This window comes from Channa argus, chromosome 9, assembly GCF_033026475.1.
Source record: "Channa argus isolate prfri chromosome 9, Channa argus male v1.0, whole genome shotgun sequence".
In the NCBI taxonomy this organism is placed as follows: domain Eukaryota; kingdom Metazoa; phylum Chordata; class Actinopteri; order Anabantiformes; family Channidae; genus Channa; species Channa argus.
This window is the reverse complement of record NC_090205.1, coordinates 14768311-14829258: the sequence shown is the minus strand read 5'-3', so window position 1 is coordinate 14829258 and position 60948 is coordinate 14768311. Positions and strand designations below refer to the sequence as shown.

The window sequence follows — 60948 nt, the reverse complement described above, 5'->3', positions numbered from 1 at the left end:
GTCCTGAATGAACCCTAAAGTGTGATTCCTGTAATTTCTCATTCCTTTCAGTTGTGTTTCCATGAAGAGCCTGACGGTTTGGCTCTAACGCCACCTGCTGGGAGTTCAAAGCTGGTGCTGGTGGTATAATCTGAGAAATGACCAGCTGTGTGCCATCATTTTATGTATAGTCTATTGGATTTTCTATTCACTTTGTCCTGATTTATCTTTGAGTTTGCATGATCTCCCTGTGCTTGTGTGGGTTTCCTCTGGGTACTCCAGCTCCTCCCACAGTCCAAAGACATGCACGGTTGTCTGTGTGTATATGTGCACCTGTGTTGGCCCTGACAAAGACTGGTGAACCTGTCCAGAGTTTACCCGGCCTCTTGCCCAATGACAGCTGGTTTAGGCTGCCGTTGGGCGGGAGGTGAAATACAATTAACTCACAATTACTACTTAAGTGCAATACTTAGTAAAAATATACTTTTTAGTGGCTTTCCCAAATAATTTAATCCGTGGAAACCATTTTTAGCAGTGGAAAATAACTTTTTTTTTTACCGCACTATAGTAAGTAGTTATTTTTTTATATTGTGGTAGTTTTACTTAAGTAAAATATGTCAATATTTATAATAATGTATTTATTACCAAGGAATTGTATTATGATTCAAGCTAAAAAAAAAACGTCTCTGGGCAAGACAGTGAACCCCCAGCACCCTATTCCCATCCCCAGCTGTGCAGAGCTGATCCCAAGCCCAGTGGAAATTGGGTAGGGTCGCCTCAGGAAGGGCCTCCGGTGTAAAAACTGTGCTAAATCAACATCTGGATGAAATGATCCACTGTGCCGACCCTGAACTCACACGATAAGCTGAAAGGACAAAAAAATAAATAATAATAAAAAAAGCCCTTTGTTAAGCTGGATGCATTGATAAGTTATCAGAAAGTCTGCCACCTCCAGATCTTCCACAAGGTGGCACAATACACCACAAGAAATTTGCTTCAGTTTTTTACTTATATCACAATCTGATCAACAGCTCAGTTTCTAGTATAGTACAGTCCTTTAATGAAAAATAATTTGTGAAACCCCCAATGAAAAATTATCCTAGTCTAAAAGCTGGGAAAGGTTTTTTAGAGGACAGGGATTTTCTACTCATCCTTACTTTGAAAAATGTGATAAAATATGATGTTGCAGCAATTTTTAACTATAGAACATTCACTTTCATCTGTGGTTTTTCATTTTATATACAGAGTATGTGGGACTCTGCCGTTTGTCTCAGAGAGACGATTAGAGAATAAATGGGAGCAAAACTTGATTTAAAGAGATATTAAAAGGTTTATTACAACAACGTATCATTTCAATTTTTATACAGAACTTTCACAAGTTACAAGTACACTTTCAACACAGTATCACACACCTTTTTTAGCTGTTAAGCCAAATGTAAAGAAATAACCAAAGCTTTCTTAAGATAGAGCCACAACTCAAGTTGAAACAACTCGTTTAATATTTATCTGACTGAGACCTTATTGAATAAACAGTTAAATTCTCGCAGAGAATTATTATCTCATGCAGATAACACATACTGAAAAATATAAAATAAAAAACATACCTTAAGAAAACAAAGTGTTAAATTCTTGTAAAACTACATAGTAGTAAGCCAGTACAGACTGAGAAAAAAAGGCAAATTGACTTCATGGTGTGTTTTTTTTCCCCTACGATTATTTCAATGATGAAATGCTCACAATTCTTACAAAGCAGTTGTGTTGTTGCTGTAACATACATGATTTAATTCCAGGTCACATCTGAATGCTTTAATTTTACATAACATAATTAAGTCAGGGAGAAGTCTATCCCAGTGCCTGAAAGGTTTTTTATGATCCGGTTTTAATTACTAACAGAGTTAATGTGATCAAAAGGGCTCAGCTACAGAATCAAGACTATCCTATAAAAACAAAATATGTAACACCTACAAAGATCACGTATAATGTATCATCAATGTTATTTACAATGTTTTCTAAAAACATCATCTAAAATTGCAATCATGAAAAGAGCATAATGTCCTTGAGTGCTCTGCATGAGACACTGAAGCAATAAACAATCACTTATAAAGTAAAGACAGTATATAAAGCAAGATATCTCCTTTACTGCGCAATTATGTTCATGAGACCCTTTAACAGCAATCAACTCAAGCTACTCTGCATTTAAAAGATATGGAAGTAATTTATACATTAATGGCACTGAATGAAGTCAACATCACCATGACTGAGTAATGGAAAAGGTACTGCGCCTCTACAATCACTGCTTCAGGAACAATCAGACTACAGATGGAATGTCAATGAACACACATTTAACCAGCTCACCCCTTTAAAGACTATTTTACAAGCAGAGATGAGCTCAAACATTCAAACTGACTGACTGAAGCTCATCTCACTTACAGAAAAGTTGTCAAATTTAAAATCCCATTCAGCCATTTACATTTGTGTAGTGTGACAGTATTAAAATGTAGTTCTAAAAAGCTGCCGGTACTTAACGTGTGGACTGTCAAACTCTGAAAAGGTAAACCCGTCATCTCTCAAAATGTGCAAAATGGAAAAAGCAAATGATAAAAAAGTGACTTCATGTAACTGTAATCATAAATATAGTGCTTATAAAAGTCATGACAACAAACAAGCAAACTAATTACAAAAGTGCCACAACACACTTTGGTAATGTCCCTAACAATCCACTGATCAACCGTTAAGGCTGACTGCTTTTAAATAAAAAAATATATAAGATTAATAAATAAGTCACACAAATACAAAAACATTTGAGAACCACTTGTTTTACGTCTTACACCTAAAGTGCCTGTTCTTTTGTCTTCATTACTTCCAAAGAAAACACTGCATTTTCAAAAGCATTGCCTATGGAGGACAAAATGGAGCAAACATAAAACATAATAAATAAAAACAGTACGGCCTAAACTAAAGCTGAGAGAGAATCCCTTTCCTCTGTTTGTGAGAGATCAAAGAGGCAACAGCGCTCCAGTGCTGACGCTCAGGCACAGTTCGGGACGATCAGCTCCCTGAAGGCTGAGACTTGGTGGCGCCCCTCCGAGGCTGGCTGTTCTCTGTGCTCTGGCTTGAGGTGGCGGTGGCGCTGGATGGGGTGGATACGGCCGGGGTCACAGAGGAAGAGCTGACCCCATTGGAGGTGCTGATGGAGCTGTGCTGGATGGCCTCGTTCTGTGGGCTGCTGGGGACGGACATCTCCTCGCAGCTGTCATCTTTGTCAGAGACTGTAAACACAGTAAACAATAGAATACTTATGGCTACTTTACATTGCTCTGTTCTGCAGCATTTACCTTGTATACTCCAGAAAGGGTTTTTCCCACATGGAGTAGGCCTAATTAGATGTAAAAGAGCTATTTGCATGTGGTGTATGCAAAGCATTTCATTAATCCCCATAATGCTACTTCTGTAGCCCTTCCTTTAATTAAAGCTGCGATGTCAATTTAAACCCACATCATAAGGGTACATTACATTCTGGGGCATGTGGCAGTGTTTCCCATCCCTAACTGCATTCTCATTTGTTTTTGTTACCTTGCCAACTACTGCAGCGACAGATGATTACAGCACCTGATTTAATGATGCTCGCACTGGAGAGTAGGGAAGACTTGGAGTCGAAATGCCACCAGCTGTTAGGCAGTTGCATTGAATTAATTGGATCCTGATGGAAAAAAAAAGACTCCACTCTCATGCTCTGTTTCATAAAGGAATAAGGAGCACAATGATAATTAATATTGCTAATGATATGAAGTCACTTCTTATGGCACTTTGCAATTAATGACTAGGTTTAGATTTGACAATGTAAAATACTGATTCCACAGAACATAAGAAGCAACTGAACAAATGCCTTAAGATTAGAGGTTTCATCTGCCTTCTTCACTGGACATTGACCGTGTGATTTAGTGCAAGTGAATGTCAAAGAGCTGTAAATCCCCTTGCTCTTCTCTGCAGAAGGTCAACCTTGGGATAAATCAGCTTGGAGATTTTGTTCCATATTCAAGTGAGCATTAGTACCCCTAACGACATTAAGGGGTGGGTAGCTGATGTAAAATAATACTAGGAATTTCTGGTTTCCTGGGCAGCCGGAGCCTCTTTCTGCTCTCTTGGTTTCTGAAGTGGGATTCTCTGTAAGCAGATGGACAGCTTAGCATGCCAACTGAAAGCATGTCCTGGCTTGTTTGTGGGGCAGTCTGGGTAATTTCATCCCACCTGTCATGACTAGGCCTGGGCAGGATGATGAAGGGTATAACCAGGTCTGGAGGGCACTGTAGCCTTATGGGATGTGTAACTCTGAGAAAACGAAGAGCTTGATGAGGCATTTACATGAGTGAGGGCCATGGATGAGTCTGAATTAATTAACGTGCTTTACTAATTGGCTAGATAGATTATTTCTGTGAGTTCCAATCAGGGTTACTTTAAGCACAGGAGGTATCCTACCACTGTGGTGCAAAGTGCGTAGCTCATTGTAGTGCAGCTCAATGTATTTGAAAATAATTTAATAAAATAGAAATGTAATTTAATTTAAAAAATAAATATATACGAAGAATATAAGCGCTAAATAAATAGAGTTTAATTTAAACATGTCAAACAAGTACATTCCAAAATAAAGACTTAACAGTGTTACAAATTCTGGATATTTCAGCTACTTAACTAACTCAAAGTAGTCGATATAACTTTTAATAATGTAGACAGCTGGAGGTAAATACTATTACCTAGGTAACTGGGAGACACTACTGGTCTAAATGGTTAAAACACCTAATATCTGTTAATATCTGAACACTGGCTGTGTTTGATGAGTTGTTGAAATATTGTAATAATAACCTCTTCTATAAAATCATCACTGTTAAATGAGTGCAAACACATCTGGAACATGATGGTTGGTGTTGATAAAGGTATGGTATATCTCATCTGATAGGCCTGTTGGGGGGGCAAAGACATTTGGGAATCACTGGATTATTTCTCTCTGACTTTTACTTTGACACTTTGACTCTAGTCTTGTCTAAAATCTGTCATCATGCACCAAACTGATGCACTGGGGTATTTGGATGGGGTTATATTCTTTTCCAAACTGGAAAAAAACAACAAAAAAACACAAATGTCATTCTTCACAAAGGTCTAGAAAAACAGGACAGACATCCCCGCAAACACATAAGAAAGATGACCCAATTCATCTGCGGATCCTGCTAAAAACAATCCAGACGATACCAAATGAGACCTGGCTCTGACAGAACACTCCAGCCTGGAAACCATCAGTCCCATAATGCACATTGTGTGTGTCAGTGGCATGGTTAGCAATAAGGGATGTATAATGAGCAGCCTAGCTTTGTGCACATCACACAATGACAATGCTCTACAGTCTTGTCAAGCTTGCTGCTTTAATGGACTCATTTCTGAGGCAATCATTGTCAATACAAGTCAGCTGAGGTGTTTGGAGTACAGTGGAGAAGTGGCTGAGAGCACACTTGTTCTCATTGTATACTGGCTCATCTGTGAACGAAAGTAAGTTATGACCAGAAAATCTATATGACAGAACCCCAGTTTCTGGAAACAAAGAAAAATAGGTGATAATTCAATATGAGACCAAATGATGAGAAAGTACAGTTCAGGCTGACAACAAGAAATTTAAATAAAGAGCCTACAAAGAACAAATTCTGTTTGTATATATAAATATTCATTAGAAGATAATCATATGTAACCTGAGGAAATAAATGTACACTTTATGTGGGAGTTACAAAAAGAGTGCTTTCTTATCAATTTCTTGGCAAACCAAACATTTTATTTTTTACCGCCCTTTCTGAACACATTTAACTTCATCTAACAAATGTTTATTTAGCTGTCAAATAGAGAGAAAACAATTGCTTGCTTGCAGACACCACCTGTGGCCCTCTGAAAGACTTCAACACTGCCACCACAGAGAATTTGTCTTGAACAATACTGCCCGCAAATATTCAAACTTTTGCTAAGTTTTTAAGAAAAAAAAACTCAAAAGGGGGTTTGCTATGCCAACTGATTTTTTTTGTTTGTTTGTTCATAAGTGAAACATGTCCATCTTGTGGTTAACTTGAGTTCATTGTAGAAGTGTTTCACCGGAATCCTCGGGCTCAGAATAATGGAGCATTACTCACTGTGATAGCCAGATTTCTTCTGCATGGCGGTTACAGGGCAATCTTTATGAGCCAGAAGAAGCTGCTTCAGCTGAGCCACTTCATTTCTCAGCAGGGTGACTTCATTCTTTGGCAGAGAGGAGACACACAACAGCACATTAATTAAATGGTCACTCTGGAGCAAACAGTGTGTCGGTAATAGCATGAAAACACACAGACGACACTGACATATAGTTCCAATGTGCCAGGCCAATTTGCCAAACTACAGGGTCAGATTTCAGCCACCTGTGTTAATTAAAATATAATCCTGAGTTTTTCGTCGTCCAATTGCAGGGTGTTAACCCTTTGTTAGTGCTGACCTTTGCTACAAAGGCTCATGTACACTAATACCACTACATTTGTTTCGTAAAGACAGTGCTCTCTAGTGGACAAACTATGTAACGATGACACTTTCCTTCAATATACATGCACACATACACTTGTCAGCCAAAATATTAACAACATATAGTGCCACCAGCTGTAATAGGCATTTCCCTTCTGTTATTGATTCTGTTCATTACAACATAATGAAAATAGAAAATGGCAAATCTGTTGACCTGACTAACTTATTGATCTAGTCTGAATCTAATATAAGCAGCTATAAGCAGCATTTAGACTAATGTCTGACTATAATGCCAAAGTAAGCAGGAAAATATAATAAATCTAAAAACCTGAATGTTATACATATGCTCAATACTGTATATACATATACACACACACACAAACTCACTGTCTTGTATTAAAGTCCACAGCTAAACTCAGATTTTCTCCCCCTAAAAAGAAACAAACACACTAAAACATGAGACTTTAATAAATTAATTTAGAATAAAGTATGATGTACTTCTTCATATTGGTTTTTCCAGCCCAATAATTATGGGCCTTCACTGGCTACTGACCAGCAGATTTGAAAGAGGTGAGCTGTATGGACTGTCAGAGCAACTTTGTAGATGCAGCTGTGATTTACACTGCTGTGTTGTTACAGCTCCCAGAGGAGCTGAGAATTTCTGCATGTCGTAAAAGAGAGCCACATTACGCTGAAGGTGACTTTAACTGGATTTAGAGTAGCCAGGTTCCTGCGAACACCCAATGGCAGATTTAAGCTCCTTCCCTTCTCCTTTAAAGGACTATGGGTAGCTTAATCTATTAGTCTAAAAGCAGCCAATTTATTTGATTCCATCTGTTTAGTCTTGCTGGTGTTGGCAGGGCTAAGCTATTGTAAGACAGATTTAAACACAGCTGGAAGGAGTCTATGTATCACATGTAGCCAACAGCACATTTGCTGCACTTTTGCGATGACAGCTGCCATTTACAGCCAATATAAACACAGGAGATCTTTTCTACTCTCCCTTCAATTCACTTCTGAGATGTATAAGAGACTTACAAAGTCAGCAATGTCAACATTCATTATAAAAATGCTGATTTGTTGGTTGGATGTGAAAAATAAAATGACATGTTAACAGTGATAATACAAGGTGTTTGGTTAGTTTACAAACACATTTACTCATAAAGGACCATGACTGCAATACTACCATTGATGCTGCAGCTACAGTAACATCAAACTGCATACCTGGGATTTTAATCTGGACTAAACTGGACGTTTGAGAGTTTGAGAGTTTCTAATTTTGTGAATTATTTAAAATTGAGCAAATGGGCCTTGGGTAATGCTGGGAGCCCTGTGAGCTGCCTGGCCTGACACCTCATTAAAAAGCCAGTTAAGGATGATGTTAAAATAATTGTGCATCATTAGAGGCAGTTTCACTGATCAGCTGGGCCATGTCAGCATGGGTATTTTTTTTTTTTTTTTTACAAAAACTGCACTGTTGATTAATGCCTTCATATTAAGTGCCCTTTTATTCTCTGCCACATGTTGTTCCCTTCTTTGTACTTAACAGGGACACCATTTCTGTTTATAACCCCAATTTATTTAAATACTTCATCTACCAGAATTTAAATAAATTCTCACCCAGTGCAACACTGACAAGTGGTGATAACTTAGCTTTGAACCAGATATTAACAGCATGAACCAGTTTCTTTTCCACTGCTTTCTATCCCCTCCTCCTCCTCACTCCACATCTTACTCTGCTTTCATACAAAAATAAGACAGTGCGCAAATAAACACCACATCTCATTTAATTGTCTGGAACACCGATGTGCTGCACCCCGACTCATACTTATCAACAGAGACAGCAGATACATGAACTGTTTCGAACTTGTCAGCATCAGATCCTAATTGCTTCCAGTGAAATGAAGGTTCAAAAAGACACCTTTCCCTAGGAGATTTTTGAGGCCATTCAGTAAACTGCTGAGACAGAAGCGAAGACACGCTTGTGTGCGGCTGACATCTGGAGGATACATCTTTATTGACAGCGACATATCGATGTAAAGGGCTCACACACTGCTGCTGTCACATGGCAGCTCTTCTTAATCGGCTTTAATGACTTCATCACCACAGAAGGGAAAAGTCTGTACACAAGCTTACGTCAACAGCACGCGATGATAAACAGACATAGGCATGCATACATACACAAAATGACATACTGTCAGTAGCAGTTGTTAAGTGCAGCAACTGACTGTAAGAGGTAAAGAGCACCTGGAGTTGTCCATTCATGGAGCTCAGGTCCTCGGCCTTCTTCTCCAGAGATTGGACCCACACTTTCCTCTTCTGCCTACATCGTGAAGCAGCAGCCCGGTTACGCTCCAGGAACTTTCGCCGCTTCTCATCAGGGTCTTCACTTGTGGTTCTGCGCCGCCGACCCCCTGTAGTAGGAGGGTTTTGAGTAGGGGGCACCGGGGAAGCCTGCACAACAATGAAAATAATACAAGAAAATAACTAAGAATTGCACACAATATGTATATTAGATGCCTTCATGTGATCAGTACCAGGTGGTTTGATGTGTACACACAGAACAATGTACAAAACACACAGACATAATGAGCTATTTTAGCTTTATGTTAATTCTTAGGAGCTAACTAGCACATTGATGTTCACATTAAGCACACCTGTCCAGTTTAATGCAATCCAATACAGCGGCTCTGCCACAAATTCTACTTTTACAAGGTTATAGATTCCCAGTTTTGAGGTTGAAACTGTCAGAAAGGTGAGAATTTTACAATGTGTTTATTATTGAGGTCAAAGTGGTTAGTGGAGTCATACTGGATCTAATGTTTTGGCCACCATATTTGAAATTGCGCCTGCAGCTCAGTTGGTAAGGCAGTCATCCACGGACCACAGGGCCAGTGGTTCGATCCCGGGTACATGCTATATGTCAAAGTGTCTCTGGGCAAGACAGTGAACCCCTAAAAATTGTGCCAAAAATATAAAATATCCATGAATACTTACAGGTGTCTCTGTGGTGGAGGTGGCGGGTTGTTGAAGGGGATGGGGAGAAGGATCCTCAGTTGTGGGCAGGTGAGGAGCCGGGGCGGGAGTCAGGACAGCAGCTGGGGCTGGAGATGGAGTCTGGGCAGGGGAGGCGGGAGCAGCAGTGTGGGTTACAGCATTGCTCTGGACTTCAACACCATCTCCATTGGTTACCTGAGGAAGCTGCTGGCTTAACGTGGCTTTCAGTTTCTGAGAAGACATTTGGGCAGAAGGAAAACAGCCATAAACCATTTACGCAAAGAGACAATTCCTCTAGAAGAAAAAAATGTTAAAAACCCAAGCGGGGCAGCCCATAAATAAATCCACAAGGTGAAATTAAAACACAGGTCTCCTCATCCCACCTCTGATTCATTCAACAGTCTGGGAACCCAAAGGAAAATGAAATGTACACTTGAGAATGTAAACGTGAGCCACTGCATTACAAAAAAGGGCAGAAATTGTAACTCAGTTTTGAAAAAAAAAAAATACTTGATGGCTGTATTTAAGGACGTGAAAAAAATGCAAATAATTTTAAACATTTGAAAACTCAGTAAATAACTACCAAAACATGATTAACAACACCAGACGTAGCTTTAGTATTTAGCAGTTAGTTAACAGACTGTAACATCTTGCTTCAATGAAACTACTCAGTTCAGACAGTCAACAGGGAACACTGTGTTTCTTTTTACAATTGCTTTGACATTACCCCAAAAATACGACTTCTAAATTGTATTATAAGATAAAAAATATTATATAAAATAAGACAAAACATTGCAACATAAAAGAAAGAGGAACTGTGCAGAGCAAGCATCTGACACACTCACATTTATTTTGCACATGTTTAGATTGTAATCTTACCTGGATGGCAAGGGTGAGGGACAAACACAGAATATAATATCAAAAAAATTGTTTTTTCAAATAAAAACTAGGGGTGCATGTCACACAATACATTCAAAGAAACAGTTTCTCTACAGACTGGTGTCTATAATTCACAGGCCAATTCCTGTAGCATCAAATACTGAGCAAACAAGGTGAAAGTGAATGAGCCTTTGAAGCAATAACAAAGTGAGAGGGAATACATTTACATGGGAAAACAGAGGACCACATTATTCTAACAACTACCTTTGCCAGACCAATCTATCTACCAAATTAGTTTATCGTGTAATACCCTTCCAGAAGCTCTTCTGGCAGAAACAAGATATTATTCTCTTGGAATGGGCCATAGAAAGCGGGAAAAGCCAGTCAGATTCATATTTCATCTCTGCCATGGAAACCTCATCAGTGTAATAACCCTCCATCTCATGGGTGTTATTCAACCATCTGCTACTATATTACTTATCTTTATTTTGCAACTAATTAACAGCATAATCCTCTAAATTCAGCAAGTTAATTATCATTATTGTGGTCTTTGCAGCATCATCAGTCCTTGTAAAGTGCCGTCTCTGCGCCCCCTGAGAGCCAGGTGGGGGCGGGGAGTGGGCAGGTTGAGCGGGGGTCTGTTTACTTGACGCAGGCTCATTAGGTGTTTGCTGATGAGCTAAGTGCGGTGGGAGGCACAGGGAGTCGGAGGGGGGGACGCAGGTCAGGCAGGATTCTGCTGAACAAAAGGTTCCATGCAGGGTGAGGCTGACTTAATGTGCCTCGCTGAGCCGTGCCACGATGCCCCCAGCTGGCTTTTGCTGGTAGCCCCCTCTGGTTGGCCCTGGTGATGGCGTGCTGAGCACAACGCTGTCTCTGCGCTTGTCATCTCCATACCCCATGATCCCCGACAACCTCCCCCTCACACTCCCTTCCTTTCTGATCCTCGCCAGTAAGGATCAATCCTTCCCTCCCAACACACACACACACACACCCCCACTGCAGTTTATCTGTTAATTTCCACAGGCGGAGCATGCTGTGAACGCTTACAGGTTCTGTGATCCATGCTTCATCACGTTGCCACTGATCTCTTTCACAACACTTCATATCGCTGCCCTTCAACTATCACTTTGTACACAGGAAGAGCTCTGAAATGTCTATTTCCCACAAATAGTAGGAATATTTCTGTTTTTTAGCAGCTACATAATTTTAAATTTTTGGGTTGGGTAACAAAAATCATCATTTCCAATATTGATTAATCTGCACTTATTTCCTCAATTAGCTGTTCTGTCATTTTTTTCCCAAAAAGGCAAGAAATGATGAGAAATTGGTTTTATGATTCACCACCTAAATCTAAAAATCTTTAGTTCACTAAAGAAAACAGCCATTCTTACAGACACTTTTTTGTCACTGTTTTTAAGACTATTGCCAAACGTTTTCTCTTTTTTGGCTATATACTGTTTTTGAAAAATGTTTTAAACCAATTTAGTCTGCATCCCTGCCTAAATTATACTATAGGAATGAAATTATTTTTAAGAAAATGTAAATTGATCCACAAACTGACAAATAGTTGCAGCTCTACAAGTCTGTAGAAAGTTAATAATTTAAAAATAATTTAAAAATTTAAAAATAATATATTATATCATATATCATCATATTAATGGGTATAGTAAATAAGAGTCTAGTAATACTGCACACCCAGAATTTCTATAGTGCCCTCATCAGGTCAAAGACTGTAAGGGCTTCTTTATAGTCAAGCTTTCTCATTACTCTGGGTGTTATCTCTCACAGATGGGAAATAAAATGAAAACAACATTTTATGTGAAAGAAGACATAATAAATACCAGCTTTGCTTCTGATTGGGCGGGCTGTGGCGAGGGAGGTCCTGGGATCCCGGGGACATTAGGCACTACGGTGACAGGTCTGACAAGCTGAAAGCAGAGACACAGATCAGCACAGACAAAATTAGTCTTCGACAGCAAAAAGGCAGGCGGCGCTCCCCACAACACTAACACGTATAGCCACGGCAGGCTCTCAGAGTTTCCTCATATCTCAGCCTCATTAGGCTGGATGGCCTGTTATTTTGTGGAGGCAGCGCCACATGGAGATGCAGTGTGCACACTAATGAACCTCTGCCTATCTGCGTGAGAGCATATGGACAGGGAAGCAGAAGAGAGGATGGAGAGACACGAGTTGGAAGGCCAGAGCCAGGCCTCCTCTCACAGCCTCTGACAATGAGACAGAGGGAGGTGGGGAAAGCTCAGGCGGGAGAGAAACAAGAGGGGGGGAGAAGATGATAGAGTAAAAGGAGGCCCACTGGTGGCGTATGTTCTCCATCTACTTTTGCCCTCCTTTTCTTGTCAAAGGCTTTCCAAATCCCTACAGACAGGGAAGATAGAGGTTTTTCCCTGCTGTGCTGCTATCAGGAGATAATCATCTGCTGCTCAGTGTTCCACACAGACAATCAGGACTACAGTGAACAACAAGACAAGCTTCCGCATGGGGAAAAAAGAACAACTAGACCTTCATTTACAACATATTTGCTATATGAGACACTGTCATGAGTTGCAGTTATAATTGCTTTGCAAAACATATTAGTAGTATAATCTATCGGCTCTGCCAGAAATCAAGACCATTGATTCTAATTGTACAAGGACAAATAGCGCTAAGGTTTCCTGGACTGTTGCCTGCTGTGCCTTAGCCAATTTTGCTGTCTTTGCCACAGTGACACACAGCTGTACTCTACAGTCCATTATTTCACTCAGCCTCTATAGCTTTCAATTGACTGCCAGATCTGAGGAGCCAAAGTTATATTGTATGTGTTATGAATGTATTGCTACAAAGTACGTTTCAGATAAACGTTAGGTGAAAAGTCTAATGACCATGTCCATATCCATGTCCATATGGTCTTACAATTAAAATGTGAGTAACAAAAAGTATGTTTTACTCACATGTAAATGATGCGCTTTATGCTAAATTCACAGCAACAAAAGGGCAACATTTTAGACGTAAAGCAAAGCATGTTATGTGACAGTCCACTGAGTTTGCTAGTCCACACACAATCTAAAATGATGTGATTGCTTTAGGTTCATTATTTTGTTCTTGTCCTTGGAAAACAGCAGCTGACAAACAATCTCACCTTAGTGTCTATTTAAGTTAGTTGTTCTAGAGTCCAGTGTATGACTAAAAGCTTGAGAAAGCGTCTAAATAGAGTGAGTAATAGGTGAGATAGTTTCCTCATCTACTGTTTTCAAAGGACAAGCTCATCTGTGATTAGACGCAGTCTTAAAAATTTAGAAATTTAAAAATAAAAATTCTTCAGTCAATTTTAAATTATAGTCAGCTTTAGAAACACAGTGAAACACAACACAAACCTACTATAACCAGCAGTACACTCACAGGGATTGTAGTTGGAATATGTACACTGGTGCTTGTAATAGAGGCAGGTATAGCCACTGGCATCGTCTGGCCGTTAGGCAGCTGTAAGAGCACAGGGAAGGTGCCGGTAACTGGGCTGAAGGAGGAGAGAAAAAAAATCCCAATGAGGAAAACAACAAACAATGTTGTGAGCAACACACAATACAGAATTTCTCACAAACTAAAGACAAAGGTGTCTACAAATATATATCAGGCAATAGTTGATGGGAATAAAATGTAACATAGACAGAAACCAACTCAAACAAGACTTCCATACAAATTTTGTGTAACACAGTCAAGCAGTGTTATAGACAGGTTTTCAAGCGACGTCATCAATGACCTGTGCACATATCTCGGGGGGAGAAAGTGGGCCAAAATGAATGGGAACTAATAAGGATAAAACTTGAGACATTTTTATGGGTAAAACAACAGCAATCACAATAGTTTTAAGCAGAAAACTGCCTGTTAACTTAGCTGTTAGATCAATTTAGCCTGAGCTATTGATTTACTGACACTGATGTTTACACTGACACTGCAGGAATAAACTCCTGTTCTAAGGACAATTTAGTCATATTGTTCCATTTGTAATTTTTCAAAGAAAGAAATTCATCTCATGTAGGGTTTCTTTTGTGATCCATGTCAGATTGATAATACTAATTAAGTGCCGAAAGTTTGTGGAGAGTGAATCTCCAAGAAAGGTCTATTAAGGGTGACATGTAGTTAAAAAATGTATATTATATAATGTGAATAGTAAAAAATGGCCTTTAAATATAATTTTTTACAGAGGTTAACCAGTCTTATATAAAAATAGTGAAAATGTCAATTTTTATATATATATATATATATATATATATATATATATATATATATATATATATATAGTGGAAACATGTTATCTTCTTGTTTTCTGCCCCCTAGATGTGCACACATCCTCAGTTGTTGGTAAACTGGAAACCTGTCTATCAAACGAACATGTCATCAACCTGTCTATCAAACAAACATCTGTCACATTTGACCCAATAAGTGACATCAGTTTTGCCCATATATGGCTGTCTTGTTCCTTAGGGATTTTACAACATCTGGGGCGTGCACCAAATCATCTGTCAAATTCTGAAAAGCTAAACCTATAGGCCCTCTCTTTCAAGTCACACTGAAACCATCCAAAAGCAAAATTAGGTCCATGTAATGTCAACATATCGCTTACCTATGCCAAATCTGTTGCACTCTATGGACTTTTTACCAAGGAACAATGAATGTTATAAATATAACGTGTAATTATTTGTACCTAGCTCCACTACACTTAGTTCCGTATTTATCAACCGCATCTCCCAGATGGTTTGATTTTTCATGAATGCTCAAGGAAAATGTAGCCTTTGAAAATAATTAAACTTTACAAAGGTATTAGGCTCTATAAAATGTACAACTTCAAAAACTGCTGTAAGCACACAGTGTGACAGGGATAATTATGTGAAACCCCATTAGGCTTTATTCATCATTTATTTCATTTGAAGCAGTATATTTATATTTGAGCAATACTGATGCCATTTTGAAGGACAAGTCTAAAAGCAAAACCAAAAATTCCTGCAGAGTGACAACAAATTAAAAACAAACACATGCCTCATGGAATACGAGCTCACCAAGACAAAACCGCACAAAAAGGTTTTGAAAAGGAAAAGGATGACTAATAAAACTACAGCTTTTACAAAATGGTCATTTAAAGTTACTTACACTATAGGCCTATTAGTGGATGGGACTTGGGTAATAACAGAGCTAGATGTTGGCGATGGAAGAGCTTGCTGAATTACAACATTAGCCTCTGAGGTTGCTAGAAGTACATTGGGAACTTGGAGGGATGCAGGATGGACTATAGTGGATGTTGGCAGTGAGGCAGGCTGCAAAGATAAGTCCTGCAAACATCACACAACACCTTAGCTGTGGAAGTGCTTAATAAACACCAAATCACTAAATGGATTACTATTATACTATATATCAGCAATTTTAACTTTCTCCTCAACATTAGGAAAATGTTGTCCTTATTTTTACTGAAAAGTATTGTTGTGTTGTACTGTTAGTATTCTATTTTTGTGTGTTTTCAGTGTACCACAAAAAGAAGAAGATACATATTTTACTTTAAAAATCAAGTCTTTATCAGATTAAAAGGATCAAAAAGTCAAACACTGGATCTGAAAATCCCAGGATAAATAACTGATCACAGAAATAGGGCAACATCCCTCATGACTACTTTAGAAAATCAAATAATAAATAAATAGGAAGTATATCTGAACCCTTTACCTTGTCATCATTGGTAGTAGATTCAGGGTGAGGCAGGGGGCTATCTCGATGTGCCTCCATAGCTGTGGGTTCCTCAATTTTGTTGCGTATGATAGGGGTCGCAAGAGGTGATAAATCCAATGGTAACTATAAAAGAAACAGAAGCAAGAAGAATAAGTCGGCAAAGGACAACATACAATACAAACAACAAGGAAATACAAACAGAGAACAAAGACAAGTATCATTATTAGCTAGAAAGTCTAACTGTACTGTAAGAACAACCTTTTTAATGTCATCTTCAGTTGCTTTTTTGAAATCATGGTCAAATGGACTAGCGAGTTCATTGAAGAGCCCGACCTCCTCGCAGTTCTTCAAAAAGCGGGTGGGTGTGGGGGTTTGGTCTGCAAAATTGAAGAACCTTTAGAACATTGGTGAGAAACAATGACATTGAATGTATCCACTTCAAAAGCACATACCAGCAATAATGACACTGTCATTCCTTGCTGGGCCAAACTTTAGAGTCATCTCATGTTTGTGTTTGTGGACAGCCAAGTGGTCTTCATTTGTAAATCTCTACGTAAGGTCAAAAAGAAAACAGACATGACAATGAGAAATGATACAAAAGCATATGGTTTATAAGAAATGTTTTTGGTTAAGCACTGAGTATAAAAATGAGTAATAAAATTTTAATTTAACAAACAGCACCATCTGTTTGCAAGATGCACAGTGTCACAAATGACTAGATTTAAATGTAAATGCTGACTTCGTTATAATCCTTACTATGGCTTTTTCCAAGATGGATGACCAACCAGAGACAGCAAGCAGCTAACCAGGGATGTTTTTTATACCTCTAAATATTCCTTAGTGATTTATTTACTGGCAAATATGATTGGTGATTTCCACTACTAGAATACATAATCAACAGGGTCAAGATTTATTATTATTATTAGTTTGAACATAAAACCTTTATTGTTTTACTTAATAATAGTTTGGTTACATCTTTGATTAGGTTACATTTTGTCATAAGAGAACAGACACATAACCCACCCAAACCAACAACACCAACGAAAAAAAAAAAATTTACTACAAATTGAAACACATATACATGGTGCAACTGACATAAACACAGAAAAAACACCATTCTGAGCTTATGCTGTGTATGTTCTGGTATGAATTGCTAATTCAACCATTCACCAATGAACACAACCTAACACACAGTAGAATTGTGTTATAAACCACACTGTACTGCAGTTGACTGCACTGAACAGCTAACTTTTGCTAAAAAAAAAAAATTTTTCAAATTACATTATTAGAAGGCAGGAATTTGTCTATATAAGGTACAGAGTAATTTGGGATGTCGGCACAAAGTGACATTTGTGATAATTGAGAAATTACTTACCTGTCCACAACCAGGAGCAGTGCATTGGAAAGGTTTATCATCACTCATATTAAGGAATTCTTGTTTTGTCACCCTGAAATAAAAATGGGGGGAAAAACACAGACTGGAAATAAATATCTGGGGTTTAAATAACCCTATGTTTTCCTTCAAGATGTAAAAGGAACGCTGTTGCTATAACTGGTTCAGATTTGTCAGCAATTGTAGTGATGATATCGGGTCGTGTGTGACTAAAGGTTCAGTAACTTGGCACTAGGTAAAAGAACTGAGAGCGCAGCTGGAAACTTGGACAAAGCATATCGATGAAGGGCGGCTGCTTTGGTTGTTTACACCTCAGTGTCACCATAAGAGACGCTAGATTCTCGGACTAACACTTATTTATTTTGGTCCAAATATGCGTCTTGGGAGGTCATCCTGGGCTAAGCTGTCCTCTGCTAACGCGTCCCCCTTTTCCCGTCATGTAAATACATCTATTCATTATGAAAAGGCGTCACACAAAACCTATAACGTTATTATAGAGGGACCGATCATCTGTTCCAGTAGCTTCCATGGAATAGCCCGATCACTGGCGTTAACATGCAAGCGTCGCCATTTTTGGACCCAAATATTACTGTAAACAGAGGACATGTCAACGTGTATTTGGAGGCCGTTTCGTTGCGTCGGAGCAAAGCTTCTGCACAGTAAGACAAATTCTATCTTTTACAACAACTCTGAACGTATTCGCCATCAGTTTCTGTGGTCACTTACCCCTCAGCCACAACCCTTGGTTTCCAAAATCCCACGTCTATCAAAGTATCGCGAGAACAGCTCGAGCTTTTCCGTAAACGTCACACAAATTTCTTGGGGCAGATTCATTTTTACTCAAATGTAAAAGAGCGTTTTGAAATAATAAATATTAATTAAAATTAAAAGTGCACGGTCCGTTTGTTTGCCTTTTGTATTCTAATTATAAAAGGTTTATTCGTACAAAAAACATGTACTTTAATGCTAAAAAACATTTGTATACTTTGAGAAATGTACTTTAAAGCTACATGTCTGAATATCCGTTGATATATTTCATCAAATAATTGCATTACAGTACAGGTGTCAACTTGAAGGTTGGCCTTCCCTGGTTGTTTATTGATGAATTACTCAAAAACAAGTTTTCACTAGGCTCCAATGTGGCATTTGGCTCTCAATGCCAATATTTAAGGTTGTACTTAATTTGAAGCTTTACATTAAATACTCTAATATACTTAGTGCGACTTTCCAACATCTACAAGGCACAACTCTGATATGACAGTATATTGTATATCTTCAGAGCATCTCTCTATTGGATAAGTTTGTGCAAGCAAATGTTGTGCATCATTGCTTAAACAATAAGCACTAACAATTAATCATTTGAGTTAATTGTTTTAGGGCTAAGATTAAACACACCATCTTAAAAAGTTCCGGTGTACACACTGTTACAAAGTGCAAATACAAATATCGTTTGACTCAATTAAATCTAGATTTATTCAACTTTGTTTCCAAAGCAAGTATTCACTTGCTTCCTAATTACAGTACTATTCAACTGCAGCTGAAGCAAGAATTCAGGTGATATTCTGAGTAAAGGCTATTTCATGGTTCAAACAGCTGCTTCACAAAGAGGACATTCATGAAAAATCACTGCTTTCTGTTGTGAAAACATGATACTGCAGACAAAAGTTGCTGCCATTCTTAAATAGTCAAATGCATGTATTTTAATCATGTAATTTCTTACATTTATACAATACATGTTTTGCTTATTTCGACAGTGTCTGAAATCTTGGAAAATGTACATTTGCATGACATCAACATGGAACAATTTTGGTAGCCACAATAAAATATGTAGTCACATCTGTATTGAAAGTGTTGTTTTGCAGAGTTTTTACATAGCAAACAGAATAAGGAAAGCAACCATCAAACAGAACAGTCCCATGGCTTCAGACAGGGCAAATCCCAGGATAGCATAGGAGAACAGCTGCTGCTTCAGAGATGGGTTCCTGCAAACAAAACCAAACAGTCAGAGTATGTATCAAAAAAACCAAACAAAAACAAAGGTAGCACCAAAAATTGAACACGTTAATGTGAGGAAATGTCACTATGTTGAGAACAAACCTAGCATAGCCGATGATGAGACTGCCAAAAACTGTTCCAATTCCAGCTCCAGATCCAGCTACTCCGACTGTGGCGGCTCCAGCACCAATAAACTTGGCAGCGGTGTCAATGTCCCTGCTGACAGCACTGGTCTGAAAGCTCCTCAATGTGACCTGGGTTATGGGGCTCTGTGGCATCACAGCAACACTGCTCTGAAGCAAGAGAAGAAACTGTAAACATTCACCTGCATAACTAATTCCATGAGACTTACGGCCCTCGACTAGCATAGCAAACAGTGCAGAAACAGGTGGACTAGTCATAGGAACTATTGATTTAACAAGCACTACTCCCATTTCGTATGTTTTTTTAACATTTTTTTCAATACCAAACCCAAGCTAGTGTAATGCTTGTAATATACAAATATCACACTTATTAAAAGTAAACTTTATAGTGTTTAAATGTTTGTCCCTTTTGATTTTTAAGTTTCTCACTTACACCAGGTCAAATATGAAACTTACGTACTGGGGTCTGAACATTTGATTGAGTTAACCAGAACAAATCAGTTCATCAAGTGTAAATTAGCAGTTAGTAAAATGACAGCTGCAATCCCAGAGGTAAGCCTGCATGTCCTCTTACCTCTGTTTTGATCTCAGGCCTGGACAGCACAGAGGCAGAGAGGGGTCTGTAAAGAGCCCGGGAACCAGTACGGACCTGCAGTAGCAGCACAGATACGGTTAAGATTTTGTTACACATCCCATGCTTCTTAAGACAAAACAACAGTTCAAGGTGTCATTCAGTGTACTCAACACACTATGTGACCTGTCAAATTCAGTAATATGTAGGTACTTCATGTGCTATTAAAGTAATTTGTACATAGTGTTGAGATTTGTTACTCCATGTCACAGTAAAGCTAAAATTAACGTTGAAATGTTATTAATGATCGATCCAGCTATAGTTTTAACCGGTTAGCAGAACGTGACTAACAGCACAGGCGGCTGTGTTTGAATTTTCACGTGAACTCTGCACTACATTAGTCTAAAGGCGGCCGGTAATGACCTTAGCTAACGGCCATCATTGAGTGCCCACAACAAGCTGTACTGCTTTTCTAAAGATAACGTGACATTGCACGCTCTATTCTAAGTAGTACAGCTACTTTAGTTTAGAATAAAATCTCTTTTAATTCTTTCGATGCTTTGGCGCTATCTAGCTGGCCTGTTGGCCTAGTCTGCAGATACCCTTGCCAGTCAGCTGCAGTCAAGTTCAACCATAGGCCCATCGGGATTCTAAACGGATACGGTGAAAGCAGGAATTAAAAATGTACAAAACGGTAAAAAACTAATGAAAGCAAACTCACCAAGGCCGGCGTAGACACGAACTTTGCACAGGCGTACATCTTACTTTAGGTGATTTTAACCGGTTCGGTCAAGTCTGGTTGAAGCCCGGGTCTTCCTGAGGAAGGGAGAACAGAGATAAGTAAGGTCAAATCGGTGAATAAACGCCGCGCAGAGAAAATAAAGGCATTCGCAGGTGCATTCACATCCATTCTGCATGCTGTGCTCACATATGCGCTGTAATGTTAAGCTAGGAGAAAGGATGAAAAAAGATTTATATAGGAAAGGATGTTCATTCAAACTGCCATTACACACTTACCGACTGCAGAGGTCGAACTACAGTGAAGGAGTGCGCATGCGTGGTGTGATGTATCTAGAGGCCCGGATGATGACAATGGAAGGTTATTTCACTGAAACTTTATTTAACATCAAAACAGCGGCAAGACAAATGAATTAGTGTGCGCCTTTAAAATCAGTTGAGTTACTAACAGTCGACCTTTTTCATTTTACTCCTTTCATCCTGTAGCTGTACATGTTATTCTAAGTTTTATATGAATATACTGCCATATACTGCTCTTTTTTTTAAATCTTTACATGTTTGTTCAATTCCAAATTGTTTGTTACATATCTGAATACAGTGGTCGACCCCTTATAGAGTTTTAAGTCCTACTATGTGTTTTCTTCTATTGGTCTGGGATTTATTATATTAAATATCGTTAAAAAAAAAAGCTAGCCTACTAGCATGACCTTTAATATAAAATGAGACCTTTAGTTCGAAAAAAATTTTTTTTTGAAACAGTAAACATCTCTTATCTACAAATGCTTTAGTAACCATATTTTATTGACAAAACAACTTTTTAATCAAGGTCGTCAGCAGCACGGTTGTGTTGAATCTATTCAGCAGCAAGGGATCCCTGTTTCTGTTTTCTCCAAGGAATTGATTCTTTGTTGTCATTGATGCTTATTGACTTACAGTAACTTTTTTTTAAGGTCTTACAAGTACATGTTGGCAATACATCCTTTAATAAAATGAAGCCAAAACAATAAATTAAGTGTGGCAATGGTGAACACATTGATGTAGCTGCAATGGAAGCACCAGAACAAGAGGAGTGTGTGTAAAGTTTGTTGTATATCCTACAAAGACAAATAAAGTAATTCACTAACAACATCTAACTAGCAATTAATAAAAGCGGAAGGAATAAGAACATGATGCAACACAATATGCCAAAAATATTAACAGTAAACCTGCCACAACACACACATAATTCAATTTATATACATTCATTTAGTACCCTAGTGCCTGCTAGGATGGTTTCTAACAGTCCTTCCTGATGTAGCTGCAATCACACAATAAACATTAAACCGATCAAATAAATGCTGATTATGGTTTCAACTCTACTTTCTTGGTCTTTTTGAATTGGCTATGAATATGTGAAGAGGCAAAGGACACCAAGTTAGATTTAATGACAGAAGTCTGGTAAGATTTCCAATATAATTGAAATAACATTGCCATGACACATATCTGCAAAACAGCTCGAAAAACAAGTGCACAAAGTGAGCATTGGTGCAGTTTTTAAAGGCAGTGTTCTCACACAATATGTGTTTTCTGTTCTGTATGTTATGTATATAAGTCATTGAGTCAAATGTCTTCCCTCAATCCTCACTTTACTTTTAAACATAAACATTTGCATTACAGTACTGTGGACGAGAAAGGCAATATTACAGGACTCATCTTTAAGGACTGGTTTGGTGATATTTTCACCCTACTAAAATGTATTTCATTGTAGCTACAGTGTAATATTAGTGCGCTATTAAATAAAATAATTTGACAGAAGTTTCAAACTACACTCCTGTAGCTTGAGTAATAAAATAGCAATATAGTGTTTGTTTTATGAAGGTAGGCCCCAGGATCAGCAAGATGTCACTTTCAGTCATTTGCATGTTTTTCTCTAAAAAGATTTCAATTTGTCGTAGAGACCCAAGTTTCCAAAGATACAAGATATATCAATATAGATATTTGTATACAAAAACAGGGAATATTTACATTTAATGGACTAGTATGGTTATAAAACCCTGCAATCTTGAAACAAATTTTGAAAATAAAAATTTATGTTAACATCAATAACATAATGTCAGATAATGTGAAAGTCAAACAATTTTTTCAAAGCTAGTTAATCAAAATGGCTAATTGGCAAATCTTTGTATCCTTAGCATTTTTTAATTTTGCATAGAATGTAATTACAATCAAACTCTGAATTTAAGGTGTGAATAGGTCATTCTTATAATCTCTCTAATTCATAAACAATCTTATAATATATAGTACAAGTTCTCCGGAATTATGGGAGAAGCTTCAGTAGAATTTTATTCCATACATATGTATGACTTAGTGATAATTATAAAATTATTTCTAATTCATCTTTAAACATGTATTGTCATTCAAATTAAAACTGGTACGATTTATTTAGGAAAAGTGTAAGAAGCAATGGCTCGTGTGATCATGAACACTAACCCATGCATTGTTAAATGTTGCTGCACAGACTTTAACTGTGGGAACAAAAGCCTTCTGGAAATTCTTGACTATGGTATTCCTGTGGGCCACATCAAACCAGGAAATCATAATCTAGATATAATTAGAAATCCAACTTATGTGCTTCCTTTTCCTGTATATTTGCTTGCATGAACAGTCCAGAGCATTTTATTTTAAATCTGTTCCGTCTGATATGATAGCACTTATTTTACGACATGTATTTCTAGATTCTGGCTTAGAAGAACAGCACAGGGGAGTATCAACATGTACATGTACAACACGCATTTTTCTTACCAAAAGTTGCCTGCTGTTGTCCACTACTGTCACCTGTTGTGGTGTGAATTTAACAGTCTGCCCAGAGGGACCGGTGGCTCGGCATTCTTTCTGTGCATCACACAGGCTGATGGTGGAGCTGCAGTCTACCAACACCGGGTGTATTTGTAATCGTGATGAATGACTCCACAGCAGCTGGTCTGTGATGGAAAGGTAATGAGCACAGAGAGTCTGCCATAGTAGCGCACTGGCTTTAAGGGAGGAATGTCCCAGTGGCTCCTCAGGTATGATGTTTTCAGTTTTACTGTGAAAGTGAAGTCATAGATTCCTGACCTCATGAACACTGACTAGAAACAGTCAGTACATCATGTTGTGAATTTCCTTTTTGCTTTAATACATTCACTTTTAGTCTATACTAGTCTGTTTTATTATAAGAATTGTTCTGTAATGTTTATTTTCAGCCTTTTGACACGGGATATTACAGGTCTTTCGTTTTCAAAGGAAAATTTCAAATGATTAAATTTGTTATACTGTGTTAATGATAATATATGCTAGTATCAAATTTAATTAAAACCATACTCTAGTAAAGCAAAGTTCAGTTATTATCATTAAATGTGTTATATCATGACCAAATAGCTTGAAGTATACTTGTGGCGACCAAGAACAATGCCTTTTCAATGTAGATCCAGCAGAGGGTGCAATAGGGTGCAGTAATATGATCATAGCCTTTGTTGCTGGGGTCAAGGTAACTGCACAAAGGAGGAGAAAAACAGAGTTGCAATTCAATGCGTTTCTAAAATTCCTAATGGAGTAAACAGAACCAAATATTTCTTGCTCTTGATGCCACATACCTTTCATATATTAAATTGTGTTACTAGACCAGATTTTAAACCTCTAAACCTTTCTAAAAATTGTTAAAGTGCACATTAAGATTTATTAGAAAAACATTATCATGATAGATAATGACAGAATTTCACACGGCTGATTTTCTGGTAATGCATTTGTAAAATGTAAGAATGCATTGTAGGTAATGCAGATTCTTATAGGTCAGAGGTAAGCGTATGATAAAACATGAAGATTTACAATACATTAATTGCAAGACAGCACATATCAAAGTGGCCGTTAACTACCTGAGGTCAATGTCATACTGTCTAATTAACCGGCCAGTGGCTGTGTGGTCTTACATGGCTGTGGAGAGAGCAGCCAATCTCACGCACCCCCCCCACTCTATACCCACCTTTTACTTCCTCCCATTCAGAAGCACGCACGCACTCCCTGTCTGAGTTCTTGCATAGAACACTCTGAGACATTCCATTTGCATGCCCGCCCCATCAAGCTGGATGCACTCAGACTGGTAATAAAAGGCATTGACCCCCTTAACCTTTATGAATTACAATTTGTGCCTGCAGCACGTCCTGTCAGAGGCCTCAGAAAACCAGGCACCTCAGCCAGGGTGTGTGCGTGTTGTTTTGCAGTTGTTAAGGAGAGGGGAAAAGGTTTTTACAGCTCCTCGTCGGAGCTCCTGACAAGCAGGGAGGAGGCGGTCTGACAGCAGAAGCTGGGTAGGGAGGGACTGCAGCGCTGCTGATGGCTCCATGCTAATCTCCATTCCTGGATGCTCTACGAAACTACCAATGCTCCATTCTCTGTCAAGACTGAGGATACACAGCCTGCAGGGCTACAATTCATCTGTGTTCTACCTGTGATTTCTTACCCTCCCATACATCAGGAGAAGCAGAGAATTTTTTTAAATTATTAACTGCAGCCAGTAATGAATTAAACAACCTCTTACTGAAACATCTGGATTTTTGATTTCAAGTTGTTTGTATTGATGGCAAAATAATAAATCGTCCCAAATAACTTTTTAGGAGCAAAGAGGAAAACGTAACATAGGTCTAATACAAGATGAGGACCACTCCTATTGACTTGCAGTGGTAAGTTTAGCTTTAGTTTTTGAGGAAGAACTAAGAATAACATTTATTTTGCAAGAGGGACTGACAAATTTGGTGATAAACATGAGGAATTTGAAGGAAAAAGGAAGTATTTCTTTCTAAGAAAATCATCTTATTTTTGAAGTAAACAATCAGAACACTGGAAAATACATTGAAGCATAGAAACATGATTGTTTTTCTTTGCTCAGGAAAGGTTTATGTTATGGAGATGTAAAAAGTCAGCAACACACACACACACACACACACACACACACACACACAGTAACATTTTAAATCCCTCAGAGGAATGAGTATCTCTAACTTCAGTCTGTTTTGCAGCTAATTCCAGAGGTGACATGCATAAAACAAATTCTTTGTTGAGTCAAAAAAGTATAGCAATTAGTTTAAACTTGATATAATCTGCTTTCTGTAACTTCAGTGGCTGCACATAACTTTTTCTAAGAATAAAAGGTTGTGTTAAGGGCATAGTTGATAATTATATCTGTGATCATCATACACTATACACTGATAACACTTGTAGTTTTATTCCTAGAGCAAGCTGGAGAACAGGTGTAACATCAGGTAGAAACTAAATCCAGGTCACAGGTTTTTAAGATTTGTGTGCAAAAACCACAGCTGAAAAGTCTCAGCTTGTAATTGTGTAAATGTAAAAAGAATAAAAAATGTTAACTTGTGTGGGTCGTACAGAGAACCCGAGAACCCTTTTTACTGAGTGTAGACAGCTTTCAAGCAGATGGTCCAGTAATCCACAGTAGGCATAGATAGGCAGATCTCTGATGCTGCTGGAAATATTCCTACAGAAATGCACCAAGTGCTCTTTATCTCTGAAAGATTTAAAGGACATTAGCATTAACAAAATTGATTTCTCAACAAATCTATAATAACACTGATCTTTCTGCTGCCGTCGAGCCAAGCAGTTAGAAGTGCTCTAAGAAATGCTGAATGTTGCAGCATCATTATCCTGACTTTTAAGCTAAGTCTGTAACACCTCAGTATCTCCCCAATGCCCTACGCTTAAGAGTTTTTAACTGCACAGTGCAATTTAACAAAAGAAATCTTTAACAGAAGTATTATAATGCCAATGTTGTCTTTTGAAGTTTAAAACTGACACTGTGTTCTGTCAAACATTAGCGTGAACCGAGCTTTATTCCTTACTCTGTTTAACATCAGGAAATTCAGGCTGTGACTGTGTGAACAGGAGCGTGGCTGACAGGGGCAGCCGTGCGATGATTGGTTTACGGATCTATGCTTTCTCTAGTGACTTCAAGGTCACAACGATTTACATTCAAATGGCTTATGACACTTTAGTAAAAGCCAACCAAAGCTGATGACAGGGAAAGAAAAGGAATCGGAATCTGGTTGACCTCATACTGTGGACCATCACTGGGATGTACGTCGTCTGTTTTTATTATAACACTTAACAAAGACATGCACGTTAGTTTTAGCAGACAGAAGGTTGTTAAGGACGGCATATGGAGAATGGATTTGATAGACAGACAGTATATGTTGCACACAGTATAGTAGTTTGGAAGAATGGTGCATTTCAAGCTCCAGTCAAACTGCAGTTACAGTCTACTACACAAAAGAGCAATTAAATATGATTTAAAGGCCAATCTGTAATGGCAGTGTGCTGCCCCCTATTGAAATATTATTGCCCTACTACTTACTGTTTTAGGTGGTGATTTAGCGTATTCTAGCCTTGACAGAGGTGTTCTATCAAGATTAGTTTAGCTAAGTTATCACTCTGAAATTAAATGACTTAGTTTTGATTTAACAAGCAATTTACTGTTAAATATGTGGAAATAAGAATACAGAAGCTGTAAAACCTTTGTTTTTGTTCTTTTAATTAGTATAGTTAAAATAATGATTGATCTAATATTATTCAGCCCCCTTTTCATCAACATGCCACCCTTTAACTAATGTGAATATTCCCAAAAAAAACCTACAAGAAAAGATAAAAATGCAGGCTTTGTTTCATTTATTGAATAAAATATGATCAGAACAGTGGATATGGGACTTATTACACATAAACTGATATCCAATTCAATGTGTACTTAGTACTCATATGGAACGCCGTTGATTTTTATGGGACACATATGGCTGCACTTTATTGGGCTCAATTAAATCGCTTTAAACTTGGATTAACTTTTTCAAGTGGCAATCTATTATACAGCATCTCCTTAGTTTAAGCCATTCACTGTGTGTCTGATGCAAATGTCTCCTAAGCACCGATCACAGACTGGGGTGTCAAATATGAGGCTGTCACAACAATATTTACTAAAAGAGCCCTTCCTGTCTTTAATGGCGTGACCTACATCCCAGTTCAGAGAGCTAATAAAGGCAGTCTGGTGTAGGTCCTGGAGCTGCACAATGTCACTCACAGATACCCAACTCAGCAAGATCCGGAATGCTCAATTAGTTGATTTTATAGGTCCCATTAATATGCATTAACTGTTTTTCCAATAAAAGAGCACAAACAGTCACTGTTGATGATGTATCAGCTACGTAAACCCTTTTTTTAATTCAACAAAAGAATATTTATCTCACAAAACAGTGGTAAATTTATATTGTTTTAGTATTTTTGCCAGCTAATCTTTTTCAACTGTGACTATTTAATGCTTTAATAGAATAGAATAAAGTAGATATTATCGGGTTTTCTGGACTTATTTTGGACCTTTGGTTGAACAAAACAACAAACTTGACGTGAATTTACATTGCCTTTACGTAGGTAAAGGTATAAACATTCATCAACAAAAATTTATCATTTCCATAGAATTACTCCTCCAGCCTTAGTGCCGCTTTTGAACCAAAACAGATAGCTCAGCACAGAAACTTCCACAATCTGGTTCCACTCCTCCCACACAATAAACCGATCTGGCACCCAGAAAGCTGAATCAATCATGGCACTTTATTATCCTGTCACTAGTCTGCTTCCTGCAAGTGTGTTTACCCTGTCCATGGCCCTCCGATTGTGGCTGTTCAGTGTACATTAAGACTGACATAATTGAGATTGTGGGCGACCGAAAGGGCAGGGCTCAACCTGTTGTCGTTAATCTGTCATATTGTCGAGAGTCACAGCAACAGTGACCTATAGGAGGCTTTGCTGATCGTGCTTTGTTGTTTGTGGCACAGGGCCTCACCTGTTTTAAGTTTATTGGTTTGCCACCAACGGAGAATCCAAAGAAAGTGTGATCTGTTGCCCAACCTCTGACTTCAATTTCTCTGCGCTGGTCTTAATCCATGTGAGCTACTTTATGATTAGGAGTGCCACTCTTAAAACTCTTCATCATGATTTAAGTGATTAAGAATGAGACTGGGTTACTTATTTTAAAGTGTTATGATGAAAAATAAGTTGAAAAACTCAAAGGAGCACACAGCCATGCCCAGAATAATGAAAACTTAATACTGTTCTTTGTAATATACTAAATTATGCAAGGAATCTATTTAAATTAATTGATAATCCTTCAGCTGGCAGCAGTCTCTCTTTAAATTAGATTACTGATGGCTATGGTGAAAATTCGCCTTCATTTTGTATGAATTAAAGCTCTGGAAAAGCATTTACAAAATAACAAGATATAAATGAATGCAATCGTGCTGTTGGAAAAGGTGTTTTTTACAATCACACAACATATTAGAAATAATAGCTAAATCTGGCCTCAGCGGCCTGTTATTAATTACCTGGCAAACAGGATCTGTCTGTTTTTAAACTGACTTGCAGTGGTGGCAAGAGATCACCAAAAAAAAATTTAACAGTAATCAAAGTACATTTCTATCATAATAATTCTGATTGTCACCTTTCTCAAGATGCCTCACAGCAGCACAACAAATCCTACTTTTTCTTAGGTGCCACAATTTGCTGCCGTTCACATTTCATATTTATGTTATTTAAAAGCAGAGTCACACATGCATTTCAGATTCCAGTTATTTCTGGGGTACAATGTGATTTATTAAACACGGAAATATGATAATGTTGGCATGAAGTTGAATTTAATTGCTACTCAGAGAAGATGTAGCTTCTTAAGCGTAATCTGTGGCATCTTCTGTGCTGAGCAGCACGATACTTTTACGCACAGTTAGAAAGATACAGCAGCACTAACACAGAACCCCTAGAATGTTTTAAAAACATCATGCATGCCTTTTATCCAGCCTTGATTTTTGCACTGCAAAAATTCACAAATTTCAAAGACAATCTAAGTATCTGGCTCTGTCTTCACAACGTGGCTTCTTTTATAGCGGGGGGTTATATCAGCCTGGAGACCCATAAGTTATGAAATGTCAGGATCCTATGCATTCTAATTGAGTGTGGAACAGTTAATGGCTGTGGAAATTCAGCCGCTTGATGTCTTATTCCCTTGTGTGCCGTTTCACAGCCAAGCCCATGAGCCTCAATTAAATGACAAAATGGGCCCATTCTTGAAAATAACAACAATAAAAACACAAGCCTATATGGCAATAATATCAGGTCTCACCTTGAATCAACAATGGTCACAGCTTGCAAATGGCTAAACAGAGACACTGTGAGCAGAGACAGTGGAGCCTATGCGAGATGTTTCTTAGCAACTTAATATATGTGAATATACAAAACTAGGACTGAAAATAACTTATACTTTTATTGTGTAGTAAATTCATGTGTAGATAATTTTCTCTGAAAAATAATTAATCATTTGTTCCATAAAATTGCCATTACAACTTTACAATGCACACACAGCTTTAAAGTGCTTGCTTTTTGACCAGGAATCCAAAACCCCAAAATATTTACTTTAAATACCATGAAAGAAATGCAAATATTTGCATCATTTTTGCATCAACATTTGTGTTTGAAATGCAATTAACTGTTTAAAAAAAGATTTTCTGTCAATCATCTAATCAAGTGATCAACTCTTTCAGCACTGTACTTTTTAATTTTCTGGATTTATTTATTTCCACTTCAAACTGGCATTCAGCAGGTAAAGCTCGGCCCACTGTACCCACAGGACTAGCAGAAGTTTCTACAGACTCAGGGCCTACTTTTTCTACCAAACTGGATCATGCCCCAAAATATATCCCCCCCTAAAACTTAAAGTTACCTAGGTGTTACTGAGTGAAACTTTTAAAATACAGAATCAATACCACCTAAACCTTTTCCCATTTTCAGCAGATGTCTGCAATCTATAAATACACATGAAGCATGTCCTATTAAATCCTGTGATATGGTGAGGGGCTAAATATTGACCCAATCCTGATTGGAGTAGATTTTTTCACACCCTTGCTTATTGTTTTTATGACTCTCTGACTTTAACCCCTTTACTGCTTCACTGATTTCATGCAACAAACAATAGCTTTTCAATAATTCAATTTATAGCTTGCCATAAATGGAATTCAAAGGACAATGCTGTTGCAAATGAAGGCTCCAGCACCACCCTCGTTGCCAGAGGAAAGAGAGAATATTTATTTTACGGTTGCCTCACATTCCCATTAAAACGAGGAAGCTAGATTTCCAAGCACGTGGTACTGTAAATGTAATATACAGAGTTATACACAAAGAGACAGATGGCAGACTGAAAGTCTCATGTGGCAACATGCAATGGAACCACTGCAGCCACTGCCAATGAAGAAATCTTCCCAACACTATCCAAGTCCAGTTTAGATCTATTAATACATGTTCATGTGCATCTATCATGTGTCTGTTTGCACACAAGTTCATGTGGGCAGTGGTATCCTGACACACGTGGCCACATCTCATTCATCATTCATTGTTAAACCAAAGCCCAGAGAAGTGATATTGTATGTGGAAATGGATTAGACATTAGACACAAGCACAGAAATAAATTACTTTCCTATTTATTTATCTAGGCCTTCTTGTCAATCATGACAATAATCAGAACTAACTCATTGAAATGTTGAGAAAATGAAGAATGCATTCCTTCCAATTTTCAATTTGGAAGTGGCAACTATGGCCATGATGAATGTGTGAATAGTCCATTTTCTTCCTCTCATTTCTCCTAACCTTTCCTGACAGTTTAGATATTGCCTACCTGGTAATTTGCTCTGCAATAATTGTTACTGTGAGATTTCCCCCAGCTTTTAACAAGGATTCTTAACACCCTCTGTAGGTGACAAAATGCAGTTACAAACACAAGCGCCCCATCGTGACTGGTCATCAGCAGCTGCCACCTCCATTCTCAAGCCCCAACTGGTTCCATTAACGAAATAAACAAATGACATGGAGACAGATTCTGCAAACATTTGAGGCAAATAAAACTTTAATTGAAAGATATGAAGCTGTTTTATTGATTAACAATATCAGTGATTAAAGTGTACGGCTGACATTTTTTTTTCCAGGCTTGCTGTTGTTCCCTCTCAGAAATCATTTATTGTAGAGTGGCCCAGTTTATTGATAAGTACGTTTGATGAATGCAGATGTAGCTGTTTGCAGAGCCGTCTTACTGATGGAGCGATCATATTTTGCGAAACACCAGGGCTCAGGCAAGAACAGCTGCTGCAGCTCCATCCACTGGGATACCATGTTTCACCACCACCCCAAGTGCACATACATGCACGCTGCTGTAAAGCTGCAACCGACATATTCACAGCATCCTAACAACTCTATGAATTTTATGACACATCACCAGAGCGCTCTCATCTCTGTCCAGCACTAAAACCTTAATTATTGGACTAATTGCTATGGCTATATTCATCTCTCTGTTAATCCTTTGGTGATTACATTTTATGCTCAATACCACGCTTATCCTTTAATTAAAAGGATTATTAACCTTTAAAATGGAACCATTTGGGATAAACCATCAAACCTTAGTGTCAGGGCATTTCCCCCCAAAAAACTAGCTGAGAATGAGCTAAATTACTTCAATCATAATCAGGATACTGTTAGGCTGGTCAGATGTCTCATAGCTGCATTATATGTTAGCCTTTATAAGGAACTGACTTACAACAGATATTTACCATCATCCATATCTCCTTCCAATTAAAGTCTACAGGATGCTGACACATAATAGTACAGTTCTGACAAGAGAGGTTATCAATATCCTGAGAACAAGGTAAAGGTGTGAATAAATAAAAAGAGCACTAATTATAACACAGGGAGTGAGATTTATGAAGCCATTCACCTTCAGCATACGTGAGATCAAAGTTCAAAATGGAGCATGATTGAGAATCACTGAAGGTCTTAAAAATTAAGTGTGTTTCAGGTAATGAAGAGGCTGGATTGTTGTGGTTGGAGTTTCACAATGTCTCACTGATGTACATAAGGCCTTGTCATGTGCCCCTGTGTTTAAAGCAGTAAAAAGAGACACGCATGAATGTTGATACATCAGCGTTACTAGTGCTGATCACTGCACCATTGTTTCATCCGATTAGTACCTTGCCATATCAGTAATGCAACAGAAGTATTTGGCACCACTAAGGCAAACATGAACTATGAGCAAGAGACCATGATACTGAACTCCACTCGGCTGAGTCAAGCATTTAAAATCGAGAGCTGTTTGCCCATGCCAAAGCCACGCTGCATTATCCAGAGCAAGTCTTCATTTGAATGTCCTAATTAGTTAATTAGTTGGTGGTTAAGGACGATTTAAGCATCTCATCAATCTCTCTATCTCTAAAAATAAACACCCTGGGATGGTGGTGGTGAGTCATTAGAATACTGATGACTGTGGGAAGTGTCAGTGAGAAGGAGAGGTCTGCTTGTGACACTCCATATTTCCACAAACCACCCGGCACCATAAACAAGACTAAAGAGCCACTGCTGTGAGCATTGTATGGATGACAAGCCAAGCATAACATAATGAGTTTACAGAAAGTCTGAGGAGTTCAATTAATATTTTTTCAAGCGTAGCTTTTGGGATCCATTTACTTGTTTGTCACTGATGGAGGGAAAATGAGAATTAGACATGAGAATGAAAGTTGTTTTCATACTCATAAATTAGCAAAACAAGTTTATTTTAATTACATCAAAAGGTCATTTATTAAAGCCGCATTTTCACCCCACTAACCTCCTTAGTGGTCATGTGGACTTTTAACAGTTACTTTGGGCAACAGCAGTGAGGACAAAGAGTTTGTTCTTCATTTCTGCAGTGGAATATACTGTATGAAGGAAAGAGCAGAGGAAAGAGGAGAATAGGAGGAAATAATAGGTTAAAAATAGTTAGCATATGGCAGCATATGATTGAGTTTCCAGGGCTCTGAAAATTCACTCTAATTATTCAACGGTATCCTTCTGTCATCCTTCCCTATATGCATTCCTTTGCATGGAAGTGCAAGTGACTTCAGCTAATATACATAATTCGGCTACTTAATTGGCACGGATCGGGTGAAAGTGGGCTAGGAAAACTCCTTAGAGAATAAAAGGGGCACATATCATTGGCTCCATCAGAACACTAGTCCCATAGGTGATAGAAGTCAGCAAATATTTCATGAGCTGTACTATCAAAGTACCTCACCTCTGGAGTCCTGCACACTATCCTGCAAAGAACATTTCTGAAACAGTTCTGCTGTCAGGTGTATTTATAGCAGGCGGGGCAATGACTGATGCTAATGCCATGGAAATTATGCAGTGCACTATTGCTGTCATAACAATATGTTACACTTAAACAGTAAGGTTAACTAAACTAGTCGTTTAAGTTATAAGTGGGCCACTGGCGTAAATCTACATCCACAGATATGAATTAGGAGAACAGTCTTTTTGAAACTAAAAAAAATTAAGGTATTTATTTTTCAACACAAAAATACAACAATTACATATCCCCAGAAATGAAATCAATACCAGTAACTGAGCTTGCATATCTGACAGTGTTGTTAAAAAGACATAATTACAACCAAATATTGCAAATGTGATGAATACCCTTTTACAAAGTATATGTGCCTAACAACAGATTCATGGAGAAAACCCAAACACAGTGGTACATCTAAGATGATTATTGGGACCATTTTGGAGGAGTCATTAACACTGATAATTAGCTCTATATGGCGTGATGGTAGATAGGAAATATGAGGATGTTTTGCAGGACTAGGTGCACCCTAGAGTGTCAGCAATGTTCAGTCAACATGCTTCCAAATGTAATTACAAACACAAAATGTCAACGCACATGCTCAAAAACAATAACCAGGGTGAACGATACACTTGGAAGTCCTGTGCAGGCCTTGTGCATGCAAATTCCAAAGGTTTTTTTTGGAAACTTTTATAAATAAAGTACTTAGATTGTGCCATCTCCTTGTTTGTGATTGGCTGACTGGTCACAGTAAACCCAGACCAAACATCTTCCTTCTCCATCTACAAAGAACTTCCAGCACGCACAGATAATTAGATAACCAACACGTTTCTAAAGATTGAAAAGCATATAGAACCTGTGGAATAAGAAACTATGAGTAAACTGCTCCACTGAAATCTCTCTGCTTATTTGTGAGTAATGAGAACACAGGCCCCACATTTGCCCATAGAGTTCCCTCTGTGCAAGCTAGAGTGTATGCACTCTGCTACAGGTTCATTCATTACACATGTTGGCAAATGCAGTAAAATTTCTATTATGTCCTCTAGTTGTCCATTCATTGTTTGTGATCAGGAAACCTCATGTCGATGTAACCAGTCCTGGCTCTGAAAATGGGAAAAATTAATGTGGGTTGGGTTGCATGGTTACAGCTAATCGGCTTGTGCACAGAAGGAGGAAAAGAGACGGAAAGATGGAGTAGACAAGCTTGTTGACTGTAAAAAGATGGTGGACTGTTTATATCCCATTGATGCCACTCTTTTAGAATACTTCTGGGTCTTATCGCCTTGACCAATGTATTTCCATAATCCTGGACCCTATTGACTAGCCCTAACAATCTATGGATTAAAGTCCATTTTCTGTTTTGTTTTAAAACTTCAGGCTAATATTGACTACATACTGTTGTGGATGGAGGTGCACATCCTTTGCCTACAATCAGCTTCTCACTGCACAAAGTAGTTTTTTTAGGTGCACAAATTATACAGACAGTGAGAAGAAATGTATGCAAATGTATGCTGTTGTTGTGACATAAGCTACAGCAGCTGGAGTCTGTAGCGAGAGAGTTATATTAGTGCAGTCTGCATCGCTGTAACTAGCTCTGAAGATGTAGCGGATGTAGCTATGCTAGCTCTCGCTCTCATTTGGTCATAAGTAATTTAATTTAATTTAATTTGTTTTGTATGCTTATGTAGTTTTATAATGTATGATAATGGGGTTTTATTCTGACAGTGTATTTGGCTCCTGCTCCAGTGGTTAGTATTGTTTCCATAGTCTGCACGGCCATTAACTTTTAGGTGAAAGTAAATTTGTTCTTTAGATCTTTGTAGGTTTAGATCTTATGCCACATTTAAGAGTGAAGTATGTATGACCAGGAGAATCCCACATGGTTATGTGATATAGACAATGCTAAATGTCACCGGCCACTTTATTGGGTACACCTGTTCAATCTAATCCCATCCAATACAGCAGCTCTGCCATGAAATCTACTTTTAGAAGCTTAAAAGGTCTCAATTTTTAAGTTCAAACTGTCAAAATTATGCTGTCTGTTTATAATTGAGGTCATAGCTGTTGGCTGGAGTGCATTATATTGAAAGGTCATTCTAATATTTTGGCCACCCTATTTAAAATGAATGAGTTTTAAACTAAATATTTGTGAAACAAATATTGTCCACTGAAAATAAGCAAGGTGTGAACCTGCCGATATTGTCTTTCATGGACAAATAAATTTATTGCAAAATATTGAAAACTCATTCAGTACTTGGAGTTAATGCTAGCTCAAATTGTATTGTTACTGTTTCATTAACCGACCAATCTCCCAACAACACTGTGTATTCATTCAGGACCCTTTAACATTTCTTAAATGAATGTATACTGCCAATAAAAAAATTAAAAATAAAGATAAAGGTAATTCTTTCAGTCTCTGCTGGTACAGGGTAATCAGTGAAGACATGAATTACATTAGCTGAAACCAAATTCTTCCATAGTACCAGGATTATGACTGTGCTAAAATAAAATGTTTACACTCTATCAAAACAAAGTCTGGGCCCTAAAATAATAAATTTTTGACTTTTCACATTTATCTATAGAGCTTTTAAAATTTAAAGCGCTGTACAGCCTAAGTCAAAGGTGTTTGTCAGCAGTGCAAATTGTTGGAAGTTTTAGTTTAACACAGTACACATGATAACATGTTGAATTTAAAGGGGCCCTTGATACACATAACTGTATATCTCATGTCATTCACACAGGATAAATATTTTAGCTGCTGGAATAATATCACAGGACATTTGTGGATGAGACCATGATTTCTAATCTTTTAAAGTATTTTTTGAATGACAAACGTTTACATGTAGAAATCTGGTGTTGACGTGTTGTTTGACAAGGTAAGCAAAAATATCAATATAAGTGATGGAGAAAAATGAAAGCAAAGTGCCATATTACAAGAAATGTTTTGGTTTCATGAGATGCAGGTGAAAGACAAATAGATATGGATAGGAAGAGCTCTGTTTTCAACAGTTTTTTTTTATATTAGGAGTGAGCCTGCAGAGTTTGGTATCTCATTCCACTATTGCGCAATGTCCACTAATCTTCCACCACTGAGGTGAAGAGATTTGTTTGGGATCTTTTGTGTGGTGATGGGACCTGCTGCTGGCTTTCACTGATGGCTTTTTAGTTAGATCCTGGAGTCAATAACAACTTCTGATCGGGTTTGTAGTGGCCACAAACACTAAGTTAATGGGCAACTATACTATAATCTCACTCAGTGTTTATGCAAATGTGTATTAATTATTTAAATCTCAATGATCGGGAAAAATTGTATTATGTAGAATAATAATAACATAAAATGTAAAATGTTTAAAACTCACTTCTGTATAATTTTTGGTTTTTATGAGGTTGAGCACTTCATAGCCCAAGTTTTTGAAGGCATGTCAGCAGTCAAGAAAAAGATAACATACCAGAAAAGAGGAAAACAGCAAAACTAATCCCAGCTTTCTTTTTCCAGGAGCAAACACAACCCACTGTCCAGGTTACTCAAGCTGAGGAATTCCTCTAAGCAGTAGAGAGGACTTTTTCTATCACAATGAGAGGCTGTTCGGTTAGCCCGGGGAGAAGGATCATGAGTACAATATTGACTTTAAATTACAGCAATAGCTGCTGCTCATGCTGTCTCAGGACCATGCTGCGGATCAAACACAAAGATCAGACCTGGATTAGGAGAAAGCCACTGACAAGCACCAAGCCGCCTCGCTGCTGCGGCAGCACGCACACTCGCATGACACCTCCCACATCTCACACTAAGCTCTCCCCCGCCTCTGCACATGTAACACACAGACCTTACAGTCAGCTCATTTGGATTTGAAAGACAAAATTGATTACAAACTAAATTATCTAAGCACGCAGGCTTAAGGCGGCTGGGCATTTGTGTGTGTCACGACAGCTCTATTCTAAAGACTGTAGGATGGCGGCATTTCCTTCCTGTTGGTGAACACTCATTTGCTTACAGGATACAGCCGTGCTCTTGCAATGCCACGTAACTGGCCTTTTATTTTCCTTTTCCTGGCCGTTAAACACAAATAACAGTGTGAATGATGTGCTGGGATTCATTGTCTGCGCTCAGGGAGGAGCGCAGGATATGACTGGTGTGATAAATGATCATGCCTTGTGCCTGGCGTGACAAAAGAACTGCAGTACAATCTGCATGTGCTCCATCCTTTCGCCATCATTAGATGTAATTGGGACTCCTGGTGAGGCGTGTTCTTTTTCTGCTGTAGAAGTATTGCGAAATGAAGCTGCTACTTCCTAATAGGACATGCTACAGAAGGGAGACACGTCCAGGCCACTGCTACAGCACTAAAACTATGTCATAATATCACGTCATTGGCCTAAATGGAAGCTCAACATATATGTGCTCAAATCTCCAAAACTTGAATGTCAGACCAACTCTATTGTCATGTCAAACTACCCTTTTGATGCTGACCTTCAAGGGTATGCACACAGAGGGCATTATTGGCATCTGTCTGAGGAAGCTGGAGCATGTTTCTTCATTCTAAACACAGTGTTATGAAAAAAAAATTACACCCAGTCAGACAGTGATTACAGTGCTGCTCATTAGCTATAATGGGGATGCATGTGGAATTTACAGCGTTGTGTAATGACTTTTAAAACAGACTCATGAATCCCAGTGTTCATGCAACCTTTTTTCCTGCAGCACTATTATTCATCATTAAGACAAGGAAATTCAAACAACACAGAGGAGTATATGGAGTAAGTTGGAACTGAACTGGCAGAGTAATAATAAATGTGGAGCGGTAAATGAACATGCAAGTTGTCCCTGTTTGTCAATAAAGCACCCCGATGCCCCGTATGCACTCTTTAAACACAGTGGAGCAACTTCTAGCAGCATCATAAACACAAAGTCTTTGTTTCATGACCTCAGTCTGTATATCCTCTTCCCTCCTTTGAATCAAAGCCCCCACACCATCTTAGCATTTAGAATTAATTGCACAGTTATCCTCAAATTAATTCCTAACTGTTTTACAACACACAGAGAGAAAAGGGCAAACCAATTATTATTCTGTTTTCACCTTACAGAGGGGGATATTATGCAAATTATCCTCTCTACATGAGAAGGAAAAGGGGCTTTATTTTCCTCAGCAGATGCTGCTTAGACAGTCTAGTGTTCTGTGGGGGACAGGAAGTGGGGATGCTGTGAAGATCTGATCGCTCCACCTGGCTTCCTACTGACTCCATATCCAAGCAATAATAGAAAACACATTGATTAATTATTTATTTCAGAGACTATTTTTTTCTGTATTTCATGGTGGACAACTAAGGTTAAAAAGAGTGATTCAAGTGCCGTCTGGAGGTATTTTACACTTTCTGCACTTACGAGCTAGAGGTGTTTCTTGATGGAAGACAAAGTCCCTTGGCTAGGCAGAGCAGCAACATGTTTTATTTGCCTCTTTCCCAGAAAGAGCATACATACTAAGGCAGAGCAGAGAGCCTGTGAGCCAGACATCAAGATGTGGCTGACAGAGGACAAGGGGCATCTCACCTCCCTCTGCTGCTCTGCACTTCTGACCACAGCGAGTGTTTATTAATCTGAGACCTTGAGACCTCAGAGAAGTTGTTAAATGAAAACTAAAACACAGACATGCAGCATTTCCAACTTCCTAGCAGTCAAAATCCATTATGGTTTCCAATGAGCTGATTTAAAACCAGCTTCTTCTTTCAAGGTGTAGCAAACAAAAGCTTTAATGAGCTGTAATGATGAGTTAAGGTCAAAACACTTATCATCTTTACCAATCAGCTGAAGATGTGCTCATGGAAATCAGCTCCCATGAGTATCCATCATCACCTCAAAAAACCTGCACGCAGTGGCACAACTCCAGGTGCTCGAGCAAATTGGACTTTCGATGTGGAATGGATCAAACTGGCTCAATATTCATTATTCTCTCTGTGACTGTGATCTTCTGCGGTTCTGTGAGTGGGTGATGGTAATTGTGTACCTCATTGTGAGTGTGCTTGGACGAAACTTAATCATGATGTCAGGCTGTTAATAAAAGGTTATTAAAGGAACAAAGATCCAGGTTTTACATATGTTAGGCAAGGGAGGTCTCGGGAACCTCTGTCTCTAAGGTAAACACGGGCTTTCATGACAAATGATGCTCATGCTGAGATCAGATAGTTAACAAGAGATCCCCTTATTAACCAGGGCTGCATAGATAATTGGCACTTGAGCCTCACATTTTGAATCTGGCCTGAGCAGTGTCATTTATCAAGAACCCAAGCATGCTGTCAGAGCTCCATAATAAGCTGCAGTAAATGATGAATCAAGATTTAGCAGCTAGATTGAGAATGAAGGAGCAGAAAATGGGCCACAACCACATTGCAGGGGGCTTGGCTTGATATTCTTAACATTAAAGTGGTATTATTCCTTACAGGGAGGGATCTATCCTGCTTTAAAAACTGCTGATGTAAAATAGCTGCAACTCCACAGCAAAACTTTTTTCTGATCTGCATTTAGAAAATGCAAGCTGTTTGACCTGGAGAAAGAGAATCCAGTGAATTGGGTCTTGAAAATAGTATGTCAACAATATACTCAAGTAACTAATATAAAGATGTTCCTATTTGAAATGTACTTTCCTCAATTCATGTAAAACATCCTTATCTCTATGAACAAATTTATAGAGCCTAACTTGGGAATTGGAATAAGTGGTTATTGATGTTTTTTAGTTTTAGACCAAAAGTTTAGACAAAACATTAGTCTGGATCAGATTAATCATTAACGAAACAATCATTAGTGGCAGACAGACATCAAAATTGCTTTCATTTGCCAAACATAAGTATCACCCCTATGAGACAGTAATAGGTCTCATTGTTGCCTTGGGTTCAGTAATAACTTCTGTTCTCAGTGCTGTTTCACAATATTACAGTTACTGGCATTTGCTAAACAATACTGAAACTAATTATATCTATTACTGCTGGACAGCTGTATCAATCAAATATTAATAGTATATACCATTTTCTCATTAGAGTAACACATAAGATGTATTCATTCCAAACCTTTGTGAAAAATGGTTTCTGCTACATGGTCAGTGGTCTATTTCAGTGTGTGTTTGTGTGCGTGTCCACCATCTTTCCTTTTATCTCACTAGTATATAAGTGTAGATAATTACACATGATGAGCCAGTGATCAGCTGCAGGTATGGGATCCACCTCAGGCCTCGTCCAGCCTTGCACCTCCAGCACTCCCCTGCTCTGTCAGGCATGTTTGGCAGCATCTACTTTCCCTAAGTCTCCAGCTGTCCAGTGGGGTGCGCCAAGTCACAGCAGGATTGCCTGCCTCTCCATCTCTGGCCCATCTCGTTGTAAGAGTGTGAGATACTCGTGTGTGTGTGTATATGTGTGTGTGTGTGTGTTTGGGGGGTGATAGGTGGAGGGGGTCGTCTCTGTACTCACATTACTCACTAGCAGACGGAGCACGCTGCCAGCACCCAGCATGTCCGCCCACACGCCCCTGCCCTGCTGGTTAGACCTCACGGTTGGAGGAGATGATAGAGAGAATCTGGGATTCAGGAGGGGGGTGGATCCAGAGGAATCTGAGAGACAGAGCAAGACAAACAGAAGCCCAGAAGCTTACCTCCATCCCACAGGCCGATCCTCGGACAGCCCGACCTGATATGGTAGTCTGAAGTCTCCTTGTTGGGGTTCTTTGGGGGGAGCAGGAGGGGTGTTTCTGAGAAATGACAGCTAAATTATATGTTTGTTTCTATAGTATCACTTCCCTTTAATATAGTAATGAATTATAGACATATTTTTTAGCACAGTAGATTGATGTAGATTGTGGCTCTGCATTAATATTCAAAATCATTTGAAATACCACTGATAATTATTATTTATCAATCTGACTGTTCACAAGAGTAACTGTTCGAAATACTTAAGATAAAACATGCTGGCAGGGTGTGACTGCAAAAAGTTTTAGAGGCACAGACCTATGCTTCAGTTTTTTTAAGAGTGTAATGATTTGCAACATTAGCAGTTTAAGTGACTTTAGTGTAAAAAGAAAACAAGAATAAATGTATGTACATATTTTAATCAAAGCAATTAGTCACCGGTAAAAATGCAGATTGATGCTGAATTGAATCATAATATACTTAAAACATTACAAACAGAAATAAGATAATATTCATCATTAGGACTTGAAAAAAATTCTCAACAATAAATCTTCATCCAAATATAACTAACTGCAGAAGGGCTCATTACTACCAGCCAGTATTACTTCCATGTGCCCACAGGGGGCTCTAGTGTACCACACATTTGGTTTGTTAGCTGCTGCTCAGAACCAGCTTGATTGTGTTTTGGGTAGACCTTTTGAACTGCTGTGCTGTAAGATTGATATAAACATTAACCAAGCTTATGCAAAAATAAGAATATAAGCATGCTGTATTGGCACAAATTAAATCCAAAATGGGGTAAATATGGTTAAAATAAGCGTACCCACAATGCACTGCAACACTGCATCAAAGTGGAACAAAAAATAGTAAAAGCTTGAATGAATACACACCTCATCTCAATCCTGATATTTCTCACACACCGTATGTGTGTGTGTGTGTGTGTGTGTGCGTGCGTGTGTGTTTGTGTGTGTGATGGTGTGTGTACGCATGAATTCCAAGGTGGTGAACAGTACTTGATGAGCTAGCTCTGGAGACCTCTGAATTTTAATGATGTTGGAGATGATATTGTGTGTCCTTCAGCTTGTTATACTGACACAAGCACTCCATAAATCATCATACCTAGCTATCGTAAAATCAATACCAAACTGCTACCTCAGCGCTAACCCGTAATAAGTTTTTCAGCCATCTAACAGCTTAAACTTTGCTGTAATGCCGTTCGACCTATAGGTTAAGATCAGAGCATGCTTAATTTGTTTTGTAATAGAGACTTTCTAATCCTTAATGAAGCGCCTATTAGGGAGGCTTTTGTTGGCACATTGGTGATCAGTTGGTGGAACAGCCACTGCAATTAAGTTTGAATCTGTGTCCTGGAGCAAAAAAAAAAAAAGGAAAAAAGGAAAATAAAATAAAAAAGGGGATGGAAAAAAGGAAAGCCTGAACGGTCAATAAATGTTAATCCAGTCAGAACTTGTCTGTGCCTTTGAACAGGACTCATGCTGGGTTTTTTCACATGCACTTGTTTCATCCTTCCCTAAGAGAGGCCATCCCTTAAGGATACTGCCACTGATCCTGAGACCAGACTACTACTCACTAATAAGTGCCCATGTGTAAGCAATGTTGTCTACATTAAACACATTATTGCTATGCTTTGTGTAAAACATAAGCCATAAATACGTTCACAGAAACTGGTCTTTAAAAAGGAAGAGCCATAGTTTTTTCTACAAGAAAGCAGAAATAATAGGACTGCAATTAGGTTAATAGTGAATAAACCAAACTCATCTGTGCAATTATTTTGTTTTATGGCTCAATAATTTAATATTTTTATTATTATTATTATTTATTTATTAATATTGTCTTTTGTTTTTTTGAAGTAGAGTTATCCCTGCATGCTTAATTCAAAGACCAAACAAGATGCAAACAACAAAAGAAAACTGAAAATGACAAGCCTCATGTAACCTTGGTGGTGGTGGTGTTTTTTTGTTGTTGTTGTTTTTTAGGATCATAACTATAACTGGGGTAGCATTTCTGAGACACACAACATATGTAAAAGCCTTTGCACCAGAGAGAAGCCGTTGCCACAATTTCTGAAGCGTAAACAGCTTATGAAAGTCAAATGGATATGTGGCATAATCTGACACAGCGAGTCACTGCTTGAAAAACATCCCTAACAAACCACAATGCCAGACAACAGCGATAATAGTTGGACGTTTTTAAACGCGCCACAGGTGATAGAGCTATAATATGAACCAGTTGCAAGTCAATGAATGAAATTAACTACATATCACACATGAGAAAATCATTTCTGTTATTTGTTTATTTAGACAAATGGACAGGATTACACCGAATATTGTGTCCTTCATAACTAGCAGCCTTCAATTTGTACCTCAGTGTATTTACCATGAAAGGCTGACATGGGTCACAACACCAAAATTTCAGGTTCCATAGTTCAAGTATTAAGGTGACATTTCACCATTATCAGCTTGTAACTCATGTTTTTTGGCATCGGAAACACCCACGTACCACTGGTTTTTGGGGACACTGATGTTGGATGTGATTTACATCCATTAAGAGGTGGTGACCAATTGTCAGAGGTCTTGCTGGTTGACCCTGTAACATCTGTGTTTAGGCACCATTGCTCATTACACAGCAGGCAAGACAGCTAAGTGGACGACATAATTCTGGCAACACAGCCTGACAATATCTAACATGAATGCGAAGCAACAAATATAAATTTTTTTAATGTAATGTTTGGTAAAGGAGACAAAGACTCCAAAAAACATTTATAAGAAAAACCTTTGGGAATTAAATTCAGCTGTCTGCTGTTTTATTTTTTCAGATGATGAATCTTTATGTCTAAAGCTAAAGTTACTTGTCCTTCCTACTTAACGTTTTGTCTGAAACTGATGCAAAGATATAAATCACACAGCCTGCACTGCCGCAGTGTGGATTAGTGGGCAAATATTTACCAGAGTTTAAAAAGCGAGAGAGGTAAAAAACATATAATTTTCAGCTTGTAATTTGTTTGACAATTATTTATTGTGTCAGTTCAATATTATTATTTTTTTTGGGGGGGAGGGGGGGGGGTAAGTCACAATTATTAATAATCAAATCAAATTGCAAATTAGGTTAGAAAAAATAGAGGAGTGAAATTATTTTGTCTAGAGTTCCAGTGATTGTTTTTTAGATTAGAGGGGGAGTAAGGAAAAGTGAGGAGAAGTGTCTAAAAAATATAAAATTGTTTAAAATAATTTTTATCAAAACGGTTGATTCTTGCCAGTGTAGCAAAACAAGTTAATCAATACAAGATTGGTAGAAGAACAACTGGACATGGATTAAAATGATTTCAGGATACAAGCACTTTTGTTTCAACCTTAAAGTGTCAGTCTTGTTTTATGATGCTTAAGAGCATGTGTCACACTGCTATATACTTAATATAGATTTTATAATACAGAATCCATAGGAATAACAATTCTTTAGATACAATTTAGGTTTTGTTGAGTTTCCTCATGGCATCATCAAAAGTCATAAACTTATAAAAGATGTTGACATGGTGACTTTGCAAAGAAGCCTTTGAATACAGGGCTAAATTGGAGCAGCCTGGTATCTTGCATGTCTGTCACAGGCCTCCCATGCGGCTCTGATAGGGCTGTTAGGGACTGGCGAGGCCAAACCAGGGCAGGGGGAAAGGGGGAGGGGAGCATTTAAGCTTAAGGCCAGTGCTGGGATCCGTCAGTGTGGGCGGGTCGGGTCGTCTTCAGAGTGACCTGCCACCTCTGACGGAGCTCTAAAAAGTGCAGTCTGACCCTAATGCTGAGCAGTCGTCCCTCACTGTCACAAGCCTGTGTCATCAGAATATAGACTGGTTACTGTAGAGTAATACTCCTCTGTTATTGCTGTCAATTTCTGCAATGGGTACAATATAGTATCACAAATATCTTTGCAAACTTAAAATAAATATATTAAATATATATATATTAAGCAAATACATAAATATTAAATATAAAATAAATATAAAAATTATAATAAAAACAGAGGTGAAAAAATATTAAAAACAACAAAATAAATTTAAAATGAAGCAATATTAAACTACTCGTTCTTGTGCATAAAAAAAACATAGCAATGTGTCTTAATTAAACCCACACAACAGTACCAACCATTTCAGAACACATAGATGTAGTTTTTCACAATTGTATGATCTGCCAAAAAGTCCAGTGTCGCCCTTAGGAACTAGGATAATAAAGGTCTCTTTATGATGAGGCTCCTGCACACAGGGCCACAAAAATCTTAAGAAAAAAGATCTATCAAGAGGTGGGAATTACATTACCCTGTGTTGGGGTGGGAAAATGAAGCGGCCATTTCTGAGCTAGCTGGCAACATAACCTTCAGAAACATCCTATTTTTCATTAGAGTTGTGTCAGGCAGCTATGCCTTTAATAACATTCATCCCAGTACCAAGGAGAGGATAACTCAAGCTTTAGGCACATAATGAATGGAAGAATGGGCCCTGGTGCTGTTAAGAACAGGAGGGCTTGCCAAACGTGCAGAGCTGCACTGCTGCACTTATGGCAAGCCTTTCACAGCACGCCATCTTCCTGTATAAATGCCATGCAAATGAACAGTCAGATTCTTCCTGAGGTGGCTCTCTAATGTGGCCCTGTTAATTACTGTCATTAGAGCAGAGCTAGGGGAGAGGACTAACAAGCCACCATCCTCATGATCTGTGCATTTGAAAGTCATCTCCGCCACTAAAAACATGTCAGAACCCCAGTAAGAAAATTGTAAATTGCCAAATTTGCTGACAGAGTGGAAAAAATTCTGCTGACTCCAAGCAGGCTGTGGGTGATGGATGCATTCTTGACACAGTCTTGGTGTTTAGACTTAAGAAATAATGAGTATCAATGTCCCAGCCGTGGAATATGCAAAGATGAAAGAGCGTTGTGTGAGTTTAATTAAGGGAAGCCGAGGCAGGAGCTGCTTTCAAACAGAGTGACCCAACATGATCAGGTTCTTATTGCTGTCATTTTTGTACTGAAATATTGCCGGCAAGGTACAGGTAGTGCTTTAATAAGACCGACATAATGTCATAGCAAGCAAGTCTGGGCTGTTAATGCATTGTTGATGTAGCTCAGGTATATTTTGTACAGTATGTCCTGCTTTCAGAAACACAGGTTAATACAGGTTGAATAACATCACAATCAAACAAGGTAGGAAGAGATACACTCTGAATCGGGGTAGTTTTGTTTTAAGATCAATTGAATTGGTTTCTCACTGCATCATTACAACCGCAGGGGTGTGGGTACTCATTGTTTCCACAGTCAAGTAAAGTATTTTGTTTTACAAACGCCCTGCGGCAGTTCACACTTCCTAATTCAGGAGGGAAAAAACGCTTCTTATACTTCAGAGAGCAAACCAAAATATCCCCTATTATGCCTGTGATGCATCAAATCCCTCGTGTGGCCTTGAATTTAGTTTGTTCCCAAAAACTGGAGGGTGATATGGTCAATATATTCAACACACGAGGCCACGTCCAGGCTAACACAGAAGACTTTTCTCCCCTCTGTTCTTCTCTTTCTTTGTTTTACTTTCTCACTCTCATTTTCTTCTTTGATTTTCAAATGTCTGTGCTGTTGAGGACAAATCAAAGGCTCTATTTTACTAATGTAACACTGAGCAGACTATGAGGTGGCTGTGGGGATAATGAGGGACTGCAGAGATGTGAAACAGACAGGCTCAAATGGATAATTAGGACAGAAAGTTTCTGCGATGCCAATGACACTCACTGGAAATAGGATCATTAAGTTCTATATAAAATCTCTCAATGTACAGTAAATCTATATAAAATTGCTCATCCTTTTCATCCTTTTCATTACAACTTTTCATTCCATTACAGCTGAGCTGTGTTTAACTTAAGGTGCAGCCCTTACCTCTGTTTAAGAGAAATGTCAGAATGTAGCCACTTTAACAGTTTTTATAACTACCTATGAAAATATTCACTCACTTGTAAGTTGCTTTGGATAAAAGCGTCTGATAAATGCCTAAATGTAAATGTATTCAGCTTAATCACTGTTTTGACCTGCTGAAGAAATACACTACAATATTTCTTGTCCTTTTACACAATGGCCCACTTTTAGGTACTGTGCAAATCCAACAGTATTGTAGTGAAATGTTGGTAAGTCAGATTATGTCTGTAGTGTTTGATTGTTAGGACAAGGAGTAATTGAAAAGGATAACTTCACAGGTCTGTAGTGCTCAGGAGTATCACAGACTGTACCAGACTGTCTGGTGCAGGCAAAGTGGATAATGAGCTGCAATACCTGTTAAAACGTTTGAGGGAGATATCATACTATGTTGCTCTATTATGATTAGGTTTCTCCTTGACAATATGAAAAGATCAAATCAATATCTACTGAGATTTTGATGATCCACAAGCCACCCCCATCCAGATCTACCTCCCCAGGCTCTACTGAGAGAGCACAAACTGACATCACCACAGTAACATCCTTTTCTCTGCTGCTGTGAAAATATGTAACTTCGATTAGTGAAATGCTGAACAAAATGACCTGTGTTTTGGATTCACTCCCAGATGTTGCTGTTTGGGCACCGATGACAGGACCTACTGTGTTTCCCTTTAAAGCTATTCAATTAGGAGTCATTAGTCCTCTGAGTGATTACCAGTGGCCTATCGATAGAGAGGAAGGACACACTAATTAAAGGGCATTTAAATGTTTCTCAGCGCAGAGTAATGGGGAGAAATAGCATTTAAATTGCAGTTTGGAGGAAAATATTCTTGCACAGCAAATGACTGACATAACATGTTCACTTTGCTCTTTGCAAATTCCCTTTATAGGGGCATATATGGGAATGGATCCCAGAGGAATACTAAAATGCGGTCATACAGCAGTCACCAAGATGCTAGCTGCTCAAACGCAAGTAAATATTCAGATGTTATAGGGTTTCCGCTTTAGAAAAAAATAAAAAAGACAGATAAAAAGAAAAGCTGATGCAAAATCATGGCATGCATTCCTAATGAATATGTGAAACTGAATATACAGTAAGCATTTTGCTAAACGCAAGAAGTGGATTATCTTTCATTTTAATTGACTGTCATTGCATCTTTGAACTCACTGTATCAGAGATAGATAGGTACTTTCACTGCCTATCATGAACTTAATTCTATTTTAAGATGAATGGTAGCAATTATGTTGAAGGAAGGTGACTTACTCTAAATGCACTTCCCTTTTCTATAATAGGTTGCTGTCTATAAACTATGAAAATCATCAGAGGTGAAATTAAAGATTTTATGCATATCAAGAAGATAAATATAAAAAGGCTTATTGTTTACATACAAAATGAAAACTAGCTTATCTGTATCTAAAAAAATACAGTATTTTACTGGTCACAAAACTGTTTTTCATTTACACATGTATTTCCAGAGACTAAACATCCATAGCACAAGGCCAGTACACCACTATAGTGTTGAGAGGACTGTTTTGTGTTAACATAGTGAGAGAGATATTGATTAAAGTATGATAAGAAGAAGCTCCAGTCCCAGGGCAGAGCCTCTACAGCTATGATTAAACACACAGCACAGAGGTAGGACTTATATCTAGAGTGAAGCAAACCTTGCGGATCTGTATACTGTCTTCCTACTCATACAAAAAGAAATGTTGTTTTAAATTTGTTATTTAGAGTCTTTTGATTTCAGAGTTAGATTTCAGAGTCCATAGCTGCTCACTACTAATGATTGAACTTTGTCACAAATATTTTATCACTTGGGCAAAACATATCAGAGGTACAATATGATTCTTGAAATGATGCTAAATAAAACCTTTACAGGTCTCTTACAAATACCTACATTAGATATATATTTAGTAGTTAAGCCTGAATTTGTATTAGTGAATGTAATATGAATACATTTTTAGAAAATGATGACATGAATTTCCGTAAGAGTGTCTTTTTTCCATAGAAAATTTTATTTTGAACTATAATAGCATTTAAAGAAAATTTAAATGAATCAGTACCATATAACAGGTGGGGAACCCCTTTGTAATGAACAGTAATGGATAAGCAATCTCATTGATCAAAGACATTTACGGCTAATTCCAACTAAAGACAATACTGAATACTGAACCAATAGCTTCACTAATAGAAAGATGCTACAGTTCAACTAAGTCATAGAAGACTTTACTAATGTTTGGTGGAGATAAATATTTCAACGATTGACACCACAGGGTCTTATGCATTTTCATCTTTTGTGCTGAAAATATTTCATTTTGATGTCCAACTTCATAATCACAATTACATTCTCTGTTTTGTTTTGTTGTATAGAATAAAAAAACAAGATAAATGTTTTGTTCAAATGAATGTTTGGTTGATATCAATGCTTAAACTCTATGATGCTTTTTTCATTTCCAGATAAATAATTCCTATTGTTAGGGGTATACATGTTTGAGTGTGTATATATATATATATATATATATATATATATATATATATATATATATATATATATATATATATATATATATATATATGCATTCGTTGGTTTTAGCTACGCAGCTGAAATAACTGCGAGAAATGTCCCCTTGGTCTGACTTTTATTCTTCACCTTATTCCCAATGTCATTCATTTGCCACTGAAGGTAACAAGCCTTTTCCACTCGGTGCTTTGTAACGGCAGACCTTTAATAGCCATTTCCCGGTGTGGTGAGGGGAGAGGGGGAACATGTTTATTTGTGTGTCTGCACATGCCTCTCCAGCGATTCTCTCTGCTCCACTCACCCAGCTGCTGGCTGGAGGAGTGATTCATGGGCCTGACAGATGCCTGGTGCAGCTGGATCTGTCCTTGATCATCCCAAAAGCCTGGACAGCACTGTCATTCACCATTGCCCAAATTATCTCTGTATTGACTGCAGAACCCTCTGTGACAGCGCTGTAATGGCTAATTACCCAGGATGCTTTGGGTACTTTTAAACCCCAGAGTGTTCTCTTGCTGTCTTGCCATGCGACTACTGCTGCTGCTTCCGCCTGTCGTTGTGAGGGCCACTATCTTCTGTAGCCCCACCTGAGTACCACATCTCAAGAATCCCAGGCAAACATGTCTATGCAACAGAGAAGAAGCCATGATATTCTCTTTTCCAGCAATAATGCAGTGATGCCAAGAAGGCAAAACACCTCTCTTGTGGTCTCAGTGGTATTTGGTGGACTGTCACTTGCGTTATCTCACAGAGGTGAAATGTGCACATAAAATCCCATTTACAGTTTGTCTGTTTCTCTGTCCTTCTTTGTTACCGGAAACCACCAAAGGCATTGGTGTAAATCTTACTGCTGACAATAGTTTTCAGTTTCAGTCAAAAGTCCACCAAAAGTGTGCTCATCTACAATTCTAAGGCTGCATGTGTCCTCAGACTTTGAGATGAAATTCAAAAGAAAAGTGACAGGGGGAAGTGAAAGGAAATGAATGGACAGATAGAAAGAGGGAAGGAAAAGGTGAGGGAATAGAGGGTACAAAATCCCATCCTGACTGTTAGAGAAGATGATGAGCTCCCCTGAGAATGGACAGAGCAGAGAGGTAGCAGCTTTTCCTCTCAAAGACTCCAGTAATTTGCCACATCCTGTCCACACGCCCGGCATGAAAGCCACTCTGTCCTTAATTACCAGGATAACAAACCCATCCCCTCCTTGCTCCTCATGGTGCTGGTCTCCTCATGTTACTTTCCCCCTTAGCAAACCCCGCTACCACCCAGGCTCCTTGTGTTCCTCTTTCCCATCAGTGTCGAGGTAGAAATGGATGGCCTCTGCTGCTGTCTACAGACAGTGGAAGGATGGACACCAAGTAAAGTGATAAAAGCTGAGAGAATAGTCCTGCATTGGGTAGGAGCTCTGATTTTGACGGACAGGGGCAATATAATGACACAGAGGCCTCGCCTGGATAGACTAGCAGTTCTGACAGCCCTGTAACACATACACACACAGGAAGCTCTTTGGAAAAAACCCAAAACACCTCATGGCTTTCAGGTGATGACAAAAGTACTATTGAAGCATGTTAGTTACACCTTAACATATTTATTTATAGTTAATTTGTCATACGGTAAATTCCATCTCCTGTCTAATATATAAATTACTTCCACTTCCACAAAATATTAAGTAAACATAAAAATCTACATCATAAGACATTACAAACCTTGTGTCTTGTAATAACATCGCTGCCATGAGACAACCAGACTATAGGGGCCATGGCCTTTTTATCTGGTTTTCGTCTGTCATCTCCAAGATGGCACAGTGTCTGTCGCAGCTTTATTTGCATTGGCTTTTGCATACATGTGCTTTGCTAAATTCATCCTGACTTCAAAGATTCAAAACAAAGGGAGAGAGCCAGGACTGGCACTATAGCCTTGCCTTATCACAGTATGTTCAGATACGTTCAGCTCGGAGAGAATGACGATGCTGAATTAGTGCAGTGTTTGTTGCCTTTTTCACTGAGGTAGCATTGTCTGTTCCCCTTGGGGGTGAAGGGGTTAGAGGGGTGTGTGTGTCTGTGTTACCAGTCACCTGCTGTTAAATCCTATTAGCAAGGCCTGGGGGTTAAACCAACCATCACCATTAAAAGCCTGTCAGGGAAAAGCCCACAAATAATAGGGCTGATCGCTACAACTCACAAATAATAAGGTGCTTTCATTGAGCTTAATCAATTAGCGAAAATAGGAAGTTGCTTGTCATACTGAAAGGAAAAAGCAACATAAAGACAAAAAAATGTTTGATGGATAAAAATTTTGAATTTGACTGAAGCTTATTTTTTTTGGCTTGAGCTGTTATGTCAAATAAAACAGAACAATTAATTTGTTTATTTAAAAATGTTTTTTCTCATTCATTTTTAATTATTTCGAAATTGATTTGCCATATTTGAGCTTTATCAAACATTATAAACTTTATGTGTTTTTAAGCTTTACACTTTTCCAGTGTTTGCATACATTGCCATAATTAATAACACATACAACATTACATTAGCTGTTAATGATTACATATTTGTTCCTGAAATGGGAAAAGAGAACTGTGTTTTAGAGGTAGTGCATTTTGAGATCAGGTGATAATGCAACTGAAACATAAGTTGCAATACTTAATACTTAACCATCTAAACTTAACTTAGCTTAGACATAGTAAAATTTGTTATGGCATGACTCATCACAGTCAGATAGAGACTGTCTTGATTTTTCATCTATACTAAGAGCTGTGCACTGTGACAACACAGTGCTCATATGTGAGGTCCGATGAACTCTAGGTACAAACTACACAAGTCATAAAGCACATATTGTTATTCCCAGATTCAAGAAGGGTCAGCCTAAACATTTCCATATGTTTTCTAAAGCAAGAAAAATGAGGTGAGAAAAAATTGGCAAAGCAAGTGTTAAATGAGATGAGAAGTGACAGTTTACATCTCCAGCCACAATTAACACGTTGATGGCATTTTTCGCCGGGCCCCTCACAGTGATAATGCCTGTTGTCAAATCTGTTTAGCACGCCAAATCTCCTGGAGCCTTCAGCTAGGCAGCAAGCTTTTGACAGATTGAAGGTTCAGAGATAGGCTATCATGACAGATGGAAGCTGGCATCGATGTTCAGCTCTTGCCAATCACAGGGGACCTGCCCCCCTTATTCTGCGGGGCGCAGCTCCGCAACCTTCCCCCCTCTGATGGGAGCAGGGGATGGCATTGTTAAGCAGTGCATCTGTGAGACTCAGTCTTCTCTGATGGAAGCATAAGGCAAAGAGCTCTCAAGCAAAAGACGGCCACTGCTGTAAGCGCATTTCAGATATGATGGGAGGCCAGCTCAAGGGAATTGTGGAAGAGAAAAAGTTTGAAACATTTTGAGGAGCAGAGAAAGACCCAGGAGAGAAAAGAGAGATTGCAGCAACCCTCAGCTATTCAGTAATGCCATCATTAAATTTGATTATTACCTAAAAGCTGGCAAGTGCTCTGTTCAGTCGCAGCACAGTGGAGTATATACAGAAATATTTATTTGATCACTCTGATATTTGATAAGCAGAATGACATTTTTCTTCTGACAGAATTGTTAAATACTCAATACTAAGAGGGAAAATCAATTGAGATAGCCTTGGCTTGTGTACAAAGTCCTCCTCAGTTTTCATACTATAGTATGATCACCCTTAATGATATCCATCTGAAATAGGAGCACAGGAGAAACTCATTAAACCGAGCTTGTTCTAATCAGACAGGCTTATATGGATTTTTCAGACATCAGAAATTGTTCTGAAAAAGAAAAATACACAAGGGCCTGTGAAACAGAAGAAGCGATCCAATAATTAAGTATCTGCCATCCGCTGATGTTATCACGAGTGTTAATGATCACTATAATGACAGTTCACGCAGCACCCAGTTGATTTACAATACACCTACTGCGAGGCACCACTGCGACAAATACTGCAGCAAACAACCCAAGCGAAAACAGTTTAGTATAGATTAAAAAGCCATAAGTTATACCCAATAGGCACTTTTCGGGAAAGGAATTAAATGCTTACTTGGACTAAAAGATTTTGTAGGTAGATAACTTTGAGACACAGAATTGTTGGTTTACTTACTGGCAGACAGCCCTCTAAGTTGTTTGGTCTCTCCCTCCCTGTTTAGGCGAACACATTGTTGATTCAGACCCATCATGTTGAGGCTTGAGGTCACCCTGTCTCAGGCTTGGCTAGTTAGCAGCAGCCCACCTGATGGCCCAGAGGAAATCACAGCAGCCGCACTCACAGGAGAGGCCTGACAGCCAGGCCCCGCACCAGAGAGAGGGGTCCAGCCAGGGGGGGTGGAGAGAGGTGGGTCAGTATGGAGGCAGGGAGGACAGAAAGAGAGAGGTTTCTGGAAAGAAGGGAGGGTCATCCTTCACATGCAGGGAGGGATGAGAGATGGCTAAAGAGGGTGAAATGGTGAGTAGTTTTATGGTTGTGGCTGAATTAGGAGAGAAAATGGGAAAACAGAGAAAGGCCTCAGCGATGAAAGAACAATGTTAAAAAGAAAAAGGGCTGATGAAGTGAGCCATGCTGAATTACTGGGCGACACACTACAAAACAAGAAAAAGAGGTGAAAAATGAGGAAGCTTCCTGGGTTAAGTTGTACAAACCAATGGAGAAGGGGAAGCTTTAGTCAGCGGAAGAGAGTGATGAGGATCCTCATTTAAAAAGATGGATGCTTGAAATTTGAGTATAGGGAGTGGGATTTCTGTTCACTCATATATATGGATCTATACAGGGGGGGCAGTGTAGTGGTCTGGTTGTCTATTTTTTTCAACACCTCACAGCAGTTTCTGTTCGAGGAGAAGCAAAAGTGCACTGTGTAAATGAAGTGAGGCATCAGTGTAAGTTATCTTGGGGCAGTGATGCTGCTCTTGCAGAGAAAATGTTGGCTGTAAAATGCTTTGATGAACAGCAGACATTTCCAGTTCACAAGTCTCCCAGTCTCTCCTGAGAGTCTGCTTCATCCCTATTATAGCCAATAATAGCCCATTGTAGTCAAATGCTCTTTCTCTTCACTGTGACTGAATGAGGACACATTATTTACTGAGAGGAGACAACGCTAATACACCGCGGAAGAAAACTGCTGACAGGAAGAGGGCAAAAATCATAGGTTTTCCCTCCTGGAGGACGTTACACTTTTTTATATTTATAGTTATGTTTAATAACATCCCACAATCTGCCAATAAACCTCCAGACAACCTCCACATTTGCTCTCACTGCAGGCTCAAGTGCAATGTGGTAAGCTGAAGAGATAGAAATCAATTTTTCATTTCCAGTTTGGATACTAAGTATATATTGACACTGACAAAGTTATTCTGTATTCTGTAGCATATGATATGAAAGGTGTTTCTTCAAAGGTAGGTAAATTGACACAAAAACCAACATAATGGTTATAATGATAGAATCTGATTAAAGAGGAAATAACATTTTGAAGTTGCTAAGTTTAAACATATGAGGACATATTTAATTTATTCTTACAGTTTGCACAGATCAAAATGTAAAACAAAATTAGGCAGTTAAATGAGTGTTTTAATACTCGTTAAAATGTTCTGCCAGTGAATAAGGTTCCCTTTTTCTCAAGCATTTCAGCAGGGCAATAACTGCAAAATGCAGGTCAAAACCTCACTGCATCCATGTGCCATTTAACACATTTTCTTTAGGTTTCCATTTTGTGTTTATGTCCAAAGGCATCCAGAGAAAAATGTCTCACCACAAAGTCATACACCATTAATGCAGTCAGTGGTGCTGCTGCCTCAGAATCTTATTATCTTATTTGGTTCAGCCTCATTAGCTGTTCTATGTATATTAATGGGTGGGAAATGGAAAACTATACCCCATTTAAGAACAAAACATGCTTAAAGTACTTGCTGCTTCGAGGTTATAGGACATAACTCACTCTGCAAATTGCTATCATCGGGCTCCTGGCAGAACCCTGCTGTTTTCTTTACCCAAAAGCCCCTGGTTCCCTCACAGAGACAGAGTTTCATTAACCCGCACTGCATTCAGATGCCATTATGGCTCTAATTATGGCGCACACTCTTGTGAGGAACTGCCTGGGTTCCCCAAGACTTTTAAGTCCAGCTATCCTTTTGTCAAGGCCAGGGCCATCCCTGCGACTGTTAAAGTTCCAGATAGAGCACATGTACTAATCTCAGATGCATTGAAGCTGGCTTTGTTGACTTATACAGGATTATCTATCGTGGTCACGACTGCATTAGACGTAAGACCTTAACTTTGCAGGCGTTGATGCAGAAAGGAGAGCAAATTAAGTTCTTCTCATCTACCTCCTCAGTTGCATCACTCAAAAAAAACTTACTCCTGAGGCTGAATCAAGCACCTAGCAGTGCAGAGGTAAATCTTAATGTTCTACTTATCCTCCCCAATAGAAAGAAAATGCTGTTATCTACTGTAGCAGCCTGTACTTAATGATTACAAAAGCAAAATAATGGCAATGTGTTTCCCACTCTAGCCTTAGCATCAGCACATCTGCCAACAAACCAATGGAGACCTTAGCTTGGTAAACAAATAAAACCTCTGTCCAGTGTCTCATTATCCATGAAAGTATCTCTTCCCCTTTCTCTGTCTAATCAAAGAGAAAGGAAACACAGGAACAAGCTGAAAAATTCCAGCATGAGGGAGACTGAAACGGTTCCTCAGTGTTGAGGATTGCTCACTCACAGCAGATAGCGAAGGTAAGAAGATCCTTTGGCAGGTGCTGCAGGCTGTCAGGGCTGTAGATGAGCTCTGCTGCTGGATAACATCTTGCCAAATACTCGAAGCTTGTCAGTTAACAGTCTTTGCGAAAAAAGGTGGACAGCTACTAACCTCTCAGAGAAAAGACAAAGACCAAGCAAGTTCCAAGCCATAAAAAGAAAGTTCAGAGTTGCCTGAGCAAAATATATAATTTATCTGATGACTGTTAAAATGTCAGAATTTATTCAAGTTTTGATGTCTAAGCTTACTTTAAACATAAAAACATAAAACAACATCTCTACCTTTAGTTGAACTTGCTTAAAAAGAATATATGACAATTTAAAAACTATTATAGCAGCCATACAGTACATTTCAACAAAGTTGAGACAGAGACAATAAAAGACTGGAAACATTAGGTATTGCTAAAATATTTTTTAGTTTAGTTTTTTTAATCAGTTTTATCTCTTTTTATTTATATTTTGTACAATGTGCCACCTTTTTTTAACACAGAGTTGTGCTGTCTCTCCTTACTCTTTTAAGTCAGTTTCAGTCTCAGCCCTCATGCAATTCCTGCTGATATGATAGGAAACATAAAACAATGCAAAGTGCACTAAAGGAAAAAGGGAACTTTTCACATCAGTGTATCTCAGTGGTAGAGAAACCTCTTGTATGACGAAAGGCTTTTCAATAATGTAAATTACAATGAGTTTGAGCAACTGTTGTGCAGCCACCAAATCACCAGCTTCCACTTAGCCAACTGTTCTTACTTCAAATCCAGTGTGGAGAAAATTACATAAAGGCTTTGTGAAGAAAAAAAACTATTAGGGAAGACACCTAGATATCTTATGATTTGGTGGACCAAATGAGATAATACTGGACCTGATTCTTGATACAGGTAGTAGGTTCCAAAGGGACGCCCATGCTGCTCTGCTTTTGTTGGTCGTTTGGAACCCACTACCTGAAGCCAAACAACATCCTCAGAAGCAGCTGCTTGGTAAACTCAGTCTGGGAGCTGAGTGTTGCGTAGTAAAGAACACTTTAATAGCTGTGGTGTTAATATTTAGGTGTACACAAGCTGTAGCGTTATTATATATTATGAACAACACAGAAGTCCCTTACATCACTAATCCCTGAACAGCAACAGATGGGAATAGAAGCTCGGCAATCTTAAATTCAAATATGGTTAATTTATAAATAGTAGTTGCTCGATGCCATTCATGTGGAGAAGCCACATTCGCTCAAAGTCCCACTTTCTGATGTGATATGTAAAATCCACATACACTGTGCAAAACTAAAATACTATACTTCACTCCTTTAGAAATTAAATGAAATGAAATTAGATTTCTAAATAATGTATCTAACTTACTTGTTATTGTAAATTTATAAAAACACTTTAAGGCACAAGTGAAGAAACCTTTATTTATTAGTTATCAGCTGTCAAAACTAGTAACACTAAAGGCCATGACAAAGCTTTGGATGATTACAGCCATACTGACTGCAGTGTCCACTGTAAATTACTAGTGTTACAAACCTATGCACTAACTGTGAAAAAAGTGCAATGTTTCATCTGCAGTGTTCACGTTCTCCTGAGACAAGCACAACAACTCTTAAAGATGCTAAACAGCACTTTCTATTTGGATTGCACAAGTAGTTTTTAGCTGTTTAGTTTGGGTTTTTTCAGCACCTCTAACATTCAGCCTAGACCTATTGAACCTAGAAGCTGATGAATCTATTATAATAAATAATTAAAGGTAATTCTTAAAATATAAAATATGTTAGAATACGAAATATGATTTTAAGATTTTAAATGTGAGGAGGTGTTTGTTTTCTCAATGTTATATAATTATTGGTCAGGGGCTTTTTACATGTTCTTTACAGCAAATAAGAATTTTATTGTTCAGGTCTTAAAACTACTACGACACACTACATTTCAATTGACAGCAATAAAAAATCTGCTTATTTTGTCTGCCTGTAATGTTTTATGTGTTCAAAAACTTTACAGACCTAAAAGTATTATTTAGAAAAATGGGTATGTTATTAATCCTTTAAAATGTGTAAGATGATTTACCAGTAGGTCACTGGCTGCTTATCTCGTATGATTTATGCAGAGTAGAATATGACAGCTGAAGTACAAGTTTGTCTTTTTTTTTCATTTACTTTGATAACAAACAACCCATATGAATTAATCTGACCTCATGATTGAAAACACAGTTGCAGTCTACAACAGTGATTCCAATGAACCATTTTCCTAACTAAATAAATTTACTTTAATTATAACCACCATAACAATGAGCCACAGTGAGATAAATAAATAACTTCACTGTCCTCCGTGGAATTGTGCTGATGCGGAGGCCTGCCTAGGCATTATAAACCTAATTAGCAGAAGATTACTATGCAGTGTGCAAGGCTGTGGTCCAGAAAGACATCATTAGGTCTTCTGATGGGGATATGCCTTCAGCACATTGATTCGTTTTCGCTCCAAGAACAATGCAGATTGCAGACTTAATTTATAATTGGGCTTTCAGGTCACTTGTGACTTTACTTCTACTATGTGCGGTTGGCTATCTCCATTCAAACTAAAAAAGCTTATAACAAAAGGCATTCCCACTGAGCTCAAGTCAGGAAAATGATGTTCATGGATTAGCCTATGAGCTACACCAACTAGGCATGGATAAATATAAATTATGCAACCATTACATGTCATAGAACTACATACAGCAAAATATCATACAACTTCAGTTACTTTTAGCAACAATAAAATAATGTTTTACTGTATTTAGCATATTGGATATTAGCATACTGGATCAATTACTACGTATCAATGATGATCCTAAAAAGACCTTGATACTGATATAAATGTCTATTATTTGTCTAAAGCAAAACGTCCAACCCACAGTCCAAGTACACTGGTTAGTAGGAGGCTCATTTGCCCTTGCTGTACTGCTGTTGCCAATTGCACATGCCCTGCAGAGAAAAACATTCTTGCTTGTGTTTCCCTGATGCTGTATCTGTGGCACGCCATATCTACTTTTTACTATTGAAAATAGTTTTTAAAATGTTACTGTACTCTAAAATTGCAGCCACTGTTTTTTATTTTTTTTTTGTCCTTTCCACTTATCCCATGGGTTTAGGGTCACCACAGCAGATCATTGTCTGCATGTTGATCTGGCACAGTTTTTACAACAGATGCCCTTCCCGACGCAACCCTCCCCAACTTCAACCAGGCTTGGACCAGCACTGCACAGCTGGGGATGGGAAAGGGCTGATGGGGGTTCAGTGTCTTGCGGGGACTGGGGATTGAGCCACTGACCCTGTGGTCTATGGACTACTGCCTTACCAACTGAGCTACAGCCTGTGTGTCATATTTACACAGTGCGACAAATAATCTGTGTTAGTAAAACTTGGTGTAAAAAACATTCATGGAGCAGCTTCACATTATGCTGACTGTTCAGTGCTGATCATCATTGATGCTACTTAAAATGTCAAACAGCTGCTCAGATCAGCTGTTGCTAACTAACGTTGATTCCACAATTTAATCCAATGACAGGCCAAAATGAAATGTGCTACTGTCAGCTTCAGCAAACACCTGGCATAGTCAAAATTAAATAGTTCCTGCTCTACAGGATTAAGATTATGCCCCTGGTCTTTGTTACCATGTAACATATAATTTTTGATTAGAAGAGTAAATGCTCATATTTGTAAACAATGTATAGGATTGACTGACAGCTCACATAAAAAGGCTAGTAGTCAGGTTGTCCACGTCAATCTATTGCTCTGATTACTGGCTACATACCAATTATTGAATCACTACCTGGCCTATGAGTCACAGAGACACTCATATGATGGCTACTCAAGGCTGATATCAGTGAAGCATCAGCATGAATAGAGATTATTTCAATATATCAAGGTTATGGCTAAACAGCAGAAATATAGTAA

General features: G+C 38.4%; 2 protein-coding genes across 5 annotated transcripts; both read right to left on the bottom strand.

The window, feature by feature from the left end:
- Positions 1–2738: 2738 nt before the first annotated feature.
- On the bottom strand, positions 2739–18284 carry atf2 (activating transcription factor 2). Of its 4 annotated transcripts, none has more exons than XM_067515887.1 (12): positions 18212–18284; positions 17468–17540; positions 16545–16641; positions 16351–16469; positions 16090–16215; positions 15526–15704; positions 13780–13894; positions 12225–12311; positions 9502–9732; positions 8752–8958; positions 6144–6249; positions 2739–3248 (listed from the first exon to the last, which is right to left on the bottom strand). In XM_067515887.1, the coding sequence occupies exons 2-12, from the start codon at positions 17513–17515 to the stop codon at positions 3028–3030; spliced, it is 1536 nt and encodes a 511-aa protein (XP_067371988.1). In that variant the 5' UTR covers positions 17516–17540; positions 18212–18284; the 3' UTR covers positions 2739–3027. The 4 variants fall into 4 exon arrangements, 3 of the variants coding, with proteins under 3 accessions (XP_067371988.1, XP_067371989.1, XP_067371990.1); XR_010915185.1 differs by lacking the exon at positions 18212–18284 and adding an exon at positions 3589–3679 and having other exon boundaries at positions 3111–3248; positions 17468–18205; XM_067515888.1 differs by lacking the exon at positions 18212–18284 and having other exon boundaries at positions 15526–15689; positions 17468–18205.
- Positions 18285–19159: 875 nt separating this feature from the next.
- atp5mc3a (ATP synthase membrane subunit c locus 3a) lies at positions 19160–21279 on the bottom strand. Its single transcript, XM_067515890.1, has 5 exons — positions 21212–21279; positions 20916–21010; positions 20198–20272; positions 19583–19773; positions 19160–19467 (listed from the first exon to the last, which is right to left on the bottom strand). Exons 2-5 carry the CDS (start codon positions 20952–20954, stop codon positions 19353–19355), a joined length of 420 nt encoding a protein of 139 aa, XP_067371991.1. The 5' UTR covers positions 20955–21010; positions 21212–21279; the 3' UTR covers positions 19160–19352.
- Positions 21280–60948: the final 39669 nt, after the last annotated feature.

Excerpts from the sequence above, each read along its gene's own strand:
- atp5mc3a (XM_067515890.1), bottom strand. The coding sequence starts at position 20,954 with ATGTACGCCTGTGCAAAGTTCGTGTCTACGCCGGCCTTG. Across the intron at positions 19,774-20,197 it reads GGCCTGAGATCAAAACAGAG|AGCAGTGTTGCTGTGATGCC; the intron begins GTAAGAGGACAT and ends CTCTTGCTTCAG. Across the intron at positions 19,468-19,582 it reads CTCATCATCGGCTATGCTAG|GAACCCATCTCTGAAGCAGC; the intron begins GTTTGTTCTCAA and ends TTTTGTTTGCAG.
- atf2 (XM_067515887.1), bottom strand. The coding sequence starts at position 17,515 with ATGAGTGATGATAAACCTTTCCAATGCACTGCTCCTGGTTGTGGACAG. Across the intron at positions 15,705-16,089 it reads CTACTACCAATGATGACAAG|GACTTATCTTTGCAGCCTGC; the intron begins GTAAAGGGTTCA and ends TGATGTTTGCAG. Across the intron at positions 12,312-13,779 it reads ATATTCCAACTACAATCCCT|CTTGTCAGACCTGTCACCGT; the intron begins GTGAGTGTACTG and ends CTCTGCTTTCAG.